We start from the raw sequence: 72089 nt of genomic DNA, 5'->3' as shown, positions 1-72089 counted from the left end.
ATCGGGTAACAAGCTTAGTGGGACTGAAACTGAATTCTAGAAACAAAACAAAACTGTCGTGCTTGAGAGTTGGGGTTGTTCTTGCTGCTAAGGTCTGAGCTAAGGCAAGAAGAACACATCAGAGTTTGCCGGCGGATGAGTTTAGATGTAAAACATACCAGAGCTAAAGCATATGTTTTAAATATCAGATTTGCTCACCTAAAGCTTAGTATTTCGAACTAACACAGTTTCCTAAACCCTTTCCAGGAAGCTGAACTCCCACCTGATCCCCATGACAACTACACAAAGAATTTCAAGGATCTAACTGAACCAGTAATATTAATGTACTGAAGTATCCAACTGTGTTTTGAAGAACTAAGAAGTTCATCATCAATCTGCATAATCTGACCTACTTGGCCAAAACATATAAATTGACAGGAACCAAACTCCACTCTCTTGTAATCTGTTTCATTTCTTCTGATTTTAAACCGAAATCTCACTAAAGCCCTACAGCCTTAATGTGTATAATAACAATATACCATGAATTCTAAACAAATCCCTTCACAAAATCCCCAACACAAAAAGAAAAATCTATTGCTTTCCCGTAAAGTAACTGGAAATGCAGGCTCTTTTTAATGAATGAACAGATTCCACAACCCTTCATTCTCAATCAAGCACGAATATTACAAAATCAAGAAGAATAAAACATTTATCAAAACCCCAAATGTAAATTCCTTTTAACTGAGTTTTCTAACAGTCAACTATCCACCTGATAATTGCAATCAAGCAACAAAGTTAAATCACAAAATAAGTACGCAGATTCAATTACAAAACATCAAAATCTCCAAAAATCAACCGAACAAACACTCAGATTAAACTATAAGAAAAACACAAGATTCTTCATTACATACACAACAGCAGGAGCAACAAAAACAAACATAATATTTAGTTACCTTTTCTTTTAAAAATTGATACAAGAAGAACAGATTAATCAACGAGTGCTGTCATAATCAACAATCTCAGAATCAGTAACAGACCGTGAGTGTTGAACAATTGACCTCCCAATCGAATTGATCCACTCCTCTTTCTCTTTCTCCGAATCTGCTATAAAATACATTGTTTCTTGGCTCGTCGAAAGCTCAAAAGCATAAGGTTTGTTAAGCACATCTTCTGCACCTTTCACGGTCAAGCACTTGCCCACTGGGATCACCCCGCGTGGAAGTGACCCTCGCGTCACGCTTCTCTCCTTGAACCAGAGAAGTTTCCCTTGTTTGAGAACGAACCAGCGACGTCGCCAGGTTTTTATGTAGTCTCCTTGCTTTGTTAGCCAACCGGACCGTTCCGGGTCTGACCAGAACTCGATGTTTCTGTAATCATCCGGGTTCGGGTCTTGACCCGTTAAGGATCGCAAGATGGACTCCATTTTCTTTTGGAATTGGAGGAGATGGAGATGTGATTCTGTTTGACTCTTTGTCCTCGTATTATTGTTGTTTATTTTGTCAGGTGGCTGAGATAAAACGAGGTCGTTTTTATTTTATTTTCTAATCTTTATCTTTTTTTTAGGAGATATTTTTTTTATTTTATTTGAATCGCATCCACGCCAAGGAGATAAAAAGGTCGTTTTTAATTATTTTAAATCGGTGGAGTGTTGCTGATTGATGAGATCACTATTCCAATGCTATTTTCTCCAATGTGATTTTTTTTTTCAAATTTAGTTTTATTAGATGGGAGCAATTAATTCACAGTTAATAAGAGTTAAAAATTGATCCCTGGAGTTGTAAAAAGTAAAAAGTAAAATAAAAATAGTACACATGTAAAATGGTAAAAAGTCAAGATATAAAATCTTAGGATTAACACTTTCTAGCATCGTCTCAAAAGCCTGCTTCTCTTTTTTACACGCAGAATTATATTATAAGGCGCCATGAAAAATCGTTGTGTTTTCTTTTTCTCTTGTCCTTGTAGTATATTTGAAATTGTGATAAATTATGATACTTGTGATGATAATTTGAAAAAAATTATTTTATAAAAAGTAATTTTGGTTGAGGTTAATTTAATATTTATATATATTTGGTTAAAATTATGATTGAAATTGAGGTTAAATAAAAAGTAGTTAAATATGTTTGGTTAAATATGCTTTTCAAATTGAGGTTATAAAATAACTAAAATAAATAAATATTAATATTAATGATTTTTAATTTAAATATTGTAGATTTAACTACCATTATTACATCATTAAATAAATAATATTTTATATCAAATACTTTTTATTATTCCATTAACTTATCTACAATTTCATCACGTATGAAATTCATCTGATAAAGACTATAGTTTTCATGGTTTTTTGAGCGTGCAACAAAATCAGATAAAATATCATCAGAAACAAAATTGGAATTGCGATCAAATTTCACAAATGCTACGTCATCATGCGATGTTTTTCTAATTTATTTAGTGTTATTAAATAAGACTAAACATTAGTTTTTTTGAATAAGACATAATTTTAAAAAAATAAAAAAAAATTTATGGGGTCGGATGCGGTCCAATGAATATTGTTCACATGAACAATGCTAAAAAAAAAATTCATCTGGCATTGTTCACATGAACAATGTTAGGTGAATGCTTCTCGCGTTGCAGGTGAATTATAATTCACCTGACATGGACACTGTTATGAACAATGCCCAGGTGAATTATAAGAGAAGCAGCTTTTAGTTGTCGTGTGCAAAACGCCAGTTTGATGAAAAAATTTATGGGGCCCAACAAACAATAAACTACTTTTTAAATGTTACCAAACACCTAGTTTACGTGATTTGCTTTAAAAGCTAAAGCTACTGCGTAAACAAACACCTACTTAAACATGTCTGAAAAGGAGTTTAGGGTTTCAAAATGTTACCTCATAATATCTTGTTCCTTTATATATATATATATTTTGGGACTGAAAAATTGTGTTTGTGGTATCTAACTACAGTTTTTGCGATTATAGTTTTAAAAAATTAAGTTAAATAAAAAATTTAGTTGTGATTTCTGTTTAAATAATTTTAAAAAATATATATTTAATTAAAATCATTCTGAATTTTGGCATAAAAATAAATGAAAAACCATTGTGTTTTCTTTCTCTCTTATCTTTCATTGTTAAGATCCTTGTTTGACTAACATGCATGACTTTCTTAATCTCTCTAATCTGCCACCTTCATGATAAACGTAACAAACCTAGCATTTCATTTTCTCTCTAATCTTCCCTACTCTTTGCCCTCAAAATCCTTTCTTTGCAAACGTGAGTTGATTTTCACTACAAAAGCCTTTAATCCACACCCGCATCTATATCTGCACCAATTAAAACTGGATCGTTATCATCACCACAAGATCTGACCCCCCTACCAAACAACCACTCAACAAACTCTCCCTACACTGTCAATACATTCATCCACCAACCTGTGCCGTTGTTTTCATCATGATATGGATTTGCAAATTGAAGAGTGTAGATTTTCTGTCTTCGTGTTGTAAATATTTGACAGTAAAAAGTTAAAACGGTGATGTTTTGTGTGTGTGTATATATAAAACAGTCGGGTTTCATCTAGGTTTACCAAGTCTTACGGTTTTCAGGTGAACAGGTTCACCTGTCAGGCCAAATCAAGTTTTAAAACTATGATTAAAATACAAAGACCTGAAAAAAAAACTTGTTCTCGATAGCCCCCTGTCCCCTAGCTAGAATTAATTCTAATGTTTTTTAATTAATTTAAAACATATTTTTTAAAAAATGTTTAAAACTTGAACATAGATGTTTATGACTTTAAACAGTCTAGTTACTAAACAAAAGAAATTGTTGAGAACTAAGATGAATTTCTCATGTTAAATATTTATATTAAAAAAAAATCCTTAACTCGAAATTTGAATGGATCCCATAATTGAACTGGTCTCACATGTGATCATTAATCATGTTTTTAAACCAATTTTCTAACATTAAACGAAAGAAATAGAGTTGTGAGGATCAACAATAATATGAGGGGTTAAAACCATCGGCGATATCACAAACGGATTACGACTTGCAGCATTTACCATGGAGCAAGATATCATTTTGCTTCCAGTTCCTGATATCCATTTTCTTGGTGAGATGAATTCACAGATCAAAGTTTAATTCCCAGAAAGATATTCAAGAAAAGATAACGTTGATGGAACAAGTAACACAAACTTCTGTCTTGCATCAAGCGTCTTCTTTCATTAAACTTCAGTGAAATGATCATTTAGATCATGATCAGTTTTTACAACATTTTGAAGATGTTCTAGTTTGCTCAGGGAGGCTAACCTTTGAGCTTCTTCGTTATTTCAGAAACATACTTCCCTTGGTAAAAGGCCTGTTGGAGTTCTAATTCAGAGGGTTGACGGCTCCCATCTGCTGCAAAAGTTCCAGCACCATAAGAAGACCCACCTTTCACTTCACCCATCTCAAACATGCCACTGCCGAAGGTGTACCCCAGAGGAACAAATAGCATACCATGGTGTGCTAACTGCGTTATGGCTGTAAATCTGCAAACAGGAGGTGAACAAACAATCAAGTGACCTTCAGCTTTTCACAGCAAGTGGGAGATCACAGGACATCGTATGCACGCATGAATATGGAATAAAAAATGAAAAACAATAACTAAGAACATACATTTACTAAAACATGCCAGTTTCATACTAAATCTAATTATTCATCAAGACAATGATAGGAGGAGCAGTGCAGGATAAATTGTACGAGCAGGAAGACAAGCGAACTTCCAAATTTCCTTTCCCTCCATTCTATTCACGCAATTTTGTCAACTGTTTTGGCAGCATTTCTTTGCTGCAGAGCTCAATGGAAACAATCCTTTTTCCTCTTTTTTTATGATTGAATGGAAAAGCTGCTCCTAGAGTGAGATGGACAAACCGACCTCTCAGCAAGATTTGATAACAAGAAAAAAGGTCTTTCTTACTTCTCATGCCTCTCATGTTGACAAAGAGGATGAGGAAAAACAAGCACACGGGGCAACGGGATGAAATTGCTCAGCATTCAACGATATTGCATCTATAAGCTTAGAACATGTTAAAATTGATTAAGATTTAAAAAAAAAAAGGTTATAAAGAATGAGTTTTTATTCTTTGTAGCTGAAAGAGCGAATTTGACTCTGGTTGGTTATTGTTTTTTCACAGATTAAAGTTGCCATTTTTAGTTTCTAAAAGAAATTTCAGAGGGCAGTGAGCATGAATTATTCCATGCCAATTCATTTCTCAATAAGAGTTGCCTTTTCTGTCTGTAACTGAACTTCCAGCTGCTGCACTATCTCTCAGAAGGCGTTAGACTACTTCAGCATGCTTTAATGATTCGGTATCTATTGCTATCATTGCTACAAGCCTGGTTATAAGTTAGCCATCTATGTTCTACATAAAACTTGAACTCCTTCAATGCCTTAAGGAGTGTTGTGTATCTTTCCTTAAACTTTACCGTTGCCTCCTGGATCTTTAAAAGCATCCTATCTATGTTTTAACATAACCTATCTAAAGCTTGCAATTATTGACTTTGCATCTCATATTCAATTATGATATCAATTATTCCACAAAATCCTAATTTGCTCCTCTTACCCTGCAGCAATGAGTGAGGAAAAATTTACCACAAAATCCTAAGCTTCTGTAAGCTTAGTCATGCTAAAATTTATAAAGTTATAACAAAGAAGGTTCCGAGAGTAGAGGCTGAAGAATGAATTGACTCACGCAGCAAGTTCCTGGCCTCCACCATAGAAACCAGTACTCCAGAAGAATCCAGCAGGTTTCCCAGCAAGAGCTTGGGTTGCCCATAGCTCATGGGTGGCATCAAAGAAGGCTTTGAATTGGGATGCCATCACACCAAAACGAGAAGGAAAACCAAAGAGAAAACCATCAGCCTCCAAAAGTTGTTCTGGCAGAATAACTGGTACATCATCTGCTTTAGGATTGGCCTTCACCTTGTTCAATATCGAGTTGGAAAGTGTCTCAGGTACCTGTTCCACCCCACCAAGTGAAATTTGTTGAGTATCTTATGAGTCTAATCTTCAACCTCCAACACGTTCACTCACACACACAGACACACGAGAATTTGAAGGCTGCTTCCTCTTGTTCACAAGTTTTCATTCCCTTCTAGCATTAACTGATCCTCATATACTACAGAATTTACCTGCCAAAGTGTTGCTTCAACACCCTGAACTGTATTAGCTCCTCGCTGGATTTCTCGTGCCATAATCTCTACATGTCCATGTAAGGAGTAAAACCTGGAAAAAATGGAAAACTTAACATCCAAACTCGTAGTAGCTAATGCACAACAAGGAAGGGGGAGAACTTACACTATGTAGATCTTTGTGGTCCCCATAGCTAAGTTGTAGACAAAGAGTATAATCCTAATTTACCAGCTACTACCACGCCCGCTCCTCTGGATAAAGGCAACACACATTTTGTAACACATTAAGAAGTTGAAATATGTCTTCTGTCACAAACAATGACAATAAAATGGCTCATGAATTGTACGGAACCCATTTGTAATTGGAATGGAGAGGTGAAATCTGGACTGCAGTCTATCTACCACTTCATCAATATTTGACTTGAGCTGCCTCACATCACTCACAAAACCAAAAAGCATAAACCCACCATTCTGTAAATTCCATTCTTTCACTCTAATCGAAATTCAACGTGATTAGAACACAACTAGCTATCCCAAGACACCGATTTTATAGCACACATACGAGGATGGTCAAGATCATTACAAGGTTGATGTCGAAATCAATAGCTTTAACTGACAACATAAACACATCAACCATTAAAAACAAGGTGAAAGGGACCTAAAGAACGGGTTTCAAAAAATCAAATTGAGAGCCTGAGCTCCAAGTCAATCCTGTTTATCAGCAACCAGGTCATCGTATACCAATAGAATCACTCGATTCGGTTGAAGAACAGACTCCGGTATCTTTTTTTTTTTTGCTGTTAAGAATGAACCGATTTTCAATAAAAAATATTTAAGAAGATGACTATTAGTAATTGGATTGGCTAGTTCATGAGATTTTCCTCCAATTATAATTACATACTATACCCCACCAGGCAATAAACATTTATCTTCAAAAATGAAACAGTCAAGAGCACAAAGTTGGATTCTTGTTTTCCACAAAGAAAAAACATAGAAAGAGGTCAGCTATTGAATGATAAAATTCCAGCAATCAAGTGACAAACAAAAAAATAACCTTATGTAGGCACAGGAAAGTCATTTCATCTACGTGAAACTTGATAAAATTAAATTGCAGCTACGAAATCTAAATATTATATAAGCAAAGGGAAAATATAAGAGATGAGATATATGTGACCTTAAGAAGAAGCAATTGCCATGAAAATGCAGAGAGCAGATATAGAGAGTATTGAATGAAGCATCCTTTAAAGCTTTCCGGTACGTAGTTATCAAACTTCTTGTGCGTTAAAACGAATATGGTGTGGCGTGGCGTGACAAGCCAAAGATTTGTCGATTATCATCATCTGTTTTTATGTGTGTATTTGCGGACTTAAAAAAAAACAGCCACTTGCCTCATGAATCTTCTTCCTTTTTCTGTTTTTTTTTCTTGCCGTCTTTATTTTGCTACTTGCACTCTTCGCTTTATGCTGATTAGTGTTATTATAGATATTTTTTAAAGTGTTTTTTAAAATATATTAAAATAATATTTTTTGTATTTTTATTTTTTTATAATATTAATATATTAAAATAATTTAAAAATATAAAAATTAATTTTAAATATAAATTTTTATAAAAAACCGTTTAGAATATAATTTCAAAATGCAAATTACACTGCACAGCCCACGTGACAACGTTACCAAAAATTTACATGTTATCAATTTGATAGCCACTGCAAGCTGTTTGAGTTTGAGAGTGGGTGGGCGGTTGAGTTTTTCTTTGGTTTATTAAATGACATGGGACCCAGACAGAGCTATTCTTTGGTATTGTGTTCTTAAAGAAATTAAAGAAATTTTTATTTTTTTATTTTAAATTAATTTTTTAATATTTTTTATAAACATACTTGCATCAAGAATAATTTTTTAAAAAAAAAATATTATTTTAATATATTTATAAATAAAAAATATTTTTAAAAAAACTACTACTATGTTCCTAAACTACCTTCATTATTATATATTGTGGTAGCTACGTTATCTTATTTGAAGGCTACAAGACGTTCAAGTCAAGGTTGTTAAAAATATTTTTTTGACATGATATAGAATATATAATATAAACTTGGATTGTAAAATTATAAAATATTTTAACTAATTATATATTAACAATTATAATCAAGTAGCAAATAATAATATAACACAATTAAAATAAATAAACAATATAAATATTCAAATACCTTAAAATATATAATTCAAATAAAAATTTATACATGATTTAAATAATTTAATAATACAATATAATATCATTATGTTTATAAAGTTTTATTAACTAAAAATTAAGGGAAGAGAGATGACGTTTGCAGCAATCAAGCAGGAACTTCAAGACATACTCAAGTAGCTAGCAAGTATCAAATATGTTAAAAGAGGAATGACAAGGAAACTTGATAATCATTCGTTCAGAGAGCAAATACAAAAAAAAAATGAAGCAAGAAGACAACCGAAACTAATCTGCTTGCTAGCACCCACAGTTTCGTTACAATGAACAGGAAACAAGCTCCCAACCGAAACAAAAGAAGTTGACACTGAATCGCAAATGTTCATGTATTAGTATTAGAGTCTGTTTGGTTGTGCGTTTTAATCTGTGTTTTACTAAATTTTGAATTTTTTTTTATTAAAATTGAATGCAGTTTGTATTTTTTGAATCGTTTTGATGTACTGATGTTAAAAATAATTTTTTAAAAATAAAAAAATATATTAGCATGTATTTTAACATGAAAAGCTATTTAAAAAACAACCATTACCACACTTTCAAACACACTTTTAGTCTGCAGAATTTGAGAATTGAGATTTAGATAAAGGTAAAAAGGAAAAATGGAGGGTGAGGACTGTGGGTGGAGTGTCAGGGCCCGGGGGAGTCGGGGATAAAGACTCATGTTCAAGGAGTCAGCAAATTTTTGAACTTTTAGTAAACTCAGTAAATTGTTCCGGTTTTATTGATTTTATCAAGTTTAACCGATTTTAATCGAATTTAATTGATTTTATTGGTTTTTAGTTTTTAACCTAATTTTATATGTTAATATAAATGTTAACTCGTAAATAATTTTACAAGTGAACTCATAATTTTGACAATAATAGTCCAAACTAATGTAACTGACGAAATCCAGTGCCTTTGATCAACTTAAGAAGAATAAAATTCGTGTTGTGTATCAACAATTTAACCCTATAGTCAACTTGAAATGAGCAAGTAAAAATACCCCGAAGACGAGCACAACTGTAGAAACAACAAGCTAACGATGACCACTGACGAACATGGCCGCGACGCGGCCGACGCCGCCATCTATCAATAACACAGTTTGGTCCATTTGGTTGAAGCTGCAGAAACTGGGAACCGGGCTATTCAGTAGCAGGCCGCTTTGAAAAATCAGATTCTCGTTGCCTTTATCATTTCCAGTCCCGACTGTACAATCTGACAGCATTATAGTTTCCTCATTTAACCAAAACAAAGAAAAGAAAAAAAACACTCAAGTCAGTACTCGCACAGATACCACGCAGTACATTTCCTTTGAATATAGAAATATTGCAACACAAACTACAAATTTTAAATCATTTCTTGAGAAATGCTGACTCTGCAAGATCAATGGCACGAGCAAGTGCGGCTGCTTTGTTCTCACACTCTCTCTGCTCGTCTGCAGGATCACTGTCAGCCACAATTCCAGCCCCAGCTTGGAGGTGAGCTACCCATTCTCGACGAGTGTTCACATCCTTGTATGAATACATTGTATCATAACGAGTACTGGTGGGGAAGACAATAGTCCTAAGAGCAAGGGCGATGTCCATGTCACCGGAAAATGAAATGCCTCCAAATCCACCACTGTAAGGCCCTCGTCTGGTCACTTCCAGCTGATCGATCAATTCCATGGCTTTCACCTACATTCCACCAGAGTTGATAGTGAGAACAAAGAACAATCAACCAGCGTGAAGGCTTTAAAGTCAAATTTCCTTTCAAGTCAAACCAAGTGCTTTTATGTGAGTCTATGCGGAGTTAATAAGTAAATTCTGTACTTTTCAAACTGTTTTTTTTTGTTAAAAAATACATTAAAATATATTTTTTTATTCTTTAAAATTTATTTTTAATGCCAGCACACTAACATTATTGAAAACATAAAAAGAATAATTTTAAACAAAACAAATGAATTTTAGCAAACCTCTGTTTCAGTTGCACTCCCAAACAGGAAGTTTGAATTGAAGAGACATCAGCAAAAAGAACATAGATGAAGATATAAGCAGAGGAAAGCTGATTTATATATACCTTTGGTGCTCCGCTAACAGTACCAACAGGCAGTGCAGCGCGCAACACATCCCATCTAGTTAAATTATCAAGCAACTCTCCAGTGACCTATAAAGATGAATCAATTAAACGAAAAGGGCTTCACAAAAGAAATGAAGATCCCGACAGTCACCAATAAAAACAAAGAAAAGAACTGGCCAGTTTTTTTATTTAGCTAGAACCAACTTCATTTAATTCAGTTTTTATGCATTAACAGGAATAGCTGATTCATCAAAATGACCTATAGAACATATAGAAGAAAACATTTAGATCTACTTACTGCCACCTGCAATCATAGAATGTGATAAGAGATACATACTGTTGAGCTGATGTGCATAACATGGGAATATCGTTCAATATTCATGAGCTTTTCAACCTTCACAGAACCAGGTTTGGAGACCTGCATGAAGGACCAGTCTTCAGCACTGATTTATTGGCACAAGTATAAAATTTTAAAAAACATTCAGAAACTGCTGCCATGGCTCTTTAAATGGAGCATTTATGAATACTATTCACACAGTTGCATATTCATTTTCTGGTTCATTAACACATTCCATGCATGTAAATTAACAAGAACCAACCTTGCCCACATCATTCCTCCCCAAGTCAACAAGCATAATGTGCTCTGCACATTGCTTTTGATCATTCAAAAGCTCCTTTTCCAACATTAGATCTTCTTTAGGGGTCTTTCCTCTCCTAACAGTCCCAGCAAGGGGTCGGTTTGTAATCTTCTCCTGTCAACAAACATCAAATTCAAGTGAGAAACAAGAAAGACACAGAAAAACAACTCTGATTATTCATCACATTGTTAGTAAGAAATACCTTCTTCACACGTGTAAGAATTTCAGGACTAGAAGCAACCAGTATACATCCTCTAGCCTGATCACAAGAAAAGCAAAAAAATGTCAGATTTTAAAATTGTCAGAAATCTTGGAACAAATAGTTTTAAGGGAAGGAGAGCAAACTTGTAAATATGTCATGTATGGACTTGGATTGACAACCCTCAAAGCTCTGTAAATTTCAAAAGGATCTGCAAATGTCCTACGTTCAAAACGCTGACTTAATACAATCTGGAAAATATCACCAGCCAAAATATGGTCCTTTGCCTGCAACACTGCATCCTTGTATTCTTCACTCGTCATGCTTGAATTCTCCAATTTAGGGCCAAAAAGACGAGTGAACAACTTTATTGAACCTGCAGGTAGCCTTGGTCTGAAATTGAGAATTGAGCCAGAGATTTTAATCTTGAACTTGTACCCTAAGAGGAAAATATAGCATGGCAGAACAAGTGAGAAAGGGATTACTTACGGAGCAATATCATGCACTCTTGATAAGATACTTTCCAGTCGATTCATTCCATCCTCATAGGCCTCCATGACAGAAGAAAATCGGTCTAATTGCACCCAGTGAATCACACAAGCTTTCTGAGGTTAAGAATATTACAAAACTAATAAAAGAAGAAAAGTATCACCAGAGAAACTATCAAATTAGACACAATAAAATTTATAATAAAAAATGACATGACTTGTTGCTAGTTTTTTTCTTTTTAATTATGCTTTATGATGGACATACATGCTTTGTTCCCTGAATGCTGTAATTGAAGTGTAAATATAATTTACTTGGATCCACAAGTTCTTACATCTTAGTGCAAGAAAACATAGAGTGCAAAATTTGGGTCGGAAATGAAGCTTCACCATGAGAAATTGCATTTCATTCAAATGAAAGAGAGGCTCAAATTAAAGAAGAGGAGACACCACAAACATGTCCATGTTTGGAGTTATAAGCAGAATATATGTAAAAAAAGACATGGGCCCTGGATCAGTTTAAAAGCAATATACAATCACCTTTTCCACGTGATCAAATACAATCACATCATCATAAAGGCCTAAATGGACATCAGGGAGATTCCTATCATCAGGTGGGGCACCAGAGAAAGGCAGCTTTTTCTTCTCTACATACCGCACTGTGTCATATGAGAAATAGCCTACCCATCCACCTATTCAAGAAAGAAGCATATCAACATACTATCACCCTTAGAATAAAGTCAACATAATTTCAAGGCTAAATTAGAGAGGACAACAAGAAAAAAAAAATTCATGGACGTTATACTCTTTGAGGCATAAAATTTCTCTAGAGAGAACACCTACAACATGAAGAGAAATATATAGACAGGACTCTATCAAAACAATTCTCCTTGATTTGTTCCAGACTTAAAGAAAATGTAAAGAAGCATGAACAATGAACAATACTTCAAGTGCATAAATACAAATGTATCCAAGGCAATTTCGACAAGTTATCCTTCCTGCAAATCAAAACAAGGACCTAAGATATACATTGAAATGGAAGATTACAGCACCTCAAGGAGATAATTATCAACTTATCTTACCGCAAAATGCTTCTGGAAGCTCGTCAATAAGTTGAGGTTTCCAGCCCTCCATGATTTTTCTAGGAACCTCCATTGGATCCTCCACAATCTCCTCCATCCGACTACCTTCATAATGGTCCATTATTGTAACCATGTTCTCTTTAGCTACAATCTCCATTCTTGGTTGAGCTCCTACGAAACTATATCGCCCCTAACACAAATATAAGGACTGAAATTACATAAAAATGCATTTTGACATGTATAAAAACAGCAAAAGTTGAAGGCCATACAATTGTGGAAGCATCCAAGCCAGGCTCAACTGATTCAAACAAAAAGCTTGGAGCATCTCTATCATCTTCTCTAACCAGACATCGGTAAGCAAGCACTGGAGTTAGGTGATCGGAGAATATATATCGGTATAGAGGAATTAAATTCCCATTCTTTGAAGCTTCTTGAAATCTTGCTACTTGGTTATCTGAAAAAAATTCAAACAAAATACTTGGCACTCGCTTTTTATTTTTATTTTTTTGAAGAAAAATGATGATGATACATTAACTCAATAAATAACTAGTACAGTGAGTAGTCGGTACATCGTTGAGTATGGAAAACTGGATGAACTTCCATCCAATTAATACAATCAGTTTTTAGCTTGCCTAGCCAAAAGATGAGCAGCTCTGCTGCTGGAACCAGGAGCAAGGATAATGTGCAATGAAGACACCTTCTGAGAATAACACAAATATCCTTACAAATCACAGAGACCACACAAAATCTTCCAATGAATGAGCCTTGACCGCCTTGCATGGATGACTTGAATCAGATTCAAGGATTAGATCTAGAAAACCACAACCTGCAGTAAAACCAAATCCTCCTTAACAGAACAAGCCTCGATAACAGATGGACCCAAGACAGAGGCTTTTATGAAGTGACCTTCCTTCCATAAGTTCACATTGTAATTTCTAAAAAAAAACACCACCACCTCCACTTCTGCTAGACTTGAAAACAGTATCATCGACATTTATCTTCTTATAAGGATCTGAAGGAGGCTGCCAACACCGGACAGCAGATAAATGATTCCTTACTGATTGAGAGTGAAACAGAACCGTTCCATGAAACTCAGCAAGATAAGAAGCTGTGACTGTCATGGTGGATGGAGGGGTCTTTGACAGGTTTGGCATGGAGTAAATTATTTTGATCCCCCCAAATAACCCAAAAGATAAAAAAAAAATATTCCAATAAAACCTGAATCTGCAGGAAGAGTTTCAGTCAATCAAGAGCATAAAAATGAGCAGGCACCCTCCCCAGAGATGAAACCAATCAAGTAGCTCTTGCATGACCACATTCAAAAGACGCATGCACAAGGGACTCGTATGCTATTCCACACAGGCTACAACAAGAACCAACATTAATACCCTTCCCGCGTAAAGCTTATACTGTTGGAAGAATACCGTGACAGAACCTCCAAAGAAAAGTTTGATCTTGTTAGGCAGCTACAAATCCCAAAATCTTGTCAATAGAAAAGGCTCGATTACCTTCCCCTGTGCACCATACGCAAACACATATTGATGCATGATATACACTGCTCATAGTGAAGATGCCTTTGGAATTATGAGCTTGCACCATCTTCCTCACATGGTGTGCTCATAGGGATTTGACAAATTATAACAGCTTTGTGAAGTGAGATAATTGGTCTTATCAGGTAGAGATCCCACACATTCGCAAACATCTAGAATTTTCACTGGGGAAACCGCTTTAAAATACTAAGGATTTAGCAACCATCGATCCTCCAGAATCCAAATATTGCATCCATTACCAATCCCCCAAATCAAACCAGCTTCAAGAGTCTGATGACTTGTACTCCTTAAGTGTCCAGGATTTGCAATTAACAATTATGCACGAGAAAAATATTTTCTTGGAACCCAAACACACAGTGAAAAGGATTTGTCAAAATCCTCCACCCTTGATTGGCTAAAAGCCTCAAATCAAAAGTTTCCAAATCCCTATAACCCAAGCCACCACCCTTTTCTGGGGTATAAGGTGTCTCCCCTGACAGCCATAGATGTCCCTAGCATCTGAATTTGGCCTCTACCATAATTTATCAAAGGAGAAAACAAGACCAGGGCCCACCCAAATTCTCATGCACAAGAAAAAATATATGCAAGCAAATGAATTAATGCATGCAGACACATGGTGTGTAGACATCATATTTTGAGTTACGAGAAGCATTGCCTTAAGACCTTTAGGTTTCTGAGAAAATAGTAACAAAAAGAAGATACAGGGACCACTGGTTATTTGATTTTCCACATCCTGTACTCTCTTTAGGAGGACCTAAGTACTCGTGGTTCACTCAGCATTGCAAAATTGGATTTTGATCAAATTAAAAATCAATAATTTTATTCTCTTTTGAAGCCCCGGCAATTTTAAGCAAACAGAGTGTCAAATTGAAATGTTCGATTTATCTTCTTTTCTATTGCCAAGATTAATGTCTCAGCAACCAAACAGAACTTAGATTGACATAATCGACTAAGCTAGCATATAAATTTTAACTTGTGTTGAGAAAATCAACTTGACATGAAACAAACATACCGAAGTTTCCAATCTCATTCATTTCCTTCATTTCTTGACAACCAAGCAGTACAATTCATTGTCTTTTCCACTTGTATTATTTTGTTCACACACAAACACAACACAAAAATAGCTAAAAGGAACATAATTCAGAAAGTGAAATGAGAATAAAGTACCAAGTGTTGAAGCTGAGCATTTTAGAGTACAACCACGCGAGCTTGAACCAACAAGATCAAGAGACCTTGAGCTTGATCTTGAAAGTCTAACGTTGAAATTAACAGAGGAAGCTGCAGGCAAGCGGAAACTTAGCGGAAGCAGACGATGAGTGACGGCTAGGGTTTTGTCCATGGTCTTCAAAGAGAATTTGTTAGGGAGAGAAAAGGGAAACTGAGAGACTTCGCACATTGCGGCAGAGAGAGCTCAAAGTACTGTATTTGTCAATGTGATTGCGCCTTTCTTCTAATTTTGATTCCTAGCAAGTTTGAATTAACATATGTGAGTGTTCCTCGTGAAAGAAAGGCAAAAACAACCTTCTTTCATTTTGGGCTACTATTTATATATAGTTTGGGTGAGTTTTGGGCTTGGCTAGATTTGGTAAAAAAAAAAAAAAAACCCTAATTATGGTAGCCCATTAAAATGGGCTAAAAGTTTACCCTAAATCATGGTAATAATGAGAATCAAATGTGCGTCCTAATTTCAAGTAGGAAATTTTTTATATTTCCATAATGTTTTTTATGGTATCTGTCTCGACATGGCTGGAATGGAAAATTAAATTGAAATTTATTTATTTTCTATATTATGATACTACTATATATTTAATTGATATATTATCTCCTTTCAAAATTAAGCTATATGTCCATTTACGAAAAAGAAAAAACGGATTCATTTGTTTAATACTATTTTTTAAAAAAATATATATATATTATTTTTTATTGTTTGGTTACTTTAATGAAAAATACTTGAAAATTTTATTATTATCTGTATACATGTAAAATAAGTGTGCTAGATATTACATTTCAAAATGTTTTTTTATTTGAAAAATCATTAAAATAATAATTTTTTATTTTTTAAAATTTATCTTTAAGATCAATACATTAAACCAATTAAACAAAAAAAAAATTAAAGCAAAAAAATTCAAAAATAACTAAATGATGATTCAACTGCAACACCCAACAGATGCTTAAGCATATGGATTGTCTTGTCATAATTTTTCATCTCTTGAGAATTATAAGTTTAATTTTTTATTGTAAAATATTTTTTATTGATCAATTGTTTTAAATTTACCTAACTTGATTTTAGTTGAAACAAACAAAGCATTAGATATGGAATATTTACAAGCATAACCTAAAATATGGGACGTTGACCTTTTCTTTTCAACCATATATTATCCTTGCAATTTGTTATGCTTTAATTGGTTGTGAAGATACTTGGAAAAAATAAAGAAAAAGGAAAAGAAATTACATATTATGATAAACTCATACATAATTGCATGTATAGTTATGTTTATGATGATGTCTTAGAATCCAAGATATATAAATAGTAGCCTATTTAGTGTTTGGATAATGGTTAATCAATATGCTTAAATAATTGAATTTCTTCTCTTTAGACTAAGGAATTTCAAGCTGATAATAGAAGTTTGAGTATCTGCAAAAAAGTTTCAACCGAGAAGACTTAAAAACATTTTAAAGATAAAGTCGATATATTTATGGAAAAGATAATAAATGACTTAAAAGAGCCTTAAATTCAAGGAATAAAGATGTTTGTTCTTGAGTTTTAAAATGATTAATGCTCTGAAATTTATATAAGTTTATTTTAAGAGATAAAAAGTTTTGAATTCTTACTTAGATGGTTCAAGGGGTATTTATACCCTCCTTAACCTTATCATTTCTAGATAAATGGTTAAGGGAGATAAATGGTTAAGGGAGTATTTATATCTTCTCTTACATGTACATCTCTAACCCTTAAAAAATTCTTAGAAAAATTTTAAATGACCAACATATCAATATGAATCATCATAGGTCTAACACTCATAGTTGAAAAACATATATCTCCAATACTTAGAAAATTCTTTGAAAAAAATTTAAATGACTAACATACCAACATGGGTCAATATGAGTTCAAAGCTCATGGTTGGGAAACATACATCTCTAATACTTAGAAAAAAATTTTAAGTGACCAACAGACTAACAAGGTTAAACGTCTACGTTGCCCCCTGCCTGGGATAGAGATGGGTTCTTTGTGTTAAGTAGTCTATAGGCTATTGAGACCCATGACATTGGATAATAAGGTATTTTTTATAGTTAGAACTATTTTCTTTTGAAAGATCGCATGCTAATCCTTTGGAGATTACCCTTGAAGAGAACACATATCATCCAATAAAACTTTGTAGGTGTTACTGCCCTAAGAGAGACCACATATCAATTCCTTTGAGATTGCCCCTAGGAACAACATATATCATCCCCAGGGAATTTGTGAGGGCTACTGACCTGAAAGAGACCATGTATCAATCCCTTAGATATTGCCCTTAGGGAGAATACATACCATCTCTTGATATTTTGAAATGACTATTACCTTGAAAGAGATCACATATCAAATCCTTTAGAAACTGTTATTGAGGAGAACACATATCATCCCTTAGAACTTTGTAAGGGTTATTGCCTTAAGAAAGACCACATATCAATCCCTTGAAAATTACCCTTTGAGAGAACATATATTATCTCCTGAGACTTATATGTATACACAATGATAAAGAATTGAAAATATTCATATATAAAAATATACATTCATATTTACAATGATACATTTTGAGATGATCTGAATATCAAACGTGAAGGAAATTCTTCCTTTTCATATCTTGTAAATTGTAAGTATTGGATTTGAACACTCTTATGACTTGAAAAAAACTATCCTATTTTGAAGCTAGTTTATCTCTACTCTCTCTATTTCCCGTAGCCTTTAGTTTTTTGAGTAGCAGATCTCCAAGCTTAAATCTTTTATTCTTAACCTTGGTGTTGTGATATTAGGTAGCTCTAAACCTATAGATTTCATTCTTAACTGCAACTATCAGACATGATTCTTCTAGGAAGTCAAAATTGGTCATAAGACCTTATTCATGATCTTCTGATGTGTAGTAAAATACATGGTGGCTTGGACATTTGATTTCAGATGAGATAATAGCTTTTGTCTTGTATACAAGAAGGAATAATGTTTCACCAATAGATATATTCTCATTTTGATTTAGTTTTTTTATCTTTTATTTTTTTTAAGTGCATTAAATAATACTTTGTTATTCAATTAAACTTGATCATTTGTTCGAGGGTGTGATACCGATAAGAATCAATGATCAATATGAAGCTTTTGACAATATTAAAAAAATTAAGAAATATTTCATGTGAATATAAGTTATAAATATAGCTATCTCATGTGAAAAAAATAAAAAATATTTCATGAAAATATAGGACATAAAAAACATAAAAGGTCAAGTATTCACAAATTAATTTAATATTATCTGGGTTTATTAAAAACAATATATAAAAAAAGGTTGAGCCTCATCTGGATTAAGCCAAATTATTAAGGTTTGGTCAAGTTAATTGCAAGTATGAATTTTTACTATTTAAAACTAGATCAAGAACTCAGATTACTCGGGTTCAAGGTTAATCTACCAGGCTAAGCCAAGTTATATATATATATATATGATTTTAGAATTGAAAATATCTTTATTTAGGTTTTTAAAATATTTTAAAATAAAAATAAATTAAAAAATATTTTTTTAGAATTGTAAACACATGAAAATAAATTTTACACGGGCACCCCGATGGCCGAAAAATACAGCCAATTTAACTGAAGAATACTTGTTAACCTTGTTAAGTTAACCAACTGAAAATCAGCTTTGAACCGGGTTAATTTAAAGCTGATTTTTTAAAAAATTAACCTGGCTCAAGTGAACTAGTAAAATTAAGTTTAATTGCTATAATCAAGATTATAATAGCTTCGAGGAATTACTTAAGCCGCCTCATTGGCATTTTTTATTTCCATTTACCATAAAGAAATATACAGTTGCCATGCATCTGCGTTCTTATTAAGATGCATCGGAGGAACTACATTTAACCGTCAGTGGGCAAAGGCACACCCAAACTTTAAAGGTTTTTGCAATTTAGTCCTAAAATAGAATATTTTTAATTACACCCTTCAATTTAGGGTTTATTTTATATGAAATACGTGCTTTGCACCCCCGGAAAAAAAGAAGAAGCTTTGCAGCTTTCCCTCTGTTATTGAGTGGGGAATCAGAAGCACAATCTTTTTACTAACTCAAGTCACGTACCATGTATAATTTTTCACTGAATCAGCCCTTCACCTGGCGGCATTTCTGTAATGGAAACTCTCATTTTGGCGGGAAAAAGAATAGCGTCCATGCAATGTATTTACCTTTGTCTGTGGCATGCTCCCATCAATGTATTTACCTTAGTATGTGAGAAAGCTAAACGAATGAAACTTGCTCCGGCACTGACAATAACTGATTCTGAAGGGGAAATACAAGAAAACTTATAGAAACAAAGCATATTCGCATTAACCCAAAATCAAAGGCTACCACCGTTGGAATAGGTGGAGTTCTTGTTAAATAGAAGCCAAATATGAAGCTGAAAGAGAAGCAATCCACGTACTTGTCAAGTATTTGCATCACCGAAGACAATTCCTGAAGAACCGGATTCCCTGACCAAATAAACACATAAGAAGATGATAAAAACAAATAGCTTCTCTTTTCAAATGTGATATCTGCTTCGTCTACTTTTAAGGTTACTCTCTTTAATTTATTTATCAGCACGAGGCTGGCCTAGTTTAAGAAGCCCCTGCTCAATGTTCTCAATATCATTTCATTGTTGGTGAATCTAACAATTAAGTAAGAATCTTGTGCTTTAACCTATTTAATGTATGATATTCACGCATTCTTATGAGCATATGTATTGGTTTTCGCTTTGCCTAAATAAAATTCTGAGGAACAAACTAAAACTGAACAGGCGTTTCTCTTGCTTTACCTGGTCAGCTACTACTACGTACGCCCATATTCAAAAATTTCAAAATTCCAACTGGTGGTATGATTGTTGATTTGTAAATCTCCATGTAAGATTTATTCAGCTGCATCCATGTAACAAGTTCAATACCAGGGGATACCTGCTAGATGTGCATGTAAATTGTAATCATTATTTAAGAAAAGAAAGCACACCTCTCCTATAAAGTTATTAGGGGTGTTCATGGTCCGGTTCAAGCTAAAAAATTCAACCGGACCAGAATATGATATTTCTTGATAATTTGACATTTTTTTCTTCACTGGTCAAGATTTCCATTTCTTTCCCATTTAACTTAAATAATTGTAAAATTAAGATCTATTAAAAGCTCACATTAGTAGGATTGTTGGGGCTCGAATCAACGCATCTCCGAGGAGATTTCCGCTTCAAAGGAGAAGAAATCGGACTCTAGTGGATCACTAGATCTGCATTAGATCTTAATCTCCGTTTCTGAGGAGTAGCTAGATTCACCGTTGGAACGGGAGATCTCCTCGGATTTGACGGCCATGATTGAAGATTTGAAACCTGCGATTGACGGAATTGGTAACTGAGTTTGTGTGTTTGTTAGGATTTAGAGAAACAAAAAGAAATCGCCGTTATATCTGGTGTTGATGGATAAATAGACAGCAGAGGAGGGTTTTTGGTGGGCTAGTGAAATTATTTTCGCGGGAAAGGGAACCGTAACAAATTCGTCTCCCGCGCATGTAACTGTTACCTTTTGAATCAATTCGTGTTTGGGCTGGATTCTGTGGATTTAAATGTTTTAATTGGGCCTCAGTGAGGCCTGATAAGTAGCCACTCCAATCATCCATGCTATCATGTTTTATAATTAGGCCCGTTTGAAGTTGAGGTTGGGCTACAGTGATAGTAATGGAGATCTGTAGCCTTGAGGATGCATCTTGCATTTTAATTTTTTATTTCTGAAGTTCAGGATATAATAATTTTTTCACGTGATAAAATGGTTTTTTGTAAAATTTATTGGGGGGGTATTTTAGCATATTAATTTATTTATTTTTACAATATAGTGATTGAAATACCCTTAAAAACATAATAAAATTTTACAATCATTCCAAGAGCTTTATTGACTTTTCCTTTTTCAAGGTCTTTTTACTTAGGTTTTATTTTGTTATCTTTATGGTGAGCGAGCTAGAGGTTGTTTTATTTTTTAACATAAATATAATATTATTAAAGTTAAAATTTTCTAGGTGTACCAACGCGCAGAAGTGCGTCGTCTCCATTTACCTTATTTGATCGGCATATGAGACGTGTTACGATGTCTTCACCCCACATTCCACGACGATGTTAGAAAGTGCTGGTTGTCCTCTTCAAGGTAATACAACGTATTTGGACAATGGAGTTACGGTAGGCCTTTGATTGAATTTTTTCTTCTTCACCCACCATTCTCTGTCTTTTTTTTTTGTTAGACTTTAATTCTATATTTTGAGTCTATTTTAGCTTTCAATTTAATCTTTATTTTATTAATTGTTGATTATTTTGTTTTATTTTGTTTTGAATCTATTTATTTTTAATTGCATCATGCATATTTGATTCAATTTAATTTTTTAAAATTTGATCCTCATTGTTTTGATTTTTTTTTGTTTTATCCTCACTTTTTTTAATTTTTTTCAATTTCAATCCTTTGAGTCTATTCTAGCTTTTAATTTGATCCTTATTCTCTTAATTGTTAATTGTTTTGTTTTGAATTTTTTTTTCAATTGTGTTGCTTTAATTCAAGTTATTTATTTTTTAATGTGGTTTTTATTGTTTTGATTTATTTTTATTTTATCCTCAATTATTTTTTTAATTTTTTAATTTCATCTTTTAATATTTTTTTATACTAGGGGTTTGGTTTCATTATTTTTTCATGTTTACTTTTTATAGCTAATCTCAATCTCATGGACCAAGTGACAGTTTTGAAAGATTAACATGGGTTGACTCTAATTTGTTTTCAGATATTTTTTTAATTATTCTTTTGTCTATTTCATCATCCATCATTGTGTTGTTTTGAGAATTTAATTTCATTAATTGTTTTTAGTTTTTTTATGAGGTTATTAAGGTTTCATGTTCAATATTGTAGGTTTTATAGGTTAACATGTATTGATCTAAGCTTTTATTTTTTCACCGCTATTTTATTTAACATTAAAGTTTATTTTTTATTTTTGTCTAATAAATGACTGGCCTGTGAAACATACCTCTTTCTGAATGGACCACGTGTCAAGATCCAAGAGCAAGTGTGATTTTTTTCTTCTCTCTTTTCCCCTGTAGTTGCATCCTTTCATGTTTAGCTTACTCGGAATTTAAATGCTTCATTTTCTTTTTTCTTTTCTACATTATTGATACTATCGATGTTGGCTTCAAAGAAAGATACAAGTAAGGTTTTTTTTTTAAAAATGCTCATTAGAAAATATCAGATAATTTATAATCTATTCTTATAGAATGCATAAATTAAATTTTTTGATGTAATCATGCATAATTTAACAAATATTTCTACACCTGTGAAAAAATAACTAAGGAAAAAACTAAAAAATTAGCAATACATCCTTCGAAGTAAATGAGCTAATCTCATAAATCGTGTCTAATGTTAAAGAAAAATCTCTTAGATAAAAGTCAATTCTTAATTTCAATTCAAATTAATAGGAGTTAAACACAAACTATAACAGGTTTTTGTAAATAGATCCGCACAGCATGCGGGCTTATTTACTAGTTAATGACTGATTATAGTTTGATCTAATTGTATCTATATCAATGCTTTGTATTATAATAATTTTCATTAAAGAATAACTCAATTTAAAAAATAATAAGAATATGAATGAAGCATAATTCAACCTCTACATCAAGATAAAAATTTTAAACGACTTAAATTTTTTTTAAATGGATTAATATGATATTAGAGACAATTTACTTGTTTTATATTAAAAAAATAACATGTAATGTATATTTTAAATGAAAACTTATATTGTCGATACACACAGGATACCGACATTTTTTTCAGTATTGAAAAAACAAATTTAGAGAAAATAAAGATTTTATTGGAGTCTTTATTTTGTAATTTGAGAGAACTAGAAATTCTAAAAGATACTAGTCTTAAAGATTCAAGTACTGAATTAGTTATGATTAAGGGAAGGTAGACACCACCCTTAAAACATCTTTTCAAGTTAAAGGTTATTCTTACTTATGTTTTTTTATTTTATTTTATTCAAATGCTATAATATTCTGAGCTTATTTGCAATTTTATTTTTTAGGGTTAACGTCGGTCTCTAAAAATATAAAACACGTTAAAAAATGATACTGGTCTTTAAAAATAGAAGACTCTTTAAAATATAGACATTTTAACTATAACAGGAGAGTTATGTCCAAGTTGATAAAAAAGGGGGGGCATAATCCATATGTATTTTTAAATTTTGACATGAGTTTTTTTTCAAAAAAAAAGTGATTGACGTTGTGATGAATAACATTTAATTATACCTGGAAATGAAGGTTATGTTGGACCCATGTCGTTATTATTTTGTATATTTATTTTGGGTATTTTACAAAATAAAATAAAATACCTTTAGAGGCCTCCTATATTACTAGAGTGTCACTGGTTAGGAAAAGACCGAAATACCCTTAAACTTCCATAGAAATTATAAAAATACCCTTGTTGCATGTGTAGCTCAAGTGCAACCATTGTTGGAAGGGGTGATATTTTTTGGCGATATTGCAGGACAAAAAGGACAAGTTCTGTTAGATCTCAGTGAGAGGATTCCAATAGTGGTGGTTTTGTTGTTCGTGGATGGACGAGGAGATAGAATTGATGGTCTAAAGCTTCGGCTGGCCGAAGGTAATCACAACCTTTTCCAGCGCGATATGGTGTTGACAACAATGAAGACTACCTGGGGTTAGCTCGATGTGAGTATAGGAGTCTTTATGTGGTGGTTTCGTCGTGAGATGTTATGGAAGTTGGGAGATCTGATGAGAGAGAGAATCGTCGAGACGAAGAGTGAGATATTTTAAGAAGTGCTTCGGTGCGAATGCAAGCATGGTAATCGGGTGCACCTAGAGCTGGGAGACCATTGGATTACTTTTGAATTGATCCCTCGGTTGTGTTTGGCTTGATGTGAAAATTGATTTAACGATCCTGATTGATAGATATTTGCTTTGATGTAATAAGATGCATTGGATGTTTAGTACACCGAGTGACGTGGAAAAACAAGATTAAAGGACATATTTCTTAAGGACTATGATGGATTTAGGTTTTAATCCAGTGTGACAAGCCTTGTTCGATTAGATTCAGTTAAGGGTTCAGATTTAATTTTTACAACATCAACTAGTTGGCATATTTTTGGTATTTTTTTAAGTCAATATCTTGCTAAGGTGAAGAAAAACTAAATAAACATGAATAGTATCTTTCATTTCTTAAGAGTCGTATTACATTCATCCTCCTTTTTTTATGCCAACTTTGCAATGTCTTTTATAACTAGTGGTTAAAAGACATAATATTTATATCTAGGAGACATGACACATAACATCTCAAACAAAATTTTCACATGCACCAACTACTCGTTGAAAGAAAAAAATTGGATGAACACATCATACACAATACTTTTTCAAATGATCAGAGTTTATAGGTCTGCGTAAATCATCTTTATCTATCATGATCAATAATAGAGCCCCTTTAGAGAATGTCTTCTTCACTATATACGGGCCCTCATTGCTTGGTGCCCACTAGTTTCAGTCTTCACTTAGTAATGATAAGATTTTTCCTAGTACAAGATTCTTTTTTTTTTGAATTCTCGGTCAGATATTCCGGTGATATGTTTTGGTCATCCTTCTTTAGTATAGCTAGTGATGGCAAATTGTAGCTAATTTCTTATCACTTATCATGTTTAGTTGCTTATATTGCATTTTAGTCCATTTAGCTCCTTTTAGTTAAATTCTACCATCACTTTTAGAGATGATACTTCTACTTTCAAAGGCATTACCATTTCCATCTCAAATACCAATGAGTAAGACATAGCTCCAGTATATGAAATTGATCTGGTCTTGATCGACATATGGTTGCTTCAATGTGATAAAATGCACTGGATTCTTGGTACATCGAGTGACGTGACAAGACAAGATTAAATGACAAATTTCTTAAGGGATGTGATGGATTTGAGTTTTAATCTGGTGTGGTAAGTTTTATTATATCAGATCTAATCAAGGGTTCAAATCTAATTACTATTACATCTATCGAGTAATATATTTTTTGAATTATTTTTTGAAGTCAATATCCTACTAGGGTGAATAAAAAAAACAAAAATGCATTTCTTAACTGTCCATATTACATTCCTCGTCCCTTATTTTCCTATCATAGCTAGTGGTAAAGAGACGCAACATTTATACCCATGAGACACTGCAAGAGACATAGATCATCTTGATGAAAATCTTCACCTACATCAACTACTCCGTTAAAAAAAAAACTTTGATGTTATTAATTTTTATTTTATTATATATAATAATAAATATATATACAACTAAAATTTAAAACTCAAATCAGTATTAGAAAAGGCTTATTTCAATCGCTAAAAATCCATTTTGATTACAAAAAATTCATTTCAAACACCAATATTTTTCAACTAGTATAACTCAGTGGACCCGGTTTTGAATGAAAATAATGGTTTTGACCTAAAATAGGCTAAAATCTTTTTTTTTCTCGGTCAACATGATTTGACTTATATTGACCTAGTAGACCTGATTTTGATCGAAAATGATGATTTTGACCCTAAACAACCTTAAACTCATTTTTTACCCCGGTCAACATGGTTTGATCTAAATTGATCCGATGAGATTTGTTTTAACCGAAAATGATAGTTTTGACCTGAAATTGCCTGAAACTCATTTTTTTTATCCCGGTCGACACGGTTTAATCCGTATTAACTCGATGAACTCGATTTTAATGGATAAAAGGCGATTGACCCAAGAAAAATATATTTTTGAATTTTAAATTTTGTCTTAATTTTTGGATTCTTCTAAATAAAAATAGATATAAAATAACATGTGAGAAAATTTTGGAGAATCCAAAATTGAGTTATTACATATACTATGATCTTTTATTTGATAGAAACAAAAATAATTCACAATACATCTATTCTACATATGTACATATTAGTAGATAATTTACATGTTACATTTGTTGTCACATAGCTTTAGCAAGATTAATTATTTTATTTAATTTCTAAAAATAAAGCAACCGTTCATATATATATATATATATATATATATATATATATATATATATAACGTCAATGAAAGAAACAAAAACTTTTATCTTTTTTGTTCATATATAATAGCAGTATCCTGTATCTATACAGAGCAACTAAGGTTGTGGGTATCAATCGATGTCAAGAATATCAATAGAAAGGAAACCTTTGTCACAAAAATTCGTTGGCTCTCACAAGCAGAGCATACTTAAATTAACAACCACTTGAATAATAATTATCATTTATATTTTAGGAAATAAAAATTATTCTCACGTGCAAAATAAAAATTGTCTAAGAACAGCCCTCCTTATCAAACATATAATAAAATAATTTTTTATTTTTTAAATATTTTTAAAAATCTCATTTATAATTTTATAAAAAATCACCATTCTTATTAAGCGGCTATGCTCGCAAGTGAGAATTTGTAATTTATATCTTGTATGGACTTGAATGGCCATGGCTCTTGAACAGTACTAGTGGTGTGTGGGATATCAAACCATGGCCAAGGAACCACCATCTGAGGCGTGTGGCCACCTTACAACGACACGGTGGAAACGATCAATTCATGTCGAAACGCCCACCTCAATATATAAGATACTTTTATTAATCGCTAAATTACTAAAACCCTTTTCCTGCTCTATACACGCCTTACAGAAATCAAAAACCCTTCTCCGCTCATCCTCACGGCACCGAACACTAGATGGTATGGAATTCCATCGGGTCGGTAAACCCCTCCACTTCCATAACCGAATAGATCATGAGTTTTTACCCGTTTTCGTGGAAGAAAATTAAAGTCCCTCCATTATAATTATCATCCTTGCTTATGATGGATATTCTTGATTGTTTTTATCACAAAACCCCGTTAATATATTTTTTTTAATCTAAAAATCCTAAAATAAAAGTTTTCATACTAAAACAAATCGAAACCCTGAGAATATTGTGATGAGTTTTTTTATCTATATCAATGAAAAACAATTTACTCAACTTCTGAATTCTTACAAACTTGTTTATGATTTAAATTATTTTTATCTATAATAAATTTATTTTATATATTAACTATTTGTATATTTTTTTATCAGCTGAATTTGAATTAAAAAATTAGCACCATTAACTATAAATAAAAAAATCATTAGATTTTTTTTAATAAAAATATGCATACACGTTATTTTATATATCGCCTATTTAAAATTATATTACACATGATTTAATAAACTCATTTAGAAAGAATTCAATTCAAAAAATAATAAGAGTATGAATGAAGCATAATACGATCTTTTATTTAACAAAAAAAAAAGATTTTCATTCATAGATCTTTTATTGAAAAGTTGAAGTTTATTTTCTCGATCGCCCCGTTATGCATGTTTGTAGATAATATTTTATATTTTACAATATTTGATGTCACGTACCTTTAGCAGGATAATTAACTATTTAATTTAGTCTCTAAAAATATAGCAGCCGTTCATTATATATATAATTAACGTTATGATACAGGCAAGGACTTGGAGTGAAAGAAACAAAAAACAAAGTTCCCCGGGTAAGACAAAAATGGATGAATTCAAGCGACAAAAACTTTATCTTTTTTGTTCATATATATAATAGTAGTATCATGTATATATACAGAGCAACTAAGGGAGTGGGTATCAATCAATGTCAAGAATATCAATAGACAGGAAACCTGGGCACAAAAATTCGTTGGCCCTAGCTCGCAAGGGAGAATTTGTAATTTATATTTTGTATGGACTTGAATGGGCATGGCTCTTGAACAGCGCTAGTGGTGTATGTGGAATATCAAACCATGGCCAACGAAGAATCAACCGTGGCCCCCCTTACAACGACACCGTCGGTGACAACGATCACTGGCGTGTTGAAAATTCCACCTCGCTAAGATATTTTTATTAATTGCTACATCACTATAACAGCCTCGCCATTTCTTCAAGAGAGCAGAAACTCGAAAGACATATGTAATGATGCTTAATTTACAAACAAAATCCTGATAGTTGTTTATATATATATATATATATATATATATATAAGAAATCAACTGTTTAGAATTTATACAATCCACATTTATCAGCGATTATATGGAATTTGTTATAAGAAAATTGTTAGATTAACAATATTGATTTATCAAATACATGTACCATGCATGAATCCAGACTACCAGCTCGGCAATGAATTTGTAAATCTCAAAGTACCTAATGATTCTTACACTTCTTGATAAGCACAAGCTTGAAGAAAAAAAAAACCATGCATGTCGTCGATGAAAGGGAAGGTGTTTTTGTCATTTGGAGTGGAAACGGAACCAAGAATTGCTGAGAGAGAACGATGGAACTATCCAAGGCTTTTTATTGGGCAGGAGAGGAAGAGAGAAGATCAGTAGATGAGTAGATAAGGAGATTGGCGTGGCATCGGTGTCTGCATGTCCCTGTCCAATCTTCGTGCCCCATGTGAAACACAGAGGCCACTCTCGACGTTTTCCTTCTGTTGGCTTAAACGACAACAATCGAGTCTCGACGAACTCATCGGTCTCTTCTTTCCTATTGTTTGAATAGTAGACAAGTTCGAGCTCATTAAACATGAGAATTCCTGTCAAGCTGGTTTTTTCTTTTTATAATAGTCGAATTTTATTGATGATTATAGAACTTCATTAAGTGTATGTAGTTCTGCCTGAAGAACATATTGAAAAAGAGAACAAGAATGCGAGATTACATTTACTATACAAGCTAGCTTGTTCATTTCAGATTTTTTTCTGGACTTCTGAAAAGGTCATTTCCTGTGTATAGAAATATTGATAATGACTTTAACCAAACTGATAATATATGAAGTGTGAGATCAAACATTTAGGTCTCATAGCTTCCTGTGTGAAGCTGCTTGCTCTCGAATTTTCTACTCCGAATTAATCTTGCTAGTGCAGCTAGGGGACATGAATCATATCTCTAAATGGCTGTTGCATATAAAAAAATATCCAAGATCGCAACCTAATTCTGCCGAGGGCTCTCCACTATATCTAGATATCATTTCTCATTAATATATACTTGTATACACAGAGCACAGTACTATGAATATTTAATTTTGTGCCCAAGCAATCATTTACCGCGCGTGGTTTCAATCTTGTTAAGATCAAGTTCTTAAACTTGAGCTGTATATATTATATAATTTGGCTTGAGAGTTTTGTAGAAACGAAGGGAAAAGGTAACCTTCTAAACCCCATGTGGCCCCTTTTCCCCCTTACCTTTGTGAATGTATTTGTTTTTTAAATTTCTAATAGAAAGGAAGAGAATTTCTTGCTAGAATTGTGATTTAAAATTATAATTAATGATGGTGATTTTTAATAGTTAATAAATTTTATTGACTTAATAGTTTAGAATTTTGATGGTGTTGTATAAAATTTAAATGATTAGCATTAATATGATTAATATTTAATCATTTTAATTAATAGGCTAGCGTCAATGATTAAATTTATTAAATATAGTTTTTTTAAATCTGGGTTGCATTTGGTCTGTTTGCCTAATTCTTTCAATTTAATTTCCTAACATTTCCAACCCCTTGAAAGTTCAAATAATTAAAAATGTTAAGACAATCAGGCATTTAGAATGGAAACGTTCATGATCTATAAATTTTTTAATTAAAAAGTATGTTTTTTAAATAATTTTTCATGCTAAAATATATATTAATGATTTTTTTTAAATTATTTTTAATATTAATACATCAAAGCGATTCTAAACATATAAATTATATTAAATTTTAATAAAAAATTTTAATTTTTTAAAAACGCATTTTCGAATAATTTCTAAACATATTTCAATGATTTAGTGTGTATATGATTGCATGCCGTGGCCAAATTAGGCGTAACAAAACATCCTTTTCGCTAATGAGGTCAGATTACCAGGTTTTTTCAAATTTGGAACCTTTCTTGCATCAAAGTGAGAGTGCTCACAATGATAACTATCCGAGTAATTAATTGTTAGAAAAAAAATCATCTCAGTTAAGTAATTTAAATTATTATATAATATCTCCGGATATAAATTATATTAACTCTAATATATTATCTCAAAATTAAAAATAAAAAAAAATAATTCAATTTAAAAATTAATTTAATATGTAAAGTAAAATCTTAAAATATAATTATATGATTCTTTAAAATACTCTTTCAAGTAAAAACACTTTAAACTTAAAATTTGTATAAACTTATACTGATTTATGTTTACTTTATATTAAATAATATAGAAGTAATGAGATTCAAATTCATAATCATTTAATTAATAAAATTAAAATATTATATTAAAAAAAAATTATCTCAATCTAATAATTTATATTATTAAATAAAATTTATATTATTTTATAATATAATTTTGCAGTTAATCTCACTCTTTTTTTTTACCGACGTCTCCCAATAGACAACAATCCGCTCCACTTTTTATCTAAAAAAATTCCTTCCCTTCTTATCACTTTGGATTCGCTATCCCTTCTATGTAAGACGATCTTCCAGACAACGCTTTTAGACATGACGTTACTACAACACAATCCAGAACTCTCAACTCGAATGGAGAAGTGGAGTGATCAGTTGCAGTCATTGTAAGAAGATAATTTACATGTAATTGAAAGTTTTGAAAAATTAGTTTAAGAATATGGTTACTGAATTCATTTGAAGTCATGTGGTTTGTTTATCCTTGAAGTTAAGAGCTTGTTTAGAAATTATTTTATAGCATAATTAAGTATTTTAATCTAAAACATTAGTATGTCTATATATAATCAATTATGACCAAATGAAAAATTGGTTTTAATAAATTCGTAGTTATTAAACTTTATTAAACATCAAAAAACTTTAATGCTAATATATAGAAAGATCATAATACCTTCTCCTCTGTTTTTCTTGCTCTTTCTAGTATCCATTATAGAGCTCTAGCTAGGTTTTTGTTTCCATACAGGGATTTTGAGTCAGTTTTTCAAAGTTCATAGACTTGATCAGCATATAGTTTTTCTAGAAAACCACTTGTATATAAATTATCAGCATCAAATGACAAGTAATCAAGTCTCGGTGACAAATAATATAAACAATGTGTTACATGTCCCTTTTATATGTGTCAAGTTCTTTAACAAGTATACCACTTAAAGTCATAGCCTACTAGGGAAGGGTCTTCTTTTTTTTTTCTCCACTCGGGTTTGATCTTTTTTGTGTATGTCTATCATTTCTATGGTACCTTACCTGTTCACTGGACTTGCAAGGTGTTCAATGAACCTGAAAATTAATCGTGGTGCGCGTAAGCTGACCCAGACACCTAAGGTTATCAAAAGAAAAAAGAAGTAATGCCAAAATACTATATATTTTGTTTGAGATTTACTATTGTTTTTATGTCCGAAATGTATTGCATGCAATTTGATTATTTTATACTCTTCTGCCAAGTTCATAGATTTAATTCCTAAAATTTAATATTAATTTATTATAATCTTAACACAAAGTTCATAAAATTAACCAAGTTATTATTCTGTAATTCAATTAGTAATTTTATGTTTATGCTTATATCTTAACCACTTGGAGTTAAACTAAACATAAACATAATTTTCACCAACAAAGAACTATAGGTTATACACGCAAGAATATTTAAAAGGAAGGGTTTTTTGGCCCACAAATTTCCCGCCACCAAACGGGCCTTTACGATTGCCAGGCAGCCTTTCTGTGTGACCACTGACCACCACGAAATGCCGTGGGAAGGATTCAGGGGCCGGCATGAGATCGCTGCTGCTATTGTAGCCTTACAAGTTACAGGGAAATTCTGTACATGATCGAGGTATGTGATGGGACTGGTGACTTTACTGTGAGAATACAATATATACAGTTAATTTGATGAGGTGTGTGTGCATACAATACCGGGAGAGATTACCGGTGCTTAATCAACATGTTTCCAGAAGAAGTGGTTCCAATAATAAGGCAACAACCTATCTAGAGCTTTTATTTTTATATTTTAAAAGTATTAAAAAAAATAAATGTTATTTTACTTCTTATTTATTTTAAATTAATTTTTTTAGATTATTCTAATATATTGATATTAAAAATAAATTTTAAAAAATAAAAAATATATATTATTTTGATGCATTTCCAAGTTCAAAATACTCTGAAAAGCAACCGATAACTGCTACCATAGGCTCTAAACACACTGCATTCTAGATGGTAAATATGAGCTTGACTCGAGGGTGTCTGAGAGCACAGTCTAACTATGTTTTTTAAAAAATTTAATTTTTTTTCTTCATTTTTATTTTGTGTTTTTTGTAAAAAATATATATTATCTTTTATCTATTTTCAAACAAAAATTATTTTGAATATAAATTTATACTACTATTCCAAACACCTCCACAATGATCTAGACATGTTCTCGTTAATTTTCCTCATAATATATACTTCCACATATATAGTAACATGTCTTGGTGTGTGCGTGTGTGTGTGTATATATATCACAATTATAAGTCTTTTTTTTTTTAACTTTTGAACAGCTATAATTATAAGTTCATTAACAAGATAAGTAAATATATATATGTATGTTTTGCGCAACTGACGATGATACGTACGAAATAACCTGGCTTAGTTAGTTAAAATTTAAATATCAAAACATGGAGTTTAATTCTAGTTGAATTAGATAATATATTAAGATAGCAAAACCTAGTTAACTCGGCAAGAATTTTAATGATTCCGATAGAACATGGTAAAGTTAAAACCAATGAAAAAAAGAAACTATGGACAACTTGATTAACATATAATATATAGCAGTTAACAAAATTCATGTAGTGTTTTTCAAGTAATGATGTATAATGTAGCTTGATAAGTTGATTTATTGAATATCATCACTTCAGTATATTTTTCAACGCAGCACTACACTGATTTATTGATTGTCATATTAACAAATCAATCGAAGTGTCTTGTACAGGCACTTAAGCGTCACAGGCCTCCATCCCTCGATCACTGCCGCCTTAATTAACGGTGCAAATTCACATGCCGCATGGATTGGTAGAAGCTTTAGATCGAAGACCCCAGCATGGAAAATTAAAGAAATAGTGTGGTAGCTGAGCCTTCTATTCTGTGTATCAACTCAGCAGGAACTGAGCTTTCATTAGTTTCTGTACAGGTGACGATATAGATTAGCTGATGATTCTATATCTTGTCGGATATTGATTGGGTTCCTCCAGCTTGCAATTTCTTTCACTAGCTAAACTGATATTCTCTGTCTTGCCCGTTTCCTGCAATTCTGAAATAACCAGTGTGATAACCAATCCTTCATTTTCCTCTGTGCTGCATGTAAGCCATTGCCATGAGCAAATTAAACAAGTCCCAGGAAATTTTGCACATTCACGAAATAGGTGCGGTCACTGTGTTTTGTGCTGATGCATGTGCAGCATATTAGTGCAAGAGAAGATCAGGTGTACGCATGCAGTTGCCCCACATGCATCCGGGTACCCCATGCATCCCCTTCTACATCTATCCCCTTAAAAGAAAGATAATCTCAAATTTACTGCAATATTGTTTTAATCCATGCCTGCCATAGATCATCAAGTAACTGGAACGCAGACAAGAAGGAATTGACCTGATGCTGTACTTCACTAGTTTCCACTTTTAATTCTTTGAGAGAGACAAGGTCTGCAGAGGCAGGCGAGAGAGGCTTGCTGATGCACCTAACCCATTAACTCAGAGCAAATAATTGGCTAACAGCTTCTTGTCTATGGTCCCATTTGGTAAGTTTTTGTGTGGCAAATTCTAGCCCTACCCACATGAAGGCTGTCCAATTTGGTTATCATTTTTCTTTCGCATGAACATTAATCTGTAAGCTCCACCAAACTCAAAGATGGAAAAGGATTTCGGTAGCTAAGGAAGTGTCATGTACACGTACGTTCCATATCGTACTCATCACTACAGTATACGCTGTTATTTCCCATTTCCCATCCTCTATAATGGCTATTTTCTTTTTGACTATTTCGTCCATGAGCATCCACGATAATACTTATTAATTGGCCTTTTCTCTTTGCAATTTCTTGTTTGTCTAGACCTTCCATGCTCCCATCATGCAGTCGGAGTGCGCTACACTGCTCCTTGCAAGGGATAGGTTATCATGTGATGCGTCTTTCAACCAATAATTTTGAGGTTCAAAATGCATTACCTCTTCCTTCTGATATTGCATCATGTCTGGAAATTACTGGAGGAAAGGAAATAGAGTAGAGGATAGGTGAGAGTAGTTTATTTCTTAATGATTTTCTTCGAACGTACATGAATTCTTTCGTCATACTCAACCAAGATAATTTAATCCTATGTTGACTTTTCCTATGGTTAGAAGATAATCTCAAGGTTAATTATTGATTCAAACCATGAATGGCAGTAATTTAATCCTATATTAATCTACTTTTGTTTGAAAAGCTATTCAAGGAAAACTGAAAAACAAAGATTAGTCCTTATGAATTGTTTTCATAATTTGGATCTGCAGACAAGTCATATCCCTATCGACGCACGTAACCCACCACGGACAAGTACTTTGCTCTCATCCTTCAAAATATTTTTCAGAATTTTTCTTGGACGTAGCATCCCAGAAGAAAATAATAAAGACTGGACGGCAACGACAAAAAAAAAAGAAAAAAAAAAACACGACGGACAGTTTGAGTCGATCACCAATGATCCGAAATAACACAGAATCTTAGAAGATGACACTGTACGCACCTGTTTGATCAAAACGAGAACCAATCGATCACCAGATTCTTTAGTGAGAAAATCTGGAGTCGTGAGGGGTGCCAGCCTGTCTATGTATTCTGTGCTCTAGTTTTTCTAATTTTTTATTATTATTAATTTACGTGCCTTGGAATATTTGTCCCTTCTCCCTAGTGTGCCGTGGTTGCAAAGAACCATTTGTTGTTTGTTTTGTTGGGTTCAAGTTGATCCACAGGGCCCAAGGATGGGCCAATAAGCAGTAGGGAAAATCTAGAATGGGAGTCAACAAAATACTGATGTTTCTAAATACACTATTAAATTTTGAGTACAAATTATAAATAAAAATTGCTTTGGTTTTGTTTGGCCTTTTTTTTTTAATTACAGATTTAAAACGAATTTTACGCATCTGTAAGCAATTAGCATATATTATTCATTTAATAAAATTGCCGGCGTATATTAAAAGAAAAACCTAAAGAATAAGGTTTTTTTACTGGACCTCATTGCATATCATTATTTATTAAACTAATAGTTTTATTTTTATTTTTTAATTTTATTATTTAATATTAAATTTATTTTTTATTGAGTTATATTATTCTTATTACACGGATTATGAGTTTGACAAGTTAAAACTAAAGGAGGAATAGTATTTAACAAGTTTACTTAAGTTGACTCGAATCATTTTTTATATTTTTTAATTGATTTTTTTTAATTTCAGCATTTAATATTAAATTGGCTAAGAATAAAGTTTCATAATTTATTTTAATTTTTTTATTTAGAGATATTATAGTCTAGTGATCAGCGAGTTTTAACTTTTAAAATTTAATTAAATCGAGTTTTTATTTATTTATTTTTTTGACATAAACAGGGATATCATATATTTGTTGTATGTAGATGTAGAATGAAAAAAAATTAATTTATATAAAAAAACAGGTTGAAGTTGAATCGCAGATATAAACGGGCACAAATTATTCTCCGTATGAATGAATGATTATGAGTGATTGTAATAAAGAAACGATATAATAACCACGTGGACTGTCATGGTAGGAAGTAACAAAAGATTTGATAGAAAAATTGAAAGACGAAAACAGTGCGTTCCAAGTTAAATCAATTCTAGCCGTCAAACGGATGTCCAATAACAACAATTATATTCGTTAATTTTTTAAAACTTAAAGGTGTCGCCATCACACTGACAGCCTATTTCTCCTGATGTAAACCTTGGTGGGCAAGTTGGCTGATTCTGGACCGTCCATGCCTCACCTCTTAGCTCCAACTAGATATTTGTCTTTGCATTTTATTTGTCCTTTTTCATAGATTTTATAAATAATTAAACTCGAAAGGAATCAAGTAATAAAAAAAAGACACCAGGTGTCATTTTTATTGTTTTTATAATGGAGATATCATTGTTTACCAACTTGTACAGAAGTTCAATTAAGAAGGATATCTTTCCAGATATAGTATGTAAATCACATGTTCACGTCTGAACCATTTTTTTTTTATTTTCTTTATATTTAATTTTTTTTTTTTTTTTTTTGTAGTTTACTTGGATCCATGACGGTAGATATTAAAAAGAAAACGAAGAAAGAGAGAGAGGAACAAATTCAACAATACACACAGAGCCCATGGAGGCTCAATGACTCGTGTAATCTTTTTGAATTTCTTATCTTGTTGTTTATCATTTCTTTTTGTTATGGAGGCTCGATATTCCTATTTACTATCTTATTTTATAAGAGTACTAAATTCTTGCCTTAATGAATAATTATATAGGTTGCATTTGGTACGTTGAATCTTATATTTCTTTTCAACCTAACTAACCCGTCAAACTATAATTAATTATTAGAATATTATTATTTTATTAATTATTATTATCTGGCTAAAAATAAAAATTCTTAAATTAAAAAATTTTGATATTTACGTTTTGTTTGAACAATCATATACACACATTACATGTGCAAAAGCCAACATTAGAAATCGATTTGGCTATAAAATTATCTCTTGGTAAAACATGTATAAACTTTTCAATAACAAAAAATATTAGATTCTATGATTAATATATATATATATATATAACTTGATAATTAAAACCGCACACGAGGGAGGAGTAAAATAGAACATCAACCATCTACGTGGTGGTCCAGTAGTAAAAGCTTGAGACCATGATGTTTGCTTTCTCTGTGGTCTCAGGTTCGAGTCTTATAGTTATTTATATGATGACCACTGGAGACTTATATGATCGTTAACTTCAGGGCTCGTAGGATTAGTCGGGGTGCGCGTAAGCTGACCCGGACACCCACATTAAACCAAAAAAAAACAAATAGAACATCAAATTAAGATATTAGAAAATATTGGGTCGTACTATCTGAAATACTTAATTATTACTGGCAACAAAACATGAAGTAAAAAACAAGGTATATTTGGTCCATTTAACATAAATAACGGTCATAGTTACATGAAAAGAATATGTTTTTACTTCCCCTAGTATGGATGTAATCCCTCCTACTTTAAAAGGTTTAATTTCTAGAAATTTAAAATTTCTGAAATCTTAATATTTTTTAACAAATCAAATTAACACATATTTTTAGAAATCTATGATTCTTGAATGGAGGGATTTGAGATGTCTCCACACTAAACTTCGTCTGCGTATGATACGGGAATGAAAAATAAATAAATTTGGGTGCTGATTTATGGTTAGTTGAATCATATATGCCAATCAGGTAAAAATAAATAAATCCCAGCGATGATTGGATTGTAAGTGTATCAAGAATCTGGTTTTTAATATATCCATTTCTTTTTTATAAAATTATAAAATTGAGTTGTTTGATTTCATGATAAGAAAATAGAAATTAAAAAATTATTGTTGTTGTTGTTGAAATTAAATTATAAAACAGTTTTTTATAGTTAAATTATATGTGAGATTCAGTTGTGTTTGTGGTTTGTTGAGTTTTGTAAACTAATTAACATAAAGTAATTTAAAATGAAGTTTTAATATGATTTAAAATTCATAAGAAAAATGAGAATTGTTCTTAAATAAACTTTGAATAACAAAAGTTTAAAACTCAAAATAGCTTCGGATTGAACAATGTATCAATGAGCTTGTTAATATGAACTTTGAGTTTGATTAATGAAAAATATTTGTTATCAAGTTCTTCTATGATCAATAATTGTTTTTAATCCATTAATTATTTTAATTTATTAGTCAATGCATTAATTATATGATGAAAATTAATGTTATTAATTATAAGTAATTTATGAATTATTAACATTCATGAATATATTTCATAAGTTTATATATTTATGAATATAAACATTCATCAAAATTAATAAATATGAATTAATTATAAAGATTGATTAATTATGAAAGTTATATATATGAACATCTCATGAGAAACTAATGTTTTGGTTCTAAGTATTGTAAGTATTTTACACTAAATGGGAAGTAATAAATTATTTTTTTGGTTAAGTATTTTGGTTGTGTTAGTAGTATTCAAGAAAGAATAATTTATCTCGATTTTTTTTTGTATATCATTAACAATTAATTTTTTAATTTGATTTAACTTTGGAATTCAAAAATAATAAAATATTTGAATGAAATCTAATTATTTCAAAATTATATATTCCCGAGGATGAGTTGAAGACAAAGACAATATATAACCTATACATGATTTGTTTTATATTAAAAATGGATTGAGATTAACAATTAGCAAAATAATTAGAATAGCATCATCCTATAATTAAATAAATAATCGTCATTAAAAAGGTTACCATGTGAGATGACTGGACGGGAGTTTTTTTTTTTAAAATAAAAATAAAATTGAAAGAAGATATCGTGTTCCATGTGATGCTTTTAAAGGAGTGTAAAATTTTACCTTTCAATTGAAGAGTATGCATGAATCAGCACTTGTTCAAGTGTCATCTCAAGTTAATTGAATGACTATGAGATGACATGCCTGCGTGTTGCCGCGGGCTATAAAATAAATATATTTGATAGCGTTATAATTGTGAATCAGCGCTAGATAAGTAATAGAAATTAAAGGCATGATGGAGCAAATATTTCATGACGAAAAAAAATTTGTGTTGGTGATCCAAAACTTAGAGACCAAACAAAATGATTTGTAGTAATTTACAGTGTTTTGTGAGGAAAGATACAGTGTTTTCGCCACATGATTTAGCTTTTCAGTTAATAAAAAAAAATTACAAAGCTAAATTCTCTACCAACTTAATATTAAAAAAAAACCAACAAAGATAATTTTGGAAGGAAAACAACCCATGAGAAAAAACATTGTAGCAATTGACAATGTTTTGTGAGGAAAACTATAACGCTTTTCCCAATAAAATAAAAGAAAAAAACATTTAGAGAAATATTGTAACAATCCACAGTGTTTTGTGAGAAAAACTACAACTCTTTTCTCATATGATTTAGTTTTATTGTAATTATAATTCTTAACCAACTCAATATTAAAAAAAAATCGACAAAGATAATTTTGAAAAAAAATCATAAAAAAATCACATGGAAAAACACTGCAACAATTCACAATGTTTTAAATAAAAAAATTATAAAGCTAAATTCTTAATCAGCTCAATATTAAAAAAAATATCAACAGAGACAATTTAAGAAAAAAAATAACAAAACAAACACCAAAAAAAGGAAAAAAAATCATGTTGAAAACACTGTAGCAATTCACAGTGTTTTGTGATGAAAGCTACTGTGCTTCCCCATATGATTTAGCCTTATTTGTAATGACTTGTAATTGTAATTCACAAACAACTTCATATTAAAAAAATATAATTGAAAAGGATAATTTGAAAAAAATTATCAAAAAAAACCATGTGGGAAAAAACACTTTAGCAATGAACAATAATTTTCAAAAAAAGTTACAGTGCTTTCCTCCCATATTGTAACTGTAATTTTTAACCAGCTCAATATTAAAAAATAAAATAAAAAAAAAGATAATTTTGAAGAAAAAAAATCACACGGAGAAACACTGTAGCAATCAACAATGTTTTAAAGAAAAAAAAATTACAAAACCAAATTCTCAATCAGCTCAATATTAAAAAAAATCGACAAATATAATTTTAAAAAATAAAGAAATAAAATAGAAAAATTAAGTGGAAAAACATCACAGCAATCCATATTATTTTAAAGAAAAAAATTACAAAGCAAAAATTTTAACCAGGTAAATATTTAAAAGGTAAAATCAACAAAAATAATTTTGAAAAACTAATAAAAAAAAAAAAGGGAAAAGTAAAAAACAAAGAAAAAAAAGAAAAAAAAAAGAAAAAAGAATCATTGTGGATTACTGTTGTAATCCACAATGTTTTGTGTGTGGGGGAACAGAAAATCCCCCACACGGTTTAGTTATAAATAAAGAAATAAAATAGAAAAACTAAGTGGAAAAACATCACAACAATCCACAGTATTTTAAAGAAAAAAATTACAAAGCAAAAATTTTAATCAGGTCAATATTTAAAAGGTAAAATCAACAAAAATAATTTAAAAAAAAAATAAATGAAAAAATAAGAAAAAATAAGAAAGTTAAACAAAAAATTGAAAAAAAAGGGAAAAGTAAAAAAAAAAAAAAGAAAAATCACTGTGGATTACTGTTGTAATCCACAATGTTTTGTGTGTGAGGAAACAGTAAATCCTCCACGCGGTTTAGTTATATGTATAATAGTCTGCTCCAATTTATTATCAACGAGAATGAAATTTTTGTAATTATCTCGACACAGAATAAAATCAATAAGCCAATTTAGACCAATATTGAAGGCTAGACCTTCAGAGGAAGATTCAGTGAATATTCATTTTTCTACTTGAAAAACATGTTCCCAAAAAAGTATTTTTCTTTCAATTTTGGAATATTCAACATTTCGAGAAAATATGAAGAGCCAAGACTACGGACTAAATCGATCCATGGTCCAAGGCGCAAAAATACGCAGCTCGTGTGATTTTGGGAACAATTTAAGAGAGTTCTTTTGTTTTGTTTAGAAATCATTAAGTATATTTTATTTTTTATGAAATTAAATAGAATCATAAGTGTTTTTGCAATTTAATTGCTCACCATTTAGAGAAGTTTGAATTAGTGGTAATAGTTACTTTATAAAATGATTTTTTAAAATATATTAAAATAATTTTTTTTATTTTTTAAAAATTTATTTTTAATAAATAATTAAAAATAATAATTCAGCCGTCACGGCAAACATTGCTTTACAGTAATAATATTAAAAAAAAAACTGGACCACAGGTATCATAATCTCAAAAAAGAAGTTGACTGTTGACCTGTATCGTAGCATGAAACAAGAGAGAAGATGCATGTTCAAATGTATATACATGTATACTCCCGAGGAGAAGATGAACAAATAATTTGAAGCAAAAAGAAAGGTAATTATAGGATATAAAATGTTGAACCGGAATTTCTATATTGAATGAAAGTGGAAAAGATTCCAATGTATAACATGTCTTCGAAAACAACTTGTGATTGTGTACTTCTTTAACTTAGTAGATGAAGTATAGTTTTTAAATCCGGTTTGGTGGTTGGTCTGGTTCATGACCTGTATTTTGGGTTTTGACGGGGTTACCTAGATCAATTTTTTTAAAAAAATTAAAATGACGTCGTTTTAGTAAAAAAAAAAAAATCAATGAATTGCAACCGAGTTTTTGACTGGATCTTGCCGGGTCACCCCAGATTTTGTCTTACTCTATTTTTTTAAAATTCAGGTCGGCCGGATCCATAATTAACCCATTAAAACGGGTTGAATTTCAAAACTATGAACTGAAGGGATCGATAATTTGACAGTGAATGCTGTGAGAAATGCTGTCTAAATATTAGCTAGGTCACTCTAAATTTTTTCTTGTCTTATTTTTTAAAATTTAGACCGACTAAATCCCAAATTAACCAAACAAATCAGGCTGAATTTAAAAATTATAAGCTGAAGGGATCGATAATTTGACAATAAATGCTGTGAGAGATGCTGCCTAAACATTAGCAAGTGCGGTAAGCATAATTGAGAACCAATTCTTTTTTTAAATGTTTTTTAAATTGTTTATTTTTTAAGTATCAAATTTATGTCTTTACATGTTCATGTGAAAAATGAAAAAATATATTATTTTAATATATTTTTAATTAAAAAAAATTTAATAATTTTTTTGTTATTCAAAAAAAATAGAAGTCATTTTTTTTAAATTACCAGCCAATCTCCTCTGCAAAAAATAGTCCTTTGCAAAAATTGGTCACAGACTAACTATTTTAAAAAATATAGCAAAACTCACTTTATCCCTCCTCACGATATCATCTCTCCTGTTTTTTTTTTTTTTTCACTATGCAAAACTTTCATTCCATTGTACACTCACAACATTCTAGTTATATTTTATTTTAGGGTCTCTTTAATTATTTTTTAAAAAATAATGACAATCTTATAAATATTTAAATAATTTTTGTTAATTTTTTTAAAAGATATAAAGTGTTATTTAAATATAAAATTGTTTGTAAAATGTAATTTTTCAAATTATAAAAGCACAGTTTAATTTAGATATCAGACTAAATGAATAAAAAAAATATAATTTTTTAAATTATAAAGATAAAATGTTTTTTATATATAAAATTACAAGATATAAAGTGTAATTTTTCAAGCTACAGAGGTAAATTGTAATTCGCATAAATGTAATTTTTTTAAAATCTCTTTTGTTAAATAAAATTCAAAGTTTCTCCTTTACAAAGACAATTTTGCAGAAAAGTGAATTAATTTTATTTTTTTGAGAAATGCCGGAAGAAAAAAAGAAGGGTGGGGGTGGCTTTTACTTTTCGATAAAAAGGATGGCCAGTTGATGATCCCTTTTCTTGACGTAAGACTACCGTGGAAAAATTACATCACTCCCCTCGTCTGTACAGTTTCCAGTCACCATAACATTAATTAATTTTGCTTTATTTATTTTCTAGGTGCTTTAACTGCATTTATTAATTTTGCAGACAGCAACGAGAGAGAGAGAGAAAAAAACTGACACGTTGTCAAAGGAGCAAACTGTAGAGTCGGCGAGCTCACGGTCTTACCGTAATTTTTAATTTTTTAAAATTATTTTTTATAAGAAATTTAAATTAATATTTTTTAGTTTTTTATACACTAATTTAAAAAATAAAAAAAATATTATTTAATTTATTTTCAATTAAAAAATAATATTTACCACCCTCCTCTTAAACATGCCGGTGAACTCACGATCTTAAAACAGTGGAGGTCGGTGTGAACACGTGGCGCAATTTAAGAACGGCAAAGATGAGATCCAAATCATCCGTGAAACGGGCCGCTCAGAACTCGAAAATCAGGTTCCTCGTACATGGTGGCAGCTGACCCGGATCCAAATTAAAACAAACATTAACAGAAACAAAAACACCCTTTAAGTAATAAAATGACTGGTTACCCGCATTCGCTGTTTACCCTTCAGAAGACACAGTTTTTTTAAAAAAAAATTTAGTGCATAATTCATACAAAAATATTTTTATTTGAAAATAAATTAAAATATATTTTATATTTTTTTATATCATCACTTTAAAATTATAAATGCAACTATTGGAATTCCGTTCGAAACCGCGTTTCATGAAAATTTAAATTTACTTTACTTAAAATTATTTTTTTAATATTTTTTTATCATTTTAATGTGTTGATATAAAAAATAAATTTTTAAAAAATATTATTTTGAAGTATTTTCAAGTGAGAAACACTTTAAAAAGTAACTGCTATTATAATCTCAAACACTTTTTTAATGCATGCTTGATATTATGGTGCAAAATACTTTTTATTTGTATGTCAATAAAAATAATTTTTTTAAAATTTTATTTTAGCACTTGAAAATTATCAAAAAAAAATACTAAAATACATTATTTTAATATTTTTTTAAGACAAATACACTTTTAAAATGCATCAAAATACAAATGAAAACACAATATTAAACAGACATTTAAAAAAGCCATAGCTTTTAGGTATGGATAGATTCTGAAAATAACATATGAAATGGTTATGTTATTATATTTTAAAATGTTATTAAACATTTAAAAACAACAAACATAATTAAAAACCAAAACCAGATCTAAATTGGTAATTTATAAAAAGTCACTTAGTGTGTTTTTTATATTTTTTAAAAGTATTTTTTATTTAAAAATATATTAAAATATTTTTTTTTAAATTTTTTTATTTATGACATTAACACATTAAAACTATTATAAAATAATAAAAAAACAATTTAATTTTTTAAATCAAATACACTTTTGAACAAATAGCATATTACTCTTTTAGAAGATGTTTGATGCGTGTTAAATTTTTTTTTAGATATTTTATAAAAATATTTTTAGCTGGAAAAGATTTCAAACTAATATTTTTTACAGTATTTTTTACAGTATTTTCTTATGATTTTGATGTTTTAATATTAAAAATAAAAAATATATATTAAAAAAAACTATTTAAAAAAACAATATGCGCAACAGTCCTCAACAACCACAACTGCATCTGGTTTCTAACAAAACTGGCTCCCGTCTGGGATATTTTTTTTAATAATAATAATAAAAAAAGAAAGAAAAAAAAAACAGACGAAAGCTAGCTCGCCTCGTGCGTGGGTGTCTCAGTGGGGTTTATATATAAGAGAAAGAGATAGCCTCTCCTCACTCTTCTTGATAAGTGAAGATACGGTTTGTACTTCGCTTCTCAGTTTCTCGCCGGATTCCATCTTAGGATTTCCAATCGAAAAACTGTTCATCAAATCTAACGTAAGTTCCTGCAAAAGTCTCTCTTGAAATTTGCATCATTTCTTGGATCTCACTTCCTTTTTTCCCATTGTTTTTCGTGCCGTAAACTGCGTTTTCCTATTCCTTTTCCGATCCGATTTTCATGGAAAGTAATGATTGTTTACCGGGATTCAAAGTTTTTTTTTTTTTTTTGATATATTGGCTTATTTTATAGTTGTTGTTTATTTTCTAGGCTCGTGTGAATTAAAAGGAGAGAAAAAGAACGCAAAGTCTTTAACCAGCTGCAGCAGATCTAAGGGAATTTGATTTTGTTTTTATAAGCTTCTTTTTAGCTTTTCTCGGACAAAAAAGAAGGAAAAAATGGGAGTGAAAGTTGCTACAACGACCTGTTTTCAATGGTCGCAGCCAATTACTCATCATTCACCATCTTCCTCTCAATCTCTAGCCTCTGCAATTTCATCTCCATCGTCTAAACGACAGCGTCGTTTCGATGGAACTGGAGGTTGTGTGCTCCTGTGCAGATGCTTACAGAGACTAGACCGACGGACTCTGTTTGGAACTCCATTAACAAAGATACAGAGGGCTCGTTCTTACGAGTTTCAGAAATCAAGAGGTCAGACTATAAAAAGAGCTAGCAGTGCTAGCTTGGATGCCTTTTCTGATGAAGAATTTTCCAAGAAAATTCAAGAACTGGCTCTCAGATTCCAGCTTTCCGACGACGATGACGATGGCAGTGACGCAGTGGATTCCGAATCAGAGATTCTTTCTGATTCTGGAGACAACTTTGGCAGTATTAATGGCGGGGACATTTATAGTAACTTTATCCGTGAAGATTCGTCAAATTTAGTGCAGGACCAAAGGCAGTTTCCTCTGGATTCAATGGAGCCTCCGTGGCCAGAAATCCGGCAAGAGCCACCAGATTGGTCAGGGAGAGATGATATAATTCCAGCAAGTATTGAACGGAAGGCGAATAGTGTCGACCTTCCACTTTCGCTTCGAATGATAAGGAGAAAGATGCAATGGCAAGAAGGTTTTAGAGAAGCAGGGGAATCTGCTTATTGTTCAGTGAAGAAGGCGTTTTCTTCCATGGTGTTCATAATTCGAGAACTTCACGCTTATAGTTTGCAAATGAGAGAGTTTCTTTTCACTGAAGATTTGCAAGGGATTCTTGCTCGTGTACAGAAAGAAATGCATGCTTCTTTCGTTTGGTTGTTTCAGCAAGTGTTTTCACATACACCTACTCTTATGGTGTATGTGATGATTCTCCTTGCAAACTTTACTGTACATTCCATGGCCAATAACGCTGCACTTGCAGCTCCACCAAATTCAGGGTCTTATGCAGCTACAACAGAGAGTATATCTGTCATTGAAACCCCAGACCAAAAGAATCAAAAGTTCGATTCTTCATCAGTAAAAATGTTTTCGGTATCATCTTCAAGTGGCAAAACAACTTCAATTGGGGGCAATAATGGCGGTGGCGGAAAGGTCCGGCCGCTCGCCAGTGGCACTGAAGGCGATGGATGGTTCGACCAGTCGAACCAAATTAGAACAATTGTCCCTGACGGGGCTTCTCAATTGTCATCTTTAGGGACATCAAGGGAGGCCGAGTCAGCATCAGAGCAAGTGAGTAGAGAAGAGGAGTTGAGTCTATGGAATTCAATCGTAGAGGAGGCTTCTAAAATGCAATATTTTCCATTGAGAGATGAATCCCTTGATCATGAGACCATTCAGAGATTTGTTTCACCTATTAACGCCAAGATCGAGGCGGATGATTATGCAGAGTATTTTAGAACAGATTTACAATATCAAATGGGGTTGTCTCAAGACCCTAAAAATCCTCTCCTCCTTGCCAATTACGCTCAATTCCTCAACATGGTCTTCCACGATTACGACAGGTAAAAGCTTACACCATCTTTGCCTTCCATATCTTAGTTCCTTCCATTGCAAACTGTAACTCCATTATTGTCAATGGAGACTTTCTCAGAAGCCAATTTGTCAAGTATTATGATATTTTAGCAAGTTGGGCACTGATCAAGTTTTTGAGTCCAGAAATTCATGTTAGGGTGTCAAGCACCGAGTCGGAATATCTCCTAGGTTTATTCTCCAACATTTTCCATTTCTAGGACGCTGCTTTAAATTTGACTTGTCGTCTTGTATATTTTTCTGTTCGATTCCCTTTCTGAATCCTGACAGGGAATGTGTGGTTGTAGTTTTCCCTTCATGGCAAATTATCATCTTCTGCGCGTGACCCTTTACGCGCTTGGCCATAAAGATCTTCAACTTGCGTGTAGCTTAGCCTGTTGACCTCACTTGTTGTTTATTTATATAATATTTCTGGGCTTGATCTTTTGCGAAGCTAGAGCTTTTACACAATTAAGTCAGCAAATTGGTTGCCGGATAACTAACCCTTTTCTTCATGTGTAAATTAACAGGGCAGAGGAATACTTTAAGCGAGCAATAGGGGCGGAGCCACCGGATGCAGAGGCATATAGCAAGTACGCAAGCTTTCTATGGCACGTGAGAAAGGATTTGTGGGCAGCTGAGGAGACTTTCTTGGAAGCCATTTCTGCTGACCCTACAAACTCTTATTATGCTGCTAACTATGCTCATTTTCTTTGGAACACTGGTGGAGAGGACACGTGTTTCCCTCTTAGCTCCCAAGATAATGCCCAAGAAGTCTAATAGGCTAAAGAGGAAAAAGAAAATAAAAAATCATGAAAACCCTCAGGCTATTTCTCATAACACCTCATCACAATTCCCTTTGTTTTCCACCCCTTGACCAAAAAAAAAATGCAGTAATTATGATATATCTGCCGGGAAACAAAGAGAAGAAAATGAGATTTTAAAAAAAAAACTTCCTTTGAGGGGTGGAGGGAATCTTCGGAAGGGGAATAGAAGGTGAATGGTGTGGGTGGGTAGTGGCCGGCGGTGTTTGGAAGCAGGGATGCACGTGACCATGGAGAGGATTAAGTGGTAATATGCACTTGAACGTGGCAGCATTAGCCTTTTGATTAGGCTTAGACATGTGTTTTTGCTCACGAGGACAATGAGAGGAGGGGTAGTTTCGGCTTTTAATTTTGCACAGTAGAGTATGTTTTTTGCTTTTTCTATTGTTTTTGGATGACATTATCATGTGGCAAAGTGTAATTATTCCGTTTGTCAATATATGCCATTTTAAATTTTAATACCACAATTAAGTCATCTATGAAATTTTTTTTTTATCTCAGCTTGTTTATTTTTATTTTTATTTTTATTTTTATATTTAAAAAATATTTAAAATATTTTAATTTTTTTTACATAATTTATATTTAAAAAATATTTAATTTTTTTACTTAATTCAAATTAATTTTATTAGTATTTTCAGATTGTTTATGTTATGTTGAAAATAAATTTTTTAAAAAATATTAATTTAATATATTTTTAAAGAAAATATATTTTAAAAAATAAATATTATTACATTTTTAGCTTGTAATACATATTTTATGCTGCACTCTTTCTTTTTCTATTTGCAATGCAGCGAGACAGGCCTAGAACTTTCTTGTCCTCTAGTTTTCGAAGCTTTGATGTATAGGAGTACCCGTTGTGTTTTTGATTTAGTGAATGTTTAATAATTGAGATTTAGCTCTTTTTTTTTCCCTAAAAAGAAATGAATAACGTGACTTGGTTGATTAAAGTTGTTTCTTGCTTTTGTAGTTTCACAATAAATTTTTTAAAATTTATTGTATTTTTTTAGAAGGCAAAAACTTATATATGAAGAAATTAAGAACTTTTGATGATTATATTATTTGGCTCTCTTTTCAGCCAAAGACTTATTCCCGGAAACAAAGAACAAGACGAATCGGCTAAAAATATACATATATGCACATGCAAAAGTTTGCATAATGTTTTTTGAATTATTGTCGATAATTTGTATTGTTGTTCTTGTCGTGCCTTATTTATTGAGTGTTTGTTATTATAGCCTAAGATATTTTTTAAAAATATTTTATTATTATTTATTTTTAACATTATCACATCAAAACTAATTAAAAATACTTAAAAAATATCAATTTAATATTTTTTAAATAAATAATAATAATTTAAAAGCACAAAAATAAACATTAACATGGTGTTCGAATCAGATTACGCGTATTTTGACTAATTTTATTAGTTCTAAAATTAACAACTATATAAACTTTTAATTACATGATATTTGTAAAAATTAAGTTGTTAGCATTAGTTATATAATTTATAGCTTTTTTGGGCATGGGGAAACCAAATAAGGCCCCAGTGCCCGCATCAAATGGAAAATTGGACCGAACAAAAGCACTAAAAAAGCTTCAATATCAAACATATTGAATGCAATGTATAGTCGAAGCACAAAGAAACAGCTTTCCACGTGAAGTGATGGTGGTACCGAGCTCCTCCCATCTCTTCTCATTTACCCTCCATGCTATGCCACCTCCCCCACCCATTTCCGCCTAAGAACGGATACCATTGAATTTGTAAGGGCAAAGACATTCTTTATTTGTTTTTCTCGATAATTTAGATTAACTTTTTCTTTGTTTTATAGGTAAATGCATGAAAATATTGGGTGTTTAGAAGTGTAATAATAGCGGTTGTTTTTTAAAATATTTTTTTATTTAAAAATATATTAAAATAATATATATTTTTATTTTTTAAAATTTATTTTTGACATGACACATCAAAAAAATTTAAAAATATAAAAAATTAAATTTTAACCAATATTTATTTACATGAACTAAGGTAAATTCTCTATAGACACATCTATAAACACAATCCATTGAAACATTTCTGATATTCTCAAATAAGGATGTACACTCGAAATATAAAAAATAATAATCACTTATAAAATTTTATGAGATTAGATATATAGAGTTTCATTTGATGAAACATAACCAGAAGAAAACCCTTTTAAATCTTTCATCCAAAAAACACCCAATGTTCTTTTATATTAAACGCCTAATTTTGTAACTTCTATTCAACAAATGTTGATTTATTTTACTTATTCGACCAAATCCTCAAGCTATTAATTTTGTTAATTAAATTTTACTTTATTTTGTTAAAATCTCCTCAATTACTATCCTAGAAATAAAATACTCTACACTATGGTTTTAAAAGTCTTTTATTTATTAGAAAGAAACTAAAACACAAGGGTTTTTTTAACGGCAGCAATCCACTGTGATATTTTTTATATATAGTTTAGTCATTAAACTTTATTTCTCATCAATTGAATCCTTTTACACCCAAATTAATTGTCAATTTGTTATGAAATATTAGGGAGGGTCATAATTGAAACAATGAGGATCAAATTTTGAAACAAAGAGAAATTGGGTGGCAATTTCAAAAAATGGATAAAAAATTCACTTTTGTCCTCCTACTTTTCATATGATAAATTTTCAGTACCTAAATATTTCAAAAATTCAATTTTAGTTTAAAAATTTATTTCCCTTATCTTTGAGTCCATGGTTTGAGAGAGTAGAGAGAAAATGGTTGAATTTCAATCGGTGCTAGAGAAAGAAAGTCTCGGTGGACACCGATTCTAGCCACAAAAAAAATGATCTTGGTGTCAATGAGTTTATTTGATAAGAGGAGTTTAGCCTAGATGTTCTTTTCCCTTAACCTTGTTTGAGATGATAGACATGAGCTTGAAAAGGTTTATTGTTTCAAGTTAATTTTAAGTTTTTAGGTCGATTTATGAGTTATATGATGTCATTGATAGGTTCGTCAAAGTGTGTAAAGTATTTTATAGGTATTGTGGGTTAAAAGGAGTTGAAAATCGAGTTTTTGGCAAAAAAATCCTTGACCTAAATTTCCAATGACCTTTTAGTTGCATGAAACTAGACAGTTTGCCTACTTATTTTTTCATTAAAAAAAATAAAGGGTCGTCTCCCACTTGAAAAAAAAAAATAGTCCAAGCACGCGGGCTTGGGCTAAATGGCCTATACAACTAAGCTTTTTTTAAGCTTGGGTGTGCTAGGCCACCCATGACAAGCCCATTTGCCCACACTTTTTTTGTCCACTAGTTTTTTTGTCCTTTTTTCCTTTTCAATTACATCCTTTAGTGTTGGGTTTTTGTTGATTTATTTTTACAATTTCTCATGATTTTTTAATGAAATATGATTTAAATTTTATTTGGTTTACAAATACACTTTTAGAATATATTTTTTTCTGATCTTAGGAGGCATTTTTTGTATGTATCCCTACTTAATTATGTTTTTCTCTTTAATTTTCTTACATCCACTACAAGATTTAACATTTTTGCCGATGAAATTTTTCCGTCCGGGTAAGACACATATTCCATCGGTAATTAATTTACCGACGAAAATGCTCCATCGATGAATCTTTCATCGGTAATTTTTTATCCGTCAGTAAATCCGTTGGTAATAAAAAAATAAAATTATCCGCTTCATTTTGTCGGTATATCCCTCGGTAATAATATTTTTTTATTACCAACCGGACATACCGACGGAAATTCCATCGGTAATTATTTAAAAATATTTTAAAAAAATCATTTTATAAAATTATAAAATAATTAAATTAACATAAATCAACACTGTATAATATATACTCAAAATGCTTGGAAAAAAAAAAGAAAATCAACTCAAACAAATTTGCAACAAATAAATAAAATAAAAAATAAATTCAACTAAAAAAAATTCATATGAAAAAGTAAAGTTGCAATTGCTAAAAATTTAAAAATCCTATAAATAAATCAACTAAAAATTGGTCTCATATGAAAAAAAAACTCACAACAACATTTATACAATTATTAAGAACAAAAACAATTAAAAATAAAATAAAAAACAAATATAGTGAAAACAATCATGAAAAAAGAAGAAAAAAGAAAAATCTTACCTTAATGTAGTTGCAAGTGAAGCTAAGGAGAGAGAAAAAAAATTCGTAAAGCATATTAATTAAAAAAAACTAAAAGGATAAAAGAAGAAAGAAGAAGAAGACATAACCGAGCATGGAGGAAAAGAGAAGGAGATGACGAGAGAAAAGAAGAGAAAGAAATAGATATTGATGTCTTTTTACATATAGTGAAGAAGAAGAAGAATAAGAAGAAGAATTATAAGAAATGAATCTGTCTTTTGTGAAATAAGGGCATTCAGGTTTTTTATTGGGGCGCGTTAGCGATGGATAATTAAATATTAATATTTTTAATTATTCCATCGGTAATTCCATCGGTAATATTTAATTTAAATTTTCAATTTTGTAAAATTTTTTCAGAAACCGCCAATAATTACCGATGATTTTTCAATCCGTTGATGATTTCGTCTATAATATTTAAATGAAAATTTTAAATTAATTGATTTTTTTCAGAAAATTGGCAAATAACACCGATGACTTTTCAACCTGTCGGTGATTTTGTTTGTAAAGAATAACAATTAACAGTGCAATTGGAAGGTGAACAGTTCTGGAACTCTCTATAAAATACCGACAGAAAATTCCGTCGGTGATTCCCTTTGTAATTGACATGATAAACAATGTTCACAGTTTACCAACAGATTTACCGACGGATTTTACCAACGAAATAAATTCTGTCGGTAATTCCGTTGGTAAAAATGACACTTCATCATTTTTTTTGCTTTGTTTTAATTTTTTTTACACTGTAATTCCCTCGGTATTTCCATTTGTATTTATAGATTTTCTGGTAGTGATCACTTTCCTATGCGTGTTTTGTTATTATTGTTTTATTAAATAAAACATTGGTTACAATAAAAATTTTTTATTAAAAACAATCGAGTTTATAGCCTGTGTTTTAAGATCAAATATCTACTTCCACATGTATCTCTTAAATTTTTAATTTATTCTTTGGTTAAATATAGTTTGTTTTTTACATAAAATGATATCTCTTTCCCCCCTAATATGTATAACCTTGTATGATATTTTTTTTCCTTTGATTTTATTTCAGTGATTTCATATGTATGCCTATTTCTATTATTATTTTATTAAATAAAAAAATAATTATAACAAACAAAGTCATTAATCACAACCAGATAATAAAATGACTCATGTTGCAAGATCAAATATCTTGATTTACATCTATCTCTTAATTTTTCCAGTTTAGTCTTGCGTTATTATTGATGACCTTTTTTTTTCATTTATTTACATAAATGGTTCTCTATTTATTTAATTAAATTCATGTGTATGCTTTTTAATTGACACTTAATGTTTTTTTATGTCAAAAAATGTATTGAAAAAACTTGTATATTTTTTTTTGTTAGAAAACAAATTATCTAACCCACAAAAGAATGTGGGTCAAATAGCTAGTACTTGAGCTAAGTTTCATTATTGAAAAGGTTTGAAGTAAACTTCAGTTTATTTTGGTTTTCAATGATAACTAATTGGGTTGTATAGTTTTAAAGAAAAAAAATATTACTAAAAGCTCATAAACACTTACAAAATAATATCTTTATGTTGTTTAGAAAACTCTTTTATGCTTAAATTATTAAAACATAATATGAAAAGAAATTATATTTTTAGAATGTACTGTGTATTTAATGCTTATGAAAAAGATGAAGATGTGAATACCAAATATTCAGAGATAATGTTCATGTATATTTTGTGGTTTATAGACATTTATCTATTTTCATGAACCACATCCACTTTTATGGTGATAAGGGGAAAATGAGGAAAAAATTATGGCATATAGGTAAATAGCATAATCATTTTGGTATATACCCTCTAATAAGTGGTTGTGTTCTATTTGAAAAGTAAAGATCTTGTCATGTGGCCATTAACTAAGCTTAAAATAAGTCCATCAAGATAAATACTACTTGAATAAGTCTAGTTGTGATAGAATGATACAGGATCTCTAGAAGTAAGTGAGTGCACTTGGGTTTAGGGAATGTATGCTTAAATGCATGACCTCATAGGAGACCTTCAGCTTGTTATATAGTAATAGGGTTTTTGAGCAAGTTGAATAATTCAAAAGTCATGTTATACATATAAAGCATTTTATAAAATCATGTTATCCCTTTTGGGTGTAGTGTTCTAATAGACCATGTAATATGACTAAACTTAAGTGAGAGTTGTATCATGCTCAAGCTTGAGGATCCTTGGTACTTATTCTAGCCCATAAAGCTCTAAGCTCGAGCTATACCTCATGTCTTTTGTCTTTAGGCCTGGGGTGCATCTCAAATCTTATGTTTTTAGGCTTAGAACTATGGGTATAAATCATATACCCATCAATATCCCATAAGTTTTCATGTTTGGGACAACACAAAAACTTAAATTTGTATTTGAGCTAATCTTAAGTGTAAACAACCACCATGTTGCTTTGTTTTTCTTTGAATCATCATGATACAATCACCTGGGAGAATTCTTAAAGTCATCGAGTGGGCGTACATAGTAAGGAAATAAAAAGATTGTAACATTTGAATTTTGATATTTTAACTGACAAATAGTCTTTTCACGTGTTAAGTTAGTGGAATATGCGACTAGGGATAAAATGTCATCATTTATTGCATACAAACATATAAAAGGCTTACCATTGCACATACTATCATTTTTTAGAAAATCTAAATTGCTACCATTTTGCTCCTTTCCTCCGCCTGTTTTTCGTTCCCTATCTTTTATACGAAAAGAATTCATGTGAGAGAGACTATCACTGAGGAGTTTAAAGGATCAGTCCAACCACAGAGTTGACCGAGTCTTAGATCGACCAGCTGAGCCGGTCCAGTTTAATAACTATGATATAAATTTCTCATTAATGTTATCGATGCAAAATTACATTCTAGCATCTCATCTCCATAAAAGAACAAGACTCTTGGGCTTTATGAGACCCCATGAATTCTACAAGCTCTAGACTCTCAATCTTCATTTTCTACTGTATATTTATTTTCAGAGTATTTTTTTAAAATATCATTGTCTTTTTTTAAAAAAAATATTTACTTAAATATTTAAGAGTCCCTAAATTTATCAAAAATGATATTTTACAGGTATCAGACACCATTCACTAACCATTTTAATTAAAAAAATAAATCAAGTTATTAAAATTAAAAAATTAATCTTACCTTGAGAGATCATCACCTTGAATTCTTGCCCTCGTAATATAGAGTTTTTGAATACTAAGAAGAGAATCATCTTTACCTGGCAAGGTACCGACTTTACTCACTATGCTTGTGCAAAGCAACACTCTCACTATTCCAGCTACGTAGCAAAATAAAATTTAATTATCGTAATTACATGAGTACCTGGGTGTCCAATGACTTGAGAATTAATAATTAATTAATCAATAGCTAGCCACTTGGCAGATAGCCAACCAGGAAATTAAATTCCGAGGCTTGGAATTCTGCAATATTTCATCACCCTATTAACTAGATTTAATTTCTAAAAATTACAGGGGCACACCTTGTTCTTACCATATTTGGATCCCCATCTAAATATATTTAATTATAATAATTATAATATTGACGGTTATATATGGCAGTGGGCTTTGCATGAAATTGTTCTCATCATACGGGCAAAATTGTCTTTTCCGTATTGTTGGCGTGAAAAATGCCTTTGTAATTGGTAGGGCCCACAACCTTCATAGATAACTTTCCAATTTTGTCCATAATTTGGAATTTATCACGAAATGATTAGTTAATTGTGAGTTTAATAACGAACCCACTAATCTCTCCACCTCTTTTCCTACTTTTGTCCGAGAGAGGAAGCTCAGGAGTTACACTCATCTCTAATTCTCAGCCATTAGATCAACCAGGTGATCAACGGCTATTAGGCTATATGCACATTACAAGGCTTGGTACAAGCAAAATGACCAGCTTTTGTCATGGGGTTTTCTTACAAGTAAAGAAGTAAAAACCTACGAAACAACTCCATAAATCAAGCTCATTTCTACGCTTAAAATCTTCTCTCCTTTTCTTCTTAACTCGAGCTCTTTGATTTGATGGAAGGAGGAGGAGGAGGAGGTGGTGGTGGCCGTTTTAGCCATCAAAATTTACAAAACAACCGTTCCATCTATCAACCAACTCCACCATTAACAGCCACAGATAGCTTTTTATTTTGTCAAAGCCATTACACACCCCAAAATATTCAAAACGATGATAAAAGCAAAGAAACCCTTGTTTCAACAAATGGGCTGTGTGGTTTTTCTCCACCTAGTGGTGCAATTGGTGCTGTTCCTTGGCAAAGTTTTTCAGAGACAAGTTTTGTCGATGGGCTTTTTGTTGATGGAGATAGCCTTAACCGCGCATATGATGGAAACCCTAATGGGGGTTTGAGTGGAGAAGTGAATAATGTTTCAGGGAAGAGTTGTAAAGGGATAGGAAAGAAAACCAAGAAAGGATCTTGTGCAACTTTGATCAAGGGGCAGTGGACAGAAGAAGAAGATAGGTAATATATAAAAAACACTTTGTTTAAAATGTTTTAGAATTTCTTTTCTCTTCTTAATTTTATGTTGTTTGATGGTTCGAGTGAGACATTATGGATTCTTCTTTCTGCAATGAAGGAAACTAATTAGGTTGGTGAAGCAATTTGGAGTGAGAAAATGGGCTCAAATAGCTGAAAGGGTGGCTGGTAGAGCTGGGAAGCAGTGTCGTGAGAGGTGGCACAACCATTTGCGGCCTGATATCAAGGTTTCTTCTCCTTTCACTTCCTCTCGGGTTTTTTAATTTAGTTTTGTCTTTCTTGATGTTGGTGATTTCTATATTAATTAATAGATATATTGTTTTAGATCTTTTAAACTTTTCTGTGGGCTTCTTTTTATGAGAAGCTGTGATGGGGTATCTAAGAACAATCTTGGACTTAGATTTTGAGATTTTGCCTTCTTAATTTTCGGAACTTCCCTAATAACTAAAATATTGGCTAGATTCTCATTTTCTGGGCTATTAATTTCCAAGTGTTTGACAAGACAAACCCTAGATAGCCTTATCCGATCTGTCTTACAAGTACAATATCAGGATGTGGATTCTTTCCTATATATTCTATGTTTTCTTTTTTAAAAAAAAATACTATGCATGATCAGCCAGTTTATTGCCGTGAAGAAATATAACCAAGAACAATGCACTTAAATCCTTTTTCTGTTTTTGTTTTTGATGATGGAACAAATCTCATTTACATCACAGTTTAAATCAAATTGAAGTTTTTTTTTTTCTGGGTGAAAACGCAACAGACAATATAGATAACATTAGGCACCAATATAGGCATGGCGTTAATCGTAGTCCTTCTGTAATTCTTCAACACCTGCAACTGAGGTCAGCCTTTTCAATACCAAAAGACTTGTGATTCTACTGAATATGAAGACACCTCATAGTAATTTTAGCACCAAATTGAACACTTTAATCAAATATCCTAATTAATTCTTCTGAATTCTACAGAAGATGGTCATCGTTCCCGGCGAAAAAGAAATTCCATAAATTATATGGGTTGAAGATTTAATGGATCTACCGTTTTTTTTTATGTATTTTGAGAATCTGCAATTGAATCTTTTTCTTCATTTCAATTTTTTTTATTCTCCTTTTCTTGGGTTACCAATTTTTTATTTTTCTTAAAAAAAAAACAGATGATTTTTAGTTTAATTACCACACAATATTACATATATATTTACATGCAAATACCTTTCGCACAATTCATTCGATCTCTTCCCACGTTTTTTATCGTGGCTATTTTTGTTCCTAAATCATATTCTGTGTGTGTGTGTGTGTGTGTGTGTATCAGAATACGATTTAGGAAAGTGTCTGGAATTTTATTTAATATTTTTTATGAGATTCAGATCATAGGAACATTCATATTTCAGATATTGTTTTGCAGCTTCTTGACGTTTCTCTTTCTTTGAGCGTTCAGTATCATGTGATGTGGTCACTGACGTAAAAGGCATTAACTTTAATAATTCGTTTGAAAAGTTTTTATTGCCTTTTCTGTAACAACCCTTTGATAATATTGCCAATATTGTTATCTTGTGTTGTCTTGTAGTTAATTACTATTAAGAGATCAGTGTGACAATTCTTGTGTTTAACGTTTTGCCGCAGAAAGATAGCTGGAGCGAAGAAGAGGAGATAATATTGGTCGAAGCTCATACTAAAGTTGGGAACCGATGGGCGGAGATTGCAAAGCTTATTCCAGGAAGAACAGAAAATGCTATAAAAAATCATTGGAACGCTACCAAAAGAAGGCAGAATTCAAGGAGAAAGCACAAGCAAACAGAAAGCCAAAGTGGAAAACCTCAACCCTCAATACTTCAGGACTATATTAGAAGCAAGAACCTTAAAAATGCTTCAACTTCTGTTACCCCTACACAAAGCACAACCACTAACACCCCATCAAGCTCCATATCTGAAGACCCGTCAAGCCAATTCAACTATTTTCTCCCTGAATTATCTGAATCCGCCTCGGATGACTCTCCATCATTACTTGCACAATCATGTAATGATGATGAACTTCTGTTCATCCAAAATTTCTTTGGCAATAAATCCAAAGAGCCATCATCAACAGATAAGGTTGCTACAGAGAATCCAAAAATATTGGAGGTGGACAACTTCAATGCGGATTCTTTTAATGACTCCTTGGATTCCTGTGGTTTATATCAAAACAATGGATGTCAGCAGCTCAAAGATTTAAGTGACAATGACTTTGATATTTCTACTTTGAATCCGAAGCTGTGCACCAACGGTTTCCAAGCAGTAACAGATCAGCAAACACCCACTTATAACCACCTCCATTCTGATCTCTACCTTTCGTATCTATTGAATGGAGCAAGTAATGCTCCAGGTTCGTCTTATACTGAATATGGATACAGTAGCACGAACATGGACATGGAGATGGATCAAACACATCCTCTCAATGGAAAGAAGGAGATGGATTTGATAGAGATGATTTCTTCTTCTCAATTCTCTCAGGGTATTGACAATATATAGCTTTTGCTGCCTGATACAACATTGTGATTTAACCAATTATTGGAGTCCTTTTTTTTCTCTCCTTTTTTTAAGGATATTAATTTGGTTAACTGCTTGTTTTTAAAGAACTATATATCCTAGTTCTAATGCTTGTGATTATTGGGGCAATCTAGGCATGTGAGATGCAAAATAAACTGTCAAGAATGAGTTTGTTCTTATGGTTTTGTAGAAGGTGACTGGAGAGGAGCATTTCTTTATCATATGGTTGTGCATTGCAATGGTTTTTGGGCAAGTGGTGTTTAATTTCTGTTTCGTCTTTATCATTAAAAATTGCTCCTTCGAACACTCCAGACATATCCAATTCTTACATGCTCCTGATCCATGTTTTCTCATGGAAACTACTCGAGTTTTTGCCTACTTAGGAAAACTGATTCTGAAAACATGTTACGTCGTTGAATCAGCTTTATGCGCAATCCTGATATTGGAATGCTTCCACCAAACGGCAAAGACGATCGATATGCTGTTAGAGCATTAGAAAATTAGCGTTTTCCGGATGAGCTTCCAACGAGGCCCACCATCGATCTGACTACGGAAACCAGGAGAAGGTATGAAGAAAGTACGATCTATGAACTGCATCCATGATAAATTTTACATCAACGATGTTCAAATACCCATGAAATTCGGATGCCAACATGGCAATAATTATGACTTGTCTGATTTTTGAACAAGCTTAATTAGCAGCCCATTTTCTATGGCATCTGTCAAGTACAGGTAAAAGTTATGGAAGGAAAATCATCATAGAGCATAAGCAACATTGAGTAATGAATCCAAAGACGACATTCAGTATTTTCCCTTCTTCCGGTAATAGAAAAGGACGCGGAGACCTTCCCATACGACAACTCCCACCCTCATGAATGAGCAACCACAATATTCATGTTGTTCAGGCTTGCGGTTTTCAAAAGCAGCTTGCTTTCCAAATCCCTTAATTCTTAGTTCCTCTAATAATTAGTAAATCCACTTATATATAAAGCTTTAATTTTGACTACTAATATAATTGTTTAACAAGATTACCAAAAATCTGATTCTGGGATCAGGACATTTTAGCCCTGGCAAAGAATATTCCAGCAAATAGACCTGCGAGAAACAGACAATATCAAACTACCATAAGATTACACTGAATAGAATTACGCTCATAAAATAACTGTATATTGTCTGAAGAGTGTTGTCTATTACCGAAAAATATACTGAAAAGGTTTGGTAGACTGAGTGGAACCTTGAACAGAACAAGACCAGCAAAAGATAAGGGAATCTTGTTAAGGGAACCCACCAGACTGTAGAACAAGAGACTGAGTGAATATGATACTAAAAGAAACAGAGTTCCTTTTCTTCTGAAGAACTCTGTAAACTGAAGTTAACAACCACGTATTTATCAGTCTGAGGACTTGTACAATATATCCCAGGAAAGAAACATGTAGCTTACACATTCCAACGACAAAACAGCAAAATCATCTATACTGAAAGGATAGGGAGCACAGAATTACCTGTAAGTTGTGGGGCCAGTTTGATGTAGGAACCACAGGGAGGTGAAGCTAATGGCAAGTCCAAGTAATCCACTGGCTGTTGCAACAACCCAAAACATTGGTAATTTAATCACATCCCTGCAAATAAACCACATGTCAGAATCACAATCTACCGATGGACAATGGTATGAAGAGAAAACAGCATAGAGATTTTTACATTGCTTACGTAGTTATTATGTATTCCCATTCATCGAATAGCAGAATCAAGATGATACCGAAAGGTAGAGATAACAAATTATTCAGTAGGACCATTGAGATTTCATTAAGAGATCCACTTCTGGTTAACTGCTTTGCCGTGTCCATCACCTTGCGCAGGGTAAGCTGTGACAGGGTACAAATGTCGTAGATTAATGGTTGAAAATTGCAAAAATAGAAAGCCATTGAAACTGACACAGATAGCGAGAGTCCCGGCTCCATATTCCAAGCTGAAAACTATTTATGTACATCCCAGACAATTTAATAAGATAACTGACAGGATCAGGGATTGAGGGCTAGTGAAATGACAGGCTTTTAATCTACATACCGAGTAGCAGGCTGTTAAAATACAATTCATGATTTGCCATGTGTAACCCATGGAATCAAAGGAAAGGTCTGTGATACCACCACTAATGGCAGAGATGATCTGCAAAACAATAGGAGAAATCAAGGACTTGTTATTTTTGCTGAGCCTGGCTTACCAGAGTATAAGAGTAATCCACCAGACACTCATAAGTTGTTTCCAGCAACAATAAGACCATTGATGCATAAGCATAAAATCTATCGAAATTATTCTGTGCAGTATATCTCTGTTACTTTCAGTCTGAAATAAACAGTTGTATCCTTTTCAAATCAAAGACATTCATATCTGCGATATGATTTTTGGCCATAAATTAAAGAATATAGCTTTGCTCGTCCATGGGAAACAAGTGAGGGATTGTCACGTACCATCAAAAACATGGCAGTCCATACTTTCTGATTCTGATGTTTCCGGAAAATATACAATTCCCCAATTGCTGTTATAATATTGGTCACATTCTTCAATATTGTAACCATCGCTATGTTTATGTATTTCAAACTGAAAGCAGAAATGAACCAGAATCAACTGCAAAATAATAATTGAATACACTACTATTTCTCATAAGAAAAAAATGAGCATATTGATATCCAGCAACACGCATGCCTGACAACTAATAAAGACAACCACGTATTGCTTCCCCCAATATCCAAATGACAGTTAGGGTTCACTCCTCTCCACTGTATCTGTAAAACCCATGCAAACTGAAGTGCATAACATACCTATACATGCCTGATACAAGCATGCCAACAAAGATTACGTTGACAGGGATCCATACCCTTACTAGTTTCCAGTTGAGTTTTTCAACTGAAACTACCCCAGACAAGCTCAGTACAGCAACAACAAGACAGCTGATCAAATTCTGCACCAAAACGAAGGCTTCAAATTTCGAGAGGCTTCGATATGTTCTGTTATTTAATATTTGATTACATAAAGAAAGTTTGCAGTAGCAAGATACTTTTGTACAATTCAATCAACACACTAGAAAGCAAAGGGAGGGTATAGCGTACTTGGTAAAACATAAGTGATATCCCTGCATTGAAATTATAAGTTGATAAAGCAATTTTATTCAACAGTATCATGCCACAAGACGAAATGCAGTAAGCCGTTCCAGATATAAGAGGCCCATATTTTTTTCCTGATCCATGTTCACGTTTTCCATCCCCGCCATTTGGGAGACCGAGACTGTCACTATCTGCTCCATTCCCTCTAAAGAACCTGCAAAAAAGAAATTAACAAATAGATAACAATCCGAAGTTCAAACTACTACATTTTAAAAAAATCAATACTAATTCCCATTATTACCCGTCACTTTTAGCTCTCCGTCCTGCAAAATTAACACTAAAAATCTTGTACACTGCAGCATTAATCTTTTCAGCGCCTGAAATCGTTTTTCCCTTTTCAGGCCTAAAACCAGGCTCCGGAAAATCCTGGCCAAGAACTACATCTAGCTTGAAATCAGACATACCGCAAGCCTGCAAATGGAAAAGAAACGAGGAGTTAAGGAAAACAAACGCAGCATATTGGAATTGAAAACCCCATGCACGGTTGCAATACAAACCTGATACCGGTTCTGGTAGCTGAAAGAATCTGGCGGTCATGAAAAAGACGTGAATAATATTTGTTTTGGAGGATCTTTTTAGAGAGCACGCAAAGGGAAAAGGTTAACCGAAAATAAAAAAACCATGGATCTGAATATATTAGAAAAAGAAGTGGTTGAAGGAGAGAAGACAGGAGTTGACATTAGCATCACAGAGCGAGATTCTAGTAGGAGAGAGCACCGTCCATGTAGTTTGAGCATCGAAAAAATAAAGTGCAATTTTCGAGGGTTTAAAGTCAAATGGATGGATTGATTACAGGTTTTTTTTTAGAGTCTCTCTGTACTTCTTGGTTTGTTTATTGCGAATGGAAGATGTGAGAAAGAAGGGACTCGGAATGAAAAGAAGAAAGCTTGGGAATCAGATTGTACTTGTTTTTGAATTCTCTCTAGCTTTTTGCGCGGAAAATCTGCCTTGCTTCTTGGCACGGAAATGGAGGTGGGTCGGATTTTGATGGGTTGAGCGGGCTCGATTGCATGCAGTGCTCAGAAGAAAAGAAAAACTCTTTTGTATAAGAACTTAACAATCCATGCATTTAATATCTCCCTGTATTTGTACTATCCATTTAAACATCAGCATCGCCTTGGAGCATTCAAACACAACTCTCTATATAGAACTCAACATTTAGACATTTACGAGGATTCTTAGGTATTCTTTTAAAATTAATGCCGTTAATGAGATCAATTTGATTGTGTGTGTGTGTGTAAGAATTTTTAAAAATATATCTTTACTAAATTCGGTTTATCTTTAAATTTTATGAGAAACTAACAAATTAATGCCGTATTTTTATTACTTTCAGTGGATTATAAAATTTATTCTTTCTCAAACCCAAAAATTCACAATAGAAGAAATAGAGGGAATTAATGGCAATTAGTTTAATTTTGGCAGCATTGCATCATCCTCAATATTCTTAGAAAAAAATGAAGAAATTCTAACATGGCATGTATTATTATTCTTTTATTTTTCTATGTGATTTTAGTTAGTTTTAGACTTGAAACTTATACAGGAACTCGTGACGACTTGGTCATCAAGATTTTAATATCATGTTAAAAAATCATTTCAACTCAATAATTTAAATTGTTAGATAAGATTTTAAAATATATTTTATATTATTCTCTAACAGCTCAAAAACTTCTAGATCTTTTGCTATCATTTAATTTTTTACTCAATATTGAATCTGCCAATTTATAAACAATTATTGTTGATAGTTTTACAACATGCGACAGTGCTTGTCGACTTACTTTTTTCTTTGTGGGAAAACATGAAGAAGAATAACGAATTGAAAAATAATCCATTAAAAAGGGTTAAAGGAAATGAAAATGAAAATCTTAAAATCTTTCTGAAACGAAATAGATCCTTGTAGATGTATGTGGAAAACAAAACACAAGAAAGACAAAATGAGAACTGAAAATACTTTTCATCCAAGATATCCCTAATTCGTATTTAATTTCTGAATAATTATTGCTATATATTCAAATTTGCCTCTCTATATAATTAGTCCATAATCTGGCCTTTACAAGATAGAAGAATTATAATTCTAAATAAAAAAACATAAAATTCAAAATTAAATTGAAAAATTAAAAAATTAAAAAAATAACAAATTCAATTAAACAATATCATGCAACTTTGAAAAAAAATAGCATGGTAATTTTTTTTTTCCATAAAAATACAAGCATGCCTCGCTGCAAAAGCGGTCAATTTCAGCTAAACTCCAGCTGTAATATGAAATAGATTAATTTTTTATATTAATATATTAAAATTATTTAAAAATATTAAAAATAATTAATTTAAAAATATATATATAGTTGTTTTAAAAAAAAAAGATTTAACTTCAATTCCAAAACATCTTCCGGCACTGACTTCGCCGGAGACCTCCATTTCATAGCCAGCCCAGGAGAGATGCATCAAGCTGGACTGGACTAATTACTAATGCCTGGAAAATGTAAGGCCTCTTTAGAAGTATGGATTGGATTAGCTTCTTATGAATGACTAGGAGAGAGTCTCCTCGTCCAAGATTTAATTATTTGTGGTTATGTTTGAAGTTTATTTTAAATTTTTTATTTTTGTGTTTTAAAATTATTATTTTTTGTATTAAATTAAAAAAAAATTATATTTTTAGATCATTTTAATATATTGATATCAAAAATAATTTTTAAAAACTAAAAATAAATATTTTGATATATTTTTTTAAAAAAAAACATTTTAAAAAACAACTGTTACCATACTCTCAAACAGTCCTTATCATAATTTGCTATGCCACTGTGGTCAATTTTGTGTCTATTTATGAGTATAGAATGTGGTAGATGTTGCATTATAATATGTTTTTTACTAGAAAAATATATTAAAATAATATTTTTTATTGAAAAAATACATTAAAAAAATATATTTTTTTATTTTTTAATATTTATTTTTTAATCAAAATGATCAAAAAATAATTTTAAAATAATATTTTTTTATTTTTTTATAAAATATCATTTGAAACATAGTTTTAAACAGCGTCATGATAACTCGATCATGATTTTGTATTTATTCTATGAATGTGGAAAATATTTTATTTTAAAATATTTTTTACTTGAAAATACATTAAAATAATATTTATTTTATTTTTAATATTTATTTTTAAATAAAAAATTATCCAAAATTATTAAAAATATATTTTTAATATATATTTTAAAATCTTTCATAAAATATCATTTAAAACATAAACATTAATAAAAACTCTAAAACGCGTGGGTTTTTCACTGTAGCAGAATTTTTTATTTTTTTTTATTTTTTATTTTTTGCTTTTCTTTTGTTTTTTTTTTCAGTTTTGTTTTGTTTTTTACATGTTTTTTTTTCCTTTTTTTTTTACCCAAAATTGATTTCTTCTTCTTTTTTTTTCTTTTTTTGTTTCAAAATTATCTTTACTAATTTTTTAAAATATTAAGCTGGTTCAAAATTTAACTATGTAGTTTTTTTCTTTAAAACAACGCGTGGGTTTTTTACTGTAGCAGAGGTTTTTTTTTTTTTTGCTTTTCTTTTGTTTTGCTTTTCTTTTGTTTTTTTTTTACCTAAAATTGATTTCTTCTTCTTCTTCTTTTTTTGTTTCAAAATTATCTTTGCTAATTTTTTAAAATATTAAGCTGGTTCAAAATTTAACTATATAGTTTTTTTCTTTAAAACATTGTGCATTGCTATAATATTCTTATACATTGTTTTCTTTTCTTTTCTTTTTTCAAAATGGTCTTTGTAGATTTTATTTTTTTTATATTAAGTTGGTTAAGAATTTAGCTTTGTAGTTTTTTTTTTACCCAAAATTGATTTCTTCTTCTTTTTTTGTTTCTTTTTTTAATTTTTTTTTCAAAATTATCTTTGCTAATTGTTTTTAAATATTGAGCTGGTTTAAAATTTAACTATGTAGTTTTTTTCTTTAAAACATTGTGGATTAGTATAATATTCTCATACATTGTTTTCTCCTTTTTTTATGATTTCTTTATTCTTTTTATTTTCAAAATGGTCTTTGTAGATTTTTTTATATATATTAAGTTGGTTGAGAATTTAGCTTTATAGTTTTTTTAAAACAAAATATGGATTGCTACAGTGTTTCCCCTACATAATTTTCATTTTGTTGCAGTGTTTTTTCATATATTTTTTTAAAAATTTATCTTTATCGAATTTATTTTTTTAATATTAAGCTAGCTGATAATCTAGCTTTAGCTTTCCCCACAAGTTTTTTTTTGTTTTTTTATTTGTTTTTCTTTTTTCCCAAAATTGTCATTTTTTACATATTTTCTTTTTTTTTGTTTTGTTTTTTTCAGAATTATTTTATTGATTTTATGTTTTTACTATTAAGCTGGTTGAAAATTTAGTTTTTTTGTCTTCTTTTTTAAAACACTGTAGCTTCCCTTACATGTTTTTTTTTCCGCTTTTGTTTCCTTTTTTTTCATTTCTTTTACTCAAAATTGACTTTTTGTTTTTTTAAATAACTTTTGTCGGTTTTTTTTATATATTGAGCTGGTTGAGAACTTAGCTTTGTAGCTTTTTTTTTAAAAAAAAACACTATGGATTACTACAATGTTTCCCTTATATGGTTTTTGTTTGGCTGCAGTGTTTATCTCACATGTTTTTTTTTAAATTATCTTTGTTAAATTTATTTTTTCAATATTGAGTTGGTTGAGAATTTAGCTTTAGCTTTAGCTTTTCCCATGTTTTTTTTTTCATTTTTTTAGATTTTCTCCACGTTTTTTCATTATAATTATAATTATAATTATTATATTATATTATATTATATTATATAACTATTTTTTTCTTTTGTTTTTTCTTTTTAATTTTTGACGAGTTATTTTTTTCATTTAGTTTAGTTTGTTAAAGTTAATTTTCTTTCTATTTAATTATCAGACTTTCATACTTTCATGACACGTATCCTGGGTTTGACGGGTTAACTTGGTTTGATGGGTTAACCCGGTTAATTCTGGGTAAACCCGTCATTTTTTTTTCTATTTAGTTATCAAACTTTCATGACGCGAATCCCAAGTTTTACAGGATAACCTGGTTTAAAGGGTTAACCCAATTAATTCAATTTTTTTCCTTTTCTTCATTAGTTTTTTTCTTCCTGTCAATTTTTTTTTGTTTTTTTCATTAATCTATTTAATTATTATATTTTTATAACACGATCTTATATCTAGTCTTCACGACAACTCGATCGAGGCTGTCCTTGAGGAATTTTCCTACATGCTCAGCCCAGCTTTTTCGTTAGGAGGAGGAGCATATTTTTTTCCGGCTTTGCTTTCTTTTTCAGGAGACTTTAATGACTTGGGTTGCCCTGCTGTCCACCCTAGACGAGGTGGGCTGACAGGAGGAGGGATTCTTTATGGACCCATAACACAATCATGAGTGGGCGGCCACCTCTGTAAAATAGCGTTTGGCCATAAAGACCAAGAGCATATCTTAATCATGAATGACCGACATTCTAAAGATAAATAAATAAATAAAGAATAATAGAAAAGATGTAGTAATTACCTTTTTATGAAATTTTAATCATTTAAAATTCAAAATTTTTACCATTTACCATTTACATATTGAGATATCAATTTATATGAAAACTTAGCATGAAAAGTTTGTCTATAAATCATTTTTTACGGTGGTTCGTTTAAATTTTTTAAAAGATTCCAAATTTTTTGCTAAATATATTATTTTAAATATAGATGATTTGTTAGAGAATTGAATAGAAAAGAATTTAATTTTAATACATGAAAAATAATTATATATTAATAAAAAAAACTACGGGGCATGCAACTACTACATGCCCTACTTTAGTGTAAAGGCTCTAGATAACATAAGAAAGTAGGACTTATCAAAATCTCTTCTGATGAAAAATGGACCCACGTTCCTTCAACGAAGAATGAGTCTCGTTTATTTTGGTAGCTGAAAAGTGTTTTTGTAAAAAAATAATTATTTTTTTAAATGTTTGTAGATATTTTGATGTATTAAAATAATACTTTAAAAAATAATTTATATCGACGCACATATGTCAAGCAGCACCGACGCCTCATGGTTAAATTGATTAGCAAAACTTTTATCTTTTGCCTTATCTGGACAATCTAATTTATATCAATAATCGAGTTAATGAAATAAAGATTAACTAAAACCCAAAAACAGCAGCCCCGGTTCATCTTAGATTTAAGGTATCGAGTAAGTAAAAATATTTCACTGAAAAATTAGCTTATAGAGAATAATATAAATTAAATTTTAAATTTTTTTTTATTTTTGAAATAGTTTTCTAGCTTGGCATGAGAATTAACTTTATTGACTAGTTGGTGAAGAGTTTAAATGTCACCACTCAATTATCTCTTTTAATTAAAATTAATTAATAAAATAAAATAATATAAGTTTATAAAAATTTCAAGCTTAAAAGATTTTTGTGTTAAAAAATATTATAAATTAAATCATGTAATCTCATCTAAAAATTTAATTAAGATGGTTATTTAACAATTAATCACATTTAAATTAATAGCACGTCCTTATTAATTTAACATCCACTTTCACAAATTTAGAATCTATTGAGAATTATTATGCTCAAAATTCACAAACACACCAAGAGCGTGTTTATTGGCCTATGCATAATTGCATATCATAGACTGCAATCTAAGCAACACACACAATTAGTGCTCCCAAAATCCAAATGGAAGGCGAGATATCTATTACATGACAGGTATGGTGAACATAGCCCTTGATAATGGTTAAAAATAAATAATCAATAAATAAAAAAGAAAAAAAAATCACAAGCAAAGCAAGCCAGGTGGCATTAATTATCTACTAGTTAAGACTCTGTAGTCTACTCCTTGGGGCAAGGCAATGGTATGGGGCGGTGACCATATTTTGGTCACGGTCGCAGATCAAGAAAAGTCAAACGCTCGCATGACACCATCACCATCACCACTTAGACAATCCATCAAAATTATAAAAACTACAAAGCAGAAGGAAGGGATCATACGCTATTATCATGGTCACACTCACACAGTATATACAATCACAAAGCAAGGAAGCACAGCCCTTGGATTAAACACCAACAGCTCCTCCTCATCCAACCTGGTGTGGACCCCACTGCCACCTCTTCCCAGGACAGAATCAGACCCGCCATCCTGCTTGTCCACATCCTCTTCCAGGTCGCACCCGACCCGACCCGCGACGACCCGGCAAACTAGCATAGCGCGTTTCACATTCATGAACTTGAACTCCTCTTCAATCTCCTCAGGTATCGCCATGTGTGCTCTCCAACTAGTAGATAGTGTAGAAATTCCGTCCATCTTGGGTGAGAAACCAGACTTAATTATCCCACAGACACTGCAATATTGCTGGTTACAAATGCTAGAATCCTCATTCAGTCCTAAATCACACATAAAAGTTGAACAGTAAAACCTCAAGAGCTCGTTACCATCAGCAATGCACCTCTCGTCTCCTTTCTTACTGTTTCTTGCAGCTTTGGCTCTGACAAACTCCCTGTACTCTTCAAATCTTGACAGTATCTTTGGACTATTATGGATCTTCAAAATTCTATGGATTTCTGGGCTCTTCTCTTTACATGACCACCCGGTTTTAAATATGATATGGACTATATTCTTGCCTGAATCGCCATCTAGAAGCTGTGTGACAGCATGCTTGGTAGCTTGATGTTGTTCAAGAATCTGAGGTTTTTGGAAAATCTCACCACAAGCAGTGCATGGAAAGATATCATTTCTTAAAGGAAAGAAATGGTGATCTGTTGAGATATCGGATTCCTCGCAGGACCCAGTACTTGACTTTATCCGTGGTGGAAGTTCGGGCAGGCGGGTTTCAGGCGGTATCGTGGTGACTATGGATTGCTGTGATGATCTTGCTGAGGTTAGAGTCGGAGTTCCAGATTGAGTTTGAGTTTTGGACGATTTAGAAGAGAAAATGCTTTTGAGATAGGACCAAGAGGAAGATAGAGCTTTGTGGGATTTTAGGCGAGAAGGAGAAGAGGAGATGGGAGCAAGAGGAGAGACTTTTTTGCGTTTCTTGGTTGGCGCCGGAGGGTTTTTAGGGTGGTGATCATCTAATTTGGTTGTGAAAATAAAGCAACCAAGATGGAGAAGAAGGACAAAGAGAGATAGGAATTTGTTGAAGACTGATCCTATATTGGGTGCCATTGTTTTTGGGATCAGCTTGAGTTCTGGGGATTAACTCTTCAGGACATCAATGAGGCATTGCTCTCCAAGAGAAAGGGGGATCATGTGAGAAGGAATGATGGAAGAAGCTAGGAAAAAGAATAGCAAAGGAAAGAAAGAATGAATGTAAAGGAAGCTGACATTAATGGTGGGGGCATGGAAGAATAAAGTTAAGAGTACGTAGGTGCAACGCAACTTCACAGCAAGCATATATCAGTCATCTATATTTGCTTTCCTGTGTGGGCACAGCATGATATTTTCTCTTTCTTGTTCTTGAGATAACGATGGAGTTAATTAAAGCACAAAATATCATTGTAGCCGAGGTTGTCTGTTAAAATCACCTTCAACCGAAAGTAACTGCCAATATATAGCTCCAAGAAAAATTCTAAAATCTTATACAAAATCTCCTCCCCGAACTGAACTACGCATTTGATCTTTAGACTTTCAACTCACTAAAAATATTACTGCGGCACACTCTAAATTCAACAAATTGAAGTACGTACCCAAGAACAGGGTCTGGCAATCAAGTTCTGAAAGTTTAATTACCTTAATTAATTAGTTAGGTCGATCGATATATATGGAATGGAATTAATCCTGATCAACATCTTCCCCAAGAACAATTTCCAACATTATAAAGTTGCTGGGGCCGGGGTAAGATTCATATCTATGGCTATAAATGAGAGGTGTCCTTATGCATTAAAACCTGCATTCATCTCATTTCAGTTTATTTAATTCCTTAGCTAAAATACCCTCGTTATCAACAGGAGAAGTTTGCAGATGATGCATGCATCACCTGCAAAAATGCTGATGATGCGTGCATCCATCACCTGCAAATATTAGAGAAATTATTAAGAGGGCGCAAGAAAGGTGGGTTCGGCATGTGGAGTCCCCCAATGCTGATGATGCATGCATCCATCACCTGCAAATTAACATTGATGGTATCTTATTATTAATTATCGGAGGAATGTACGTAATTCCCTAGATAAATAATGAACGTGGCTATCTCCACACGTGCAGGGGTTCCTGGTTAATCAGACAAACTTGTATGTATGTATATATATATTTCCTGACTCTTACGAGTTCTTAACAACATGAATTTCAGTGACGTTTTCTCAAAATCTTTATTTATAAATCTGTAGTGATTAACAGGTATTGCCACTCTTCCTCTTCCTGTGCTTTACAGAAGAATCCGATGCTTACAGTTCTACGACGTACGTACTAGTCTGCCAATTTTGCCTTTATCCTTGTTTTCTTGGCTGTTTTCAGCATATATATATATGACCCATAACACGTGATCTTCTGCAGAGTCTCAACCTCTAGTTAAATTCTCAACTATAGCAACGACAAATCTCCTTATCCCCATAAGCAGAAGTGACCATGTATCGTATGAAGAATCTTTAAAAGTAATTTTGTGAAGTTTTTTTCTTCTTTTCTGAGTCATTTAGAGAAGCCATATTTGAGAAAATGATTTCTGTATCATAACTAGCTAGTAGATTTTAATTACTCCCCTCCCTCCCAATATATAGTAAAACAATCCGATCTGTTCTTAGCATCGTGCAGGTATTTTTATCACACTCACACCACAACCCCAACCAAGCTAGCTGACGAGTAGTTCTCGGTTTAACACAGATATCAGAAGTCGGCCCTCGGTAGCCATTCTTACATTTTTCCTGCAGTAATAATGGTAAATAAATCTTTTTATTAAGGTTGTTTTATTTTGGTTTCTGAATCTTTCCTTCAACTCGCGGGACATCGGAAGGCTAAGCCAAACTTTTCAGAATATCATGTGGGCCACATGATCGTATACT

The 72089-nt window shown here is 31.7% G+C and overlaps 7 protein-coding genes and 1 long non-coding RNA gene across 8 annotated transcripts; 2 read left to right on the top strand and 6 right to left on the bottom strand.

Moving 5' to 3' along the window:
• Positions 1-822: 822 nt before the first annotated feature.
• LOC133679689 (pleckstrin homology domain-containing protein 1-like) lies at positions 823-1459 on the bottom strand. Its single transcript, XM_062102362.1, has one exon. The coding sequence runs from the start codon at positions 1400-1402 to the stop codon at positions 971-973; it is 432 nt and encodes a 143-aa protein (XP_061958346.1). The 5' UTR covers positions 1403-1459; the 3' UTR covers positions 823-970.
• Positions 1460-4162: 2703 nt separating this feature from the next.
• LOC133679471 (probable NAD(P)H dehydrogenase (quinone) FQR1-like 3) lies at positions 4163-7477 on the bottom strand. Its single transcript, XM_062102075.1, has 5 exons — positions 7314-7477; positions 6306-6391; positions 6140-6233; positions 5701-5966; positions 4163-4497 (listed from the first exon to the last, which is right to left on the bottom strand). The coding sequence occupies exons 2-5, from the start codon at positions 6329-6331 to the stop codon at positions 4272-4274; spliced, it is 612 nt and encodes a 203-aa protein (XP_061958059.1). The 5' UTR covers positions 6332-6391; positions 7314-7477; the 3' UTR covers positions 4163-4271.
• Positions 7478-9517: 2040 nt separating this feature from the next.
• Positions 9518-15881, bottom strand: LOC133680524 (anthranilate synthase alpha subunit 2, chloroplastic-like). The gene is made up of 11 exons (XM_062103525.1): positions 15536-15881; positions 13088-13272; positions 12819-13008; positions 12277-12428; positions 11741-11856; positions 11398-11644; positions 11255-11311; positions 11014-11166; positions 10752-10832; positions 10415-10501; positions 9518-10032 (listed from the first exon to the last, which is right to left on the bottom strand). The coding sequence occupies exons 1-11, from the start codon at positions 15762-15764 to the stop codon at positions 9709-9711; spliced, it is 1821 nt and encodes a 606-aa protein (XP_061959509.1). The 5' UTR covers positions 15765-15881; the 3' UTR covers positions 9518-9708.
• Positions 15882-19346: 3465 nt separating this feature from the next.
• On the bottom strand, positions 19347-21007 carry LOC133679289 (uncharacterized). Its single transcript, XR_009836149.1, has 2 exons — positions 20021-21007; positions 19347-19878 (listed from the first exon to the last, which is right to left on the bottom strand). It is a non-coding gene; the product is annotated as an uncharacterized LOC133679289 (long non-coding RNA).
• A 23901-nt stretch (positions 21008-44908) lies between these two features.
• Positions 44909-48241, top strand: LOC133680284 (uncharacterized). Its single transcript, XM_062103130.1, has 3 exons — positions 44909-45069; positions 45281-46943; positions 47481-48241. Exons 2-3 carry the CDS (start codon positions 45409-45411, stop codon positions 47728-47730), a joined length of 1785 nt encoding a protein of 594 aa, XP_061959114.1. The 5' UTR covers positions 44909-45069; positions 45281-45408; the 3' UTR covers positions 47731-48241.
• Positions 48242-55942: 7701 nt separating this feature from the next.
• On the top strand, positions 55943-58907 carry LOC133680129 (transcription factor MYB119-like). Its single transcript, XM_062102952.1, has 3 exons — positions 55943-56388; positions 56504-56630; positions 58023-58907. Exons 1-3 carry the CDS (start codon positions 55943-55945, stop codon positions 58905-58907), a joined length of 1458 nt encoding a protein of 485 aa, XP_061958936.1.
• Positions 58908-59491: 584 nt separating this feature from the next.
• Positions 59492-62781, bottom strand: LOC133680607 (GDP-mannose transporter GONST2-like). Its single transcript, XM_062103634.1, has 10 exons — positions 62581-62781; positions 62325-62494; positions 62030-62237; positions 61742-61881; positions 61391-61520; positions 60990-61088; positions 60633-60787; positions 60428-60544; positions 60120-60217; positions 59492-60020 (listed from the first exon to the last, which is right to left on the bottom strand). The coding sequence occupies exons 2-10, from the start codon at positions 62483-62485 to the stop codon at positions 59977-59979; spliced, it is 1152 nt and encodes a 383-aa protein (XP_061959618.1). The 5' UTR covers positions 62486-62494; positions 62581-62781; the 3' UTR covers positions 59492-59976.
• A 5896-nt stretch (positions 62782-68677) lies between these two features.
• On the bottom strand, positions 68678-70535 carry LOC133680613 (uncharacterized). Its single transcript, XM_062103642.1, has one exon. The coding sequence runs from the start codon at positions 70261-70263 to the stop codon at positions 69109-69111; it is 1155 nt and encodes a 384-aa protein (XP_061959626.1). The 5' UTR covers positions 70264-70535; the 3' UTR covers positions 68678-69108.
• Positions 70536-72089: the final 1554 nt, after the last annotated feature.

This window comes from Populus nigra, chromosome 19 (genome assembly GCF_951802175.1).
Source record: "Populus nigra chromosome 19, ddPopNigr1.1, whole genome shotgun sequence".
NCBI lineage: Eukaryota > Viridiplantae > Streptophyta > Magnoliopsida > Malpighiales > Salicaceae > Populus > Populus nigra.
This window is presented reverse-complemented; position numbering and strand designations above follow the sequence as displayed.

Coding starts and splice junctions, on each gene's coding strand:
- LOC133679689 (XM_062102362.1), bottom strand. CDS start 1,402: ATGGAGTCCATCTTGCGATCCTTAACGGGTCAAGACCCGAACCCGGAT.
- LOC133679471 (XM_062102075.1), bottom strand. CDS start 6,331: ATGGGGACCACAAAGATCTACATAGT. Junction 6,234..6,305: donor ACCACAAAGATCTACATAGT/GTAAGTTCTCCC, acceptor CATTTTTTCCAG/GTTTTACTCCTTACATGGAC. Junction 4,498..5,700: donor GGAGGCCAGGAACTTGCTGC/GTGAGTCAATTC, acceptor TCCTGTTTGCAG/ATTTACAGCCATAACGCAGT.
- LOC133680524 (XM_062103525.1), bottom strand. CDS start 15,764: ATGTGCGAAGTCTCTCAGTTTCCCTTTTCTCTCCCTAACAAATTCTCT. Junction 13,009..13,087: donor GCTTGGATGCTTCCACAATT/GTATGGCCTTCA, acceptor TATTTGTGTTAG/GGGCGATATAGTTTCGTAGG. Junction 10,833..11,013: donor GGAGGAATGATGTGGGCAAG/GTTGGTTCTTGT, acceptor TCCTTCATGCAG/GTCTCCAAACCTGGTTCTGT.
- LOC133680284 (XM_062103130.1), top strand. CDS start 45,409: ATGGGAGTGAAAGTTGCTACAACGACCTGTTTTCAATGGTCGCAGCCA. Junction 46,944..47,480: donor GTCTTCCACGATTACGACAG/GTAAAAGCTTAC, acceptor GTAAATTAACAG/GGCAGAGGAATACTTTAAGC.
- LOC133680129 (XM_062102952.1), top strand. CDS start 55,943: ATGGAAGGAGGAGGAGGAGGAGGTGGTGGTGGCCGTTTTAGCCATCAA. Junction 56,389..56,503: donor TGGACAGAAGAAGAAGATAG/GTAATATATAAA, acceptor TCTGCAATGAAG/GAAACTAATTAGGTTGGTGA. Junction 56,631..58,022: donor ATTTGCGGCCTGATATCAAG/GTTTCTTCTCCT, acceptor GTTTTGCCGCAG/AAAGATAGCTGGAGCGAAGA.
- LOC133680607 (XM_062103634.1), bottom strand. CDS start 62,485: ATGTCTGATTTCAAGCTAGATGTAGTTCTTGGCCAGGATTTTCCGGAG. Junction 61,521..61,741: donor CTTGTATCAGGCATGTATAG/GTATGTTATGCA, acceptor TTCTGCTTTCAG/TTTGAAATACATAAACATAG. Junction 60,788..60,989: donor TTTTAACAGCCTGCTACTCG/GTATGTAGATTA, acceptor ACCCTGTCACAG/CTTACCCTGCGCAAGGTGAT.
- LOC133680613 (XM_062103642.1), bottom strand. CDS start 70,263: ATGGCACCCAATATAGGATCAGTCTTCAACAAATTCCTATCTCTCTTT.